General features: G+C 47.0%; 17 protein-coding genes across 17 annotated transcripts; 4 read left to right on the top strand and 13 right to left on the bottom strand.

The window, feature by feature from the left end:
- Window positions 1-329: 329 nt before the first annotated feature.
- K441DRAFT_574834 (P-loop containing nucleoside triphosphate hydrolase protein) lies at window positions 330-1,325 on the bottom strand (the record flags this gene model as incomplete). Its single annotated transcript, XM_067644119.1, has 2 exons — window positions 330-1,007; window positions 1,125-1,325. 2 exons carry the CDS (start codon window positions 1,323-1,325, stop codon window positions 330-332), a joined length of 879 nt encoding a protein of 292 aa, XP_067500927.1.
- Window positions 1,326-2,876: 1,551 nt separating this feature from the next.
- Window positions 2,877-5,581, bottom strand: K441DRAFT_207391 (p53-like transcription factor). The gene is made up of 3 exons (XM_067640523.1): window positions 5,376-5,581; window positions 4,702-4,932; window positions 2,877-4,611 (listed from the first exon to the last, which is right to left on the bottom strand). The coding sequence occupies exons 1-3, from the start codon at window positions 5,405-5,407 to the stop codon at window positions 3,066-3,068; spliced, it is 1,809 nt and encodes a 602-aa protein (XP_067500926.1). The 5' UTR covers window positions 5,408-5,581; the 3' UTR covers window positions 2,877-3,065.
- Window positions 5,582-18,950: 13,369 nt separating this feature from the next.
- K441DRAFT_574882 (uncharacterized protein) lies at window positions 18,951-19,396 on the bottom strand (the record flags this gene model as incomplete). Its single annotated transcript, XM_067644126.1, has 2 exons — window positions 18,951-19,132; window positions 19,339-19,396. Coding segments are annotated over 2 exons (240 nt in total), but the record flags the coding sequence as incomplete, so codon positions are not given.
- A 1,281-nt stretch (window positions 19,397-20,677) lies between these two features.
- On the bottom strand, window positions 20,678-22,819 carry K441DRAFT_664688 (uncharacterized protein). The gene is made up of 2 exons (XM_067649391.1): window positions 21,333-22,819; window positions 20,678-21,279 (listed from the first exon to the last, which is right to left on the bottom strand). Exons 1-2 carry the CDS (start codon window positions 22,451-22,453, stop codon window positions 21,072-21,074), a joined length of 1,329 nt encoding a protein of 442 aa, XP_067500924.1. The 5' UTR covers window positions 22,454-22,819; the 3' UTR covers window positions 20,678-21,071.
- A 4,501-nt stretch (window positions 22,820-27,320) lies between these two features.
- On the bottom strand, window positions 27,321-29,123 carry K441DRAFT_707224 (cytochrome P450; the record flags this gene model as incomplete). Its single annotated transcript, XM_067653713.1, has 6 exons — window positions 28,631-29,123; window positions 28,516-28,576; window positions 28,258-28,482; window positions 27,884-28,124; window positions 27,558-27,686; window positions 27,321-27,455 (listed from the first exon to the last, which is right to left on the bottom strand). The coding sequence occupies exons 1-6, from the start codon at window positions 28,659-28,661 to the stop codon at window positions 27,321-27,323; spliced, it is 822 nt and encodes a 273-aa protein (XP_067500923.1). The 5' UTR covers window positions 28,662-29,123.
- A 3,560-nt stretch (window positions 29,124-32,683) lies between these two features.
- K441DRAFT_688904 (monooxygenase) lies at window positions 32,684-34,368 on the top strand (the record flags this gene model as incomplete). Its single annotated transcript, XM_067652244.1, has 5 exons — window positions 32,684-32,837; window positions 32,891-33,440; window positions 33,496-33,559; window positions 33,627-33,982; window positions 34,038-34,368. 5 exons carry the CDS (start codon window positions 32,684-32,686, stop codon window positions 34,366-34,368), a joined length of 1,455 nt encoding a protein of 484 aa, XP_067500922.1.
- An 840-nt stretch (window positions 34,369-35,208) lies between these two features.
- Window positions 35,209-36,239, bottom strand: K441DRAFT_688903 (NAD(P)-binding protein; the record flags this gene model as incomplete). Its single annotated transcript, XM_067652243.1, has 4 exons — window positions 35,209-35,697; window positions 35,731-35,848; window positions 35,887-36,095; window positions 36,213-36,239. 4 exons carry the CDS (start codon window positions 36,237-36,239, stop codon window positions 35,209-35,211), a joined length of 843 nt encoding a protein of 280 aa, XP_067500921.1.
- A 634-nt stretch (window positions 36,240-36,873) lies between these two features.
- On the bottom strand, window positions 36,874-37,362 carry K441DRAFT_206971 (uncharacterized protein). The gene has a single exon (XM_067640522.1). It carries the CDS (start codon window positions 37,348-37,350, stop codon window positions 36,934-36,936), a length of 417 nt encoding a protein of 138 aa, XP_067500920.1. The 5' UTR covers window positions 37,351-37,362; the 3' UTR covers window positions 36,874-36,933.
- Window positions 37,363-37,677: 315 nt separating this feature from the next.
- Window positions 37,678-40,089, bottom strand: K441DRAFT_664684 (uncharacterized protein). The gene has a single exon (XM_067649390.1). It carries the CDS (start codon window positions 39,903-39,905, stop codon window positions 37,881-37,883), a length of 2,025 nt encoding a protein of 674 aa, XP_067500919.1. The 5' UTR covers window positions 39,906-40,089; the 3' UTR covers window positions 37,678-37,880.
- A 591-nt stretch (window positions 40,090-40,680) lies between these two features.
- On the top strand, window positions 40,681-40,920 carry K441DRAFT_575042 (uncharacterized protein; the record flags this gene model as incomplete). The annotated part of the gene is made up of 1 exon (XM_067644135.1): window positions 40,681-40,920. A coding segment is annotated over one exon (240 nt), but the record flags the coding sequence as incomplete, so codon positions are not given.
- A 343-nt stretch (window positions 40,921-41,263) lies between these two features.
- Window positions 41,264-42,412, top strand: K441DRAFT_679643 (uncharacterized protein; the record flags this gene model as incomplete). Its single annotated transcript, XM_067651289.1, has 2 exons — window positions 41,264-41,475; window positions 41,884-42,412. 2 exons carry the CDS (start codon window positions 41,264-41,266, stop codon window positions 42,410-42,412), a joined length of 741 nt encoding a protein of 246 aa, XP_067500917.1.
- Window positions 42,413-43,473: 1,061 nt separating this feature from the next.
- Window positions 43,474-45,235, bottom strand: K441DRAFT_641571 (uncharacterized protein; the record flags this gene model as incomplete). The annotated part of the gene is made up of 2 exons (XM_067646656.1): window positions 43,474-44,867; window positions 44,963-45,235. The coding sequence occupies 2 exons, from the start codon at window positions 45,233-45,235 to the stop codon at window positions 43,737-43,739; spliced, it is 1,404 nt and encodes a 467-aa protein (XP_067500916.1). The 3' UTR covers window positions 43,474-43,736.
- A 280-nt stretch (window positions 45,236-45,515) lies between these two features.
- Window positions 45,516-46,498, top strand: K441DRAFT_707218 (vacuolar ATP synthase; the record flags this gene model as incomplete). The annotated part of the gene is made up of 4 exons (XM_067653712.1): window positions 45,516-45,575; window positions 45,628-45,663; window positions 45,714-45,851; window positions 45,967-46,498. The coding sequence occupies 4 exons, from the start codon at window positions 45,516-45,518 to the stop codon at window positions 46,105-46,107; spliced, it is 375 nt and encodes a 124-aa protein (XP_067500915.1). The 3' UTR covers window positions 46,108-46,498.
- K441DRAFT_206936 (uncharacterized protein) lies at window positions 46,140-46,755 on the bottom strand. Its single transcript, XM_067640521.1, has one exon. The coding sequence runs from the start codon at window positions 46,631-46,633 to the stop codon at window positions 46,172-46,174; it is 462 nt and encodes a 153-aa protein (XP_067500914.1). The 5' UTR covers window positions 46,634-46,755; the 3' UTR covers window positions 46,140-46,171.
- Window positions 46,381-47,729, bottom strand: K441DRAFT_664681 (uncharacterized protein). Its single transcript, XM_067649389.1, has 3 exons — window positions 47,318-47,729; window positions 46,946-47,162; window positions 46,381-46,876 (listed from the first exon to the last, which is right to left on the bottom strand). The coding sequence occupies exons 1-3, from the start codon at window positions 47,518-47,520 to the stop codon at window positions 46,790-46,792; spliced, it is 507 nt and encodes a 168-aa protein (XP_067500913.1). The 5' UTR covers window positions 47,521-47,729; the 3' UTR covers window positions 46,381-46,789.
- Window positions 47,730-49,614: 1,885 nt separating this feature from the next.
- Window positions 49,615-50,996, bottom strand: K441DRAFT_679639 (uncharacterized protein; the record flags this gene model as incomplete). Its single annotated transcript, XM_067651288.1, has 3 exons — window positions 49,615-50,264; window positions 50,365-50,640; window positions 50,969-50,996. The coding sequence occupies 3 exons, from the start codon at window positions 50,994-50,996 to the stop codon at window positions 49,615-49,617; spliced, it is 954 nt and encodes a 317-aa protein (XP_067500912.1).
- Window positions 50,997-51,982: 986 nt separating this feature from the next.
- K441DRAFT_664678 (maleylacetoacetate isomerase) lies at window positions 51,983-52,882 on the bottom strand. Its single transcript, XM_067649388.1, has one exon. It carries the CDS (start codon window positions 52,752-52,754, stop codon window positions 52,074-52,076), a length of 681 nt encoding a protein of 226 aa, XP_067500911.1. The 5' UTR covers window positions 52,755-52,882; the 3' UTR covers window positions 51,983-52,073.
- Between the last annotated feature and the right edge of the window lie 13,886 nt (window positions 52,883-66,768).

Raw genomic sequence — 66,768 nt, 5'->3', positions numbered from 1 at the left:
TGGTTTGGTGGAGCGACAAACTTCTGGGCTGAGCCGATCATAGCCGCGTCTTTTAGCCCCGCGACATACTCAGGGCGGAATCCGCACGCGTCGCTGCTCTAGATGAACTCGGTATTTGCAGCACCGAAGTGACAGTATAAACAACTGCCGACCTCAAATTTATCCCACACGTCGAGCGTACACCTGCGTTGCATCCATCCGCCGTACAGCGGAGGCAAGGAGAACTCGCAGTATGCAGCAATTGCGGCGTTGTCAGAAGTTGATGCAGGAACGCTTCATAAATCAATGATATAGTGGAATGCAATGCAAGATGTCGAAGCCGTACATTGTCACAGCTGCTCAGCAACCCACTCCCACCAATCCCTCGCATCAGCTCCATCCGCCCCCATCACGTTCCCGCCTTTGACCTGCACATGCACATTAACCTCGTCCATCTGCCCAAAGTCGAACGCGCCGTCTCCCCCGTCCCCAAGCCAATCCCGCTCGTCCTCGACGCCGTCCTCCTCGCCCATCCCGACGCCCGAGTCCCTCAGCCCCTTCGCCTTTGTCCGCCGCACATCCGTGATCGCCTTCTCCAGCGCGATCCTGACGAGGTCGGGCGGCAGCGCAGTGAACAGATCAAGCTTGTTCGCAGCGACGAGCACCGGCACTTCCCTCGGGCTCTTAGACGTCTTGGCGGCCGTGTAGCGCTTCTGCAGCGCCAGCAGCACGTCGTGGAGGTACTCGGCCGCCTCAGCCAGCCCCGCCTCCTCGCCCACGGCCGCCGCGTCCACCAGGAAGATGATCCCGCGCAAGGTGTCCGGTTTGGCGAGCTGCGCCGTCACGAAGTGCCGCAGCTTGCCGTGGCCCGGCGTGTCGACCAGCAGGAACCGCCGCGACCGCGCATGCGACGGGTCGCCCTCGGAGCGGTACTTCGAGGATGCGGCGGTGCTGGATTCGGGTAGCGTGCACGAGGCTGAAAGGGGCGTCTGCGAAAGGTGTGTTGCGCTGGGCTTGCCGCGCTCGAGCTGTGTGCGTTAAGAATGGGTGTTAGCTAGCGGTCGGGGCGGGTAACATGACTGGAAACAGCCGGCTGCAGAATCGACGCAGAGCTTGGGAAGACGGGAAAGGCTGGGAGCGCATACGAAGGTAAGAAATGCTGTTTTCCCCGCGCCGCTCGGTCCAACAAGTAAGAAAGTGGGCAGGCTGGCCGGAGTCTGTCTCCTGTAGATAAACTGGTGTAGCAGAACCGGGAGGATAAGCGCGATGACGAGGGTGACTACAATCGTGGAGAGGTGCGGGCCAAAGGCGAGCGTAAGCCAGCTGTCAGCATCGTGCCAGACCATGGCGGTGTGAGTGAGTGGGAGGTTGAGCGGAGAGGGCGGAAGAGGAGGTGAGAGTGGTGAGCGGAGAGGAGATTTGATGGCGGAGATAGATCGGTGATAGATTTGACGACAGGTGTCAGGTGTTGTGTCGAAGTTTACAGAAGGCTTTTTGGCTTACTTACGATTCATGCGTAGCAGTGTGGCCTGGCAGCGANGCGAGGCGGAGATCGACCCGCGAACGGGCACTAACGTTTTTGGCGGGAGCTTCGTTGTACCTCCACGCTGATAACATCACTAACCAGGCCATCAACCTCGACCAAATCTCGTAATTCAAACTGTTAAACTGATTCCACTTGCTTCAATTTCCCTTATCATCTGCTTTTTATAAATAGAATATCGTCTAGCCTCCCGCTGTCTCTTGAAATCATACGCGACTTCCATCGTGGCACAACAGGATTTGAACACAAGTAGACTAAACGGCCGCCTTAGGCAGCCGACTGAACAATTTCACGATTTTTTTTCTAAAGGGGAATTCATAATCATACAAACACATAGCCACCTTCATTAGATCTCAGCTCGTCACCCTTCCTCCTTCATTCTAACCCAACCATAGTTCTCCATTTGCAAATGCAACCCTTGGCCCAACACACACTCCAATTTTTCCTACCCCATACTCCATAATCCATGACAAATGACCCGTGATCCTTGACCCATGAGCGTTTACAACCGTAACCCATAATCCATCGTGTGCTTGACCGCGACTAATATCACGATATGCGGTTAGGAGCATAGAATCGCATAACCTAAAGTCAAAAACCTTTACCAATATGCTCCATGCCACTGTCTGCACCTAACCATAGCCCATAACATACCCATACCCATAACCCATGTCGAGAGAGAAAAAAAAAAGGCGCTCTCATACCGTTTTCTGGAATAGATTCCGAAACCTTCCGATGCGAGCTTAGCCGAAATATCAAGAGAAGAAATGATGTGCTGTTTGAAGAAGAACTGCAGGGGGGCGGATGCAGCGTCCATGCACGTTTATTACGGCCGTCGCGTAGCGAGCGCCAGGAAATAAAATAGTGATACTCATGTAAGAGGACAGAGGCGCAATGCTGAAGAAGAGGAAGAAGAAGCGAAAAACATTTGAAATGGGGCGAAATGCAGGATCGTCAGACCCTAAAGTCGTCTGTAGCGATAGAATATATAGTCCATCATAGACGTAGCGTTCCGCAATGCGACAGACACCAGAATTGGCTTGATTGTTTCGAGATACTTGACAATCTGATGCGATCGGCCCCAACTCAACTATGCCCCAGATTTTGGTGTTCTAAACGCCTGTTCTTCTTGTGTGTTTTGGGCCTAAACGCCTTTGATGCTTGAAGGCGTAGGTGCTAGATTTTAAGCCGTGAGGATGTTGTTCATTGCAAAAGTGCTGTCGAAGCGACGGCGCTGAAACTTGACCGACTGAGATACGGAGATGGCGTAGTTAAGATACTCATGATTGTAATGCGATGCCGCCGTACGACGAAAAGAGAGCAACGAAAGGCTTTCTGATGAAGTTAAGTATGCTGTTCGTGGTTTGTAAATTCGAGCCCTTTCATGCTTCCTCGAGGAAAAGCTTTGCTGCCTCTTATCTTTTGCTTGTTTTAAGGTCGTGAGTCATCTTTCGTGCTTGATGGAGCAGGTGCGACCAGGGAATTTCTGTGGTATGTTCGTCGAGACGTGAAATAATGAATGTCCTGGATCTTAACGCACTACTCAATACCCAGCATGGGCGTGCAAGTCCGGATAATATCCACGACTCGTCTCCATTCCCTGAAAGCGACCGCAGCCTCCTACTTGCCACCCGGGCGCATGCGCTGACCCTGGGTACTCCTCTTTAATCCTTCTGCCATCTTGAAAAGCTGGGCCTTCTCCCTTAGCGCCTGTAGGAATACCTGCCTCGTAAATCGGGCTAGGATAGTACTGGTACCCATCGAATCCATCGATCGCCTTCTCTTCATCTTCATCCATCATATGATGATCGCTAACCAGTCCTTCTACCGGCCCTCCACTTGATGAGCTGGCTGAGCTGACAGAGTGGCTCCCAACAGGGCTCGGGTCCAGGGAGTACTGATTTGTTCTGTACATGCTTCCACCCACTCCACTATTACCTGACATGGAGAGTCCGTTCCCAAAAGATCGACCAACTGCGCCTCCAGCTCCAGCAGATCCAAACCCAGAGCGTCCATCTCCTCCAGCCCCGGCCCCAGAGCCTCCAGGGCCGCGCGAAGTGCTTGCGCTATGTGGGCCTTCGTTCTGGTAATGACTCGGCGACCGACCACGTACTACAACAGGCTGTGATACTCGTTGTGCGATCTTGATCCAATTTGGCTGCTGTTCCTGGGGTTTTTGAATATTCGCCCATAGTTCGACAATCAGGTGGTAATACTGTTGCTGTGCGCGGCGCTTACCGTTGTTTGCTGTCGCCGACTTGAACTGAATCCTCTCAAATGTGTGTTGGTGCGTGGTTGCGGAATGGTTCGCTGGGGAGTATTGTTGGCTCGCCTCTGGGTCGCTTTGTAGGGGCAGATAGGGAGGAGCAACAGTGGATGGATTGTGAAAAGCGCTCATTCCGTACCCATGCTCGTGTTGGGATTTTCCAGGTGGAGTGGGCGATAAAAGTTCTTTTTTGATGGGGAGTTGAGGGCCCTTGTCGCGTTTTGGCGTGTGCTGGATAAGCTCGATGGATTTCCCTTGTGCACCATCCACTGCAGCGGAAAGTGACATGGCCATGGCCTGTATATGCTCCTGTTTCGAACCTTTTAGAAGGGTAAGACGCCCGCCAGGAATGTGGGGATCCAGTGAGTACGACACCAACACGGAAAAGTAATTCCGTCGGTAGCAAGTCCAAACTCGATCGGAGGAGAAGAAGAAACCCTTTTCTATCTTGGCGTCAATGTGAGCTGTCACATTTGACCCGTTGCAGGCGATTTCGTACAGGGTCTCTTGGGCATTAAATGGAGGTGTGTCTGCCTGTCTGTCGTGCTGGGGGTAGCCTAAGACCGGTGCTGTATTCCCGTACGAGGCAACTGAGGAAGACATGCTAGTTGGCAAGACGCTTCGAGGAATATCAGGTAACGAACTATACGGAGTGCGCGAAATGGTCTCGGCGTGGCTGCGAGGGGAGAGTGTGTGTCTGTGAAGCCCAGGTGTTGAGGTGGTATAGTTATCTCGAACCGAAGCACCCAGAGATGGTGATACTTGATTGCCCATTCCAGGTGATCGTGCTGGAGGTAACATACCCTGTGTTGAAGGATCGGTTCTACCGTCTAGCTGTCAGCTGTCATGCACCGATTCTCGCATTAGACACGAACGGGAAGGGCCGTCGCAGCGTGCTTTCAAGGCTACATACATAGACGACATCCTTGGTCGCATATTCGACATTCCAAACGACTGGGAAAAACCAACAGAGTTTGCAAAGAGCTGGGGTGCAGTCGAGTAAGGGTTTGCCAGACTCAACGTCGGCTGCGTAGAATACACGCTGGTCGCCGAGAAGGGCGAAAAGGCTAGTGAAGAGTTGTTAGAGCTGGGACTGGTGGAGATGGAGCCAGACGAGTCGGAAATGCCTGCCCCGGATTGATACCTATAGCTCAAATACAGTTAGCTAACCAGAGCATACAAGTCAACAACCAACGATTCCAGAATGATACCAACAGCCACTGTGTGTAACACACGCAGCACGGTGGCACAGTTTAAGTTGTCAATCCAGACAGGGACGGTATGGCATTTCTAGCTTGTCGTGTGATCAATGTGGCAGACCACACAACTGGGAGAGATAGGAGCACCACACAGTCGGAGCATGTACGACAGGAGTGATGCTGATGAGTGGCATGACGACGTGTTTGTTTCGGCGATCGTGAGGTTGGTCCCGAAGATGGAAAAAGCTTGGGCAGCACCAGGTGATGGAGTTGCCGAGCGAGAGCGGGAAATTGGCTGGGGGCCGCAGGGCAAGGCAGCACCGCGGAAACCGCCAGGCCCGACTCTGGCAAGACCCAGGGACCCAATGAACGAGGGAAAATTACTTACTGTGCTTCATGTGCCGCAGAACGATGGGCCATGTAACGAACACCATTACCAGAAGGCAAAGACAACAGGCTGCTTGCTGACTGGCCTAGCGCTCCGTCGCGCCTAAGCTGATCGGGAACCCCTCCAGCTGCAAACGAACTATGATGTGCATGAGCGCCAATGTGGTCGATGCATTCCTGCTCCGAGGAGAGGGGATACTCCGATGCCAAAGACAGAGGTTGAATGACTGCTTACGCTGCACGTCAGCCAATCAGCCGCGACAAGGCGTTTTCGCACACCGTCGAAGAAGAGGTGTGACGAAAAGGGACAACGTGCCCCGGGCGTGAAGGGAAAACGGGCGAGGATTTTGGGGGGGGGGAGAGGCTAGAGAGGCTAGGGAGGCTAGATGTGGCCGGGACGTTGTACAGAACTGCACAGAATTGGCCGCGCTCGGGTGTCAGAAGCGTGCGAGAGCGCACTACATGAGCAAGAGAGCGGCTAGCCCAGAGCAGGCGACAACGGCCGCAACGGCTGGGGAAAAAAATATAAAGGATCGAGGCAGAGCGCGGGAATGACGCAGATCCAATTTGAGGGGAAATATACAAGAAAAATGAGGAAAAATGCGGAGAAACGAGGGAGATGTGGATGAAGGTGGTGAGTTTGCGCCCTTAGCAGTCCAGGGTCAGTTAAGGCTGACTGACCTTGGTTCATAATTGCACTAGCCGCAGCACACGCTCGACAAGGCGGTCCTGCGACGCGGGGCCAATCTCAGGCTTCTCAGCAAAAGCTCAGGAGCTGAGCTGTCGATCCTGCAGCCGCCGACTCGGGTCCAAGCAGCGGCGCCTTCCAGCAGAGCCTCCGCACGCGCTGGCTTTCCTGCCCTCGATGTCTCTCGCAAACTCGGCGGGATTTGTTCGCGCGCCGCAGTCGAAGCTCACTGGCCACTGGCTGCCGCCTCTTGCGTGATGCGCTCGGCTTTAACCGGAGTAGGCAGGTAAAGGACGCTGTTGGCTCGCTTGGGTGGGGAATCTGGGGCGCTTTAGCCGGCACGCGGGCACGATCCTCAATTAGCTGCCGCAGTGGCTGCGGCCCGTCGGAGCCCTGGAGGATTCCTCGCAAATCCTGCTTGCTGCTTTCCTGGCAAAAAGCAGAATCCGAAAGCGCAGAATCTTCCAGATTGAGCTGGCAATGCCCTGTCGGGCCGGTCAGGTCGGCAATCCCTGGAGCCTGAGCCGGCTCAGCTGCTGGCGTATAGCGCGGCGGGTGCGTCGGTCCAACGGCTTAAAACGGTCGCAACGGACGGGAGACCAGGCGCGCCCTTTCTCGCTTTCGTCTCCACAGATCGCGAAGGCGCGCACGGACAGGATGGATCTGGGTTGACCTCCCAGGATCTTGGTGCGCGGACTTCACCGGTGTGATATCAATTGCGCCGCTAGAATCCAGTATCAGTCGTTTTTCCGAAAAGTGCGAGTTCCATCTCAAAACATACAAGGTTCTCCTGCAGCTGCTAAAATTGAGTGGCGCCTAGATCTCGTAGGGGTGGCCTTCTCTTTTCGACGAGTCTCACTTGCTCTGCTTTAGCACTGGGCCGTTTAGCGATCTGCGCGCCGCCAGGGTGACGGGCCTCTGTTTTTCGACAGATCTGCTGCAGCAGGTTTTTTTTAGCCGGGACCAGCAGGTCGGTGTTTTGCTGCTGTGTGGTGACGGCAAGCCTGGAAGCCTAACGGTGGTTGGCGACAAGGCCTGAGACGAAAAAACTTAACGGAGAAATGGAAGAGGGAGGAGGTTTGAGATCCTAGGCAGAGTGAAGGCAGCGGACATATATGCACCAAGGCATCAATCCAAATCGTCTTCCCGCCAACAGCTCCGTAGCACAAAGATCGTCAGGGCTGCGAGACCCGTGATCTATGCTTTCTGAGCGTGCTGGTAATGGACCACGGGGTTCGTTGCGGGAACAAAGAGCAGGAGAATGGTTACCAGTGAATGGCTTGGGATGATGGAAACGCAGGATTGAGCAGGTGGAAGGAATCGCATTTCAACCGGGCGGAGGGAGTAGCAGTGTTCTTGAGGATGCTGAAGCTGCCGGACAGAAGTATAAAATGAAGGAGTAGTGTGAAAGCGGATACAGGGTATGGGCTAGTCGGGTTATCTGGCTGAAAGGAGAAATGCCTACCTAGGTAGCTTGTTGGATCTGGTAGATGATGGCTCAGATTTTCAGCCCCAAGAGCGCAGAGAATAATCGTATTGCCCAAGGCTCAGATCATCTCCCTTCTCTAGCACCACGGTAGCATTGGCAAGCTGCAGCGACCATTTCCCAAAGCGGTCTATCTATATCTCCGACGCCAGGGAGAAATGTTTTGCCCCAGGGTCCGGGCGGCCAGAGGATCCCATTATTGCTCGAATTGTCTCTGACCTACGCAGCTCTGCATTCCTTGCTCCGGGCGTGTGGTGGTTCTTGCCTGCTGGGGAGGCGGGGAGGTTGCTGGGGCTGCCGGGGCTACTGGGGCTGCTGGGACTGGGACTGCTGGGACGTGACCCGCCCCTATTGGCCATTATTGGACCGTTACTGGACCATCGCTGGCCATGGCCCTCCCGTGCGGCGACGCAGGAACATCGACCACAACCGCCCACAACCGCCCACAACCGTCCACAGCACGAAACTCGATCGCGGCGGGCTGCGAGACGGCGGCGGGCTTCAAGATGAGCTCGCAGTCCACCGAGTCGGTACGAAAGCGATGCGATGTTTCATCTTTCCTAAGAATAACCCATGCAGCGAACAGATGACCAAAGTTTGCTCTGCAGCCCACCCCAGCAGCAGCCCTCGTCGGACCCAGCAAAGTATTGGATATGCTTGAATGGGCTGAGCACCGTCACGACTCTGTATCGTGGGCCCGCCATGTCCATGTCCACCATGCTCGCCATGACTAGGCTGACTTTATCGCCGCCACGGCTCGGCTGCCACAATCCGATCACTTTTTTTCCGCCAGAGAGCTCTACCAAGAGGAAAAGAAGGAGATAGATCGATGAATTCCTTTTGCTCGACCGTTACCTGTCACAAAGTCGACACCGCCGACGCTATTACTCGTCGGCGCGCTACAGAGCGGAGAGATGGCAAGCGCCTCAATCAGAAAGCGCCACCGCCTTTTTGCAGACATGCTTGATGCAACCCTTGCTGGCGGACTCGGGCGCATCACTAGCAGTGCTGCTTTCGACCACCGCCTGCGCCCTGACCCGGGCTCTTATCATCCCAAGCACTCAATACCCGAGCAGTCGGGAACTGCAGCTGCACACCAAAAACAGCTACAACCCGTTTCGCCACAGCGATGTCAGATGTAGGTCAAGGTAGGTCCAAGTACCTCTGCATCGACATGCTTAGGCAATGTCTGCGCGGAACCTCTCGCCACCACACTCGCTATTCGCGACCAAAAGTCTTCTGCAGGCTGTTGACGCTCCAGCGCTTCGATGCGTCTTTCTCCCTTGCTTGCCGGTCCCCCAAAAGACCCTGGAGCCAGGATACAACACCATGCTGGTACAGGGCAAGGAACACCAGTGACGTGCAGACATCGCGCGTGTCCCATCCCTCCGCTCGGACACCGCTATGCCCAAGATGATTTAGGCTATCCAAGAGCTTCCGCTGTACATATTAGCAGGCAGTTAGTTAGGCCCCCAAAACACCACACTACTCGCTGGTGTCCCCAGAGATCCCCTTGCTCGGCTTCCTCAAGACACACTTACTTTCTGCTGCCAGCTCCACGCGGCTGAGGGATGACATTCCTCGCATCCAGTATTATGCTCAAACACTTGCATGTGTCTCGCACGTTGCGCCCTCCCTCCCAGAAGCCGGAGCTGACCGGAAGGGGAGCTGCGCTCCTTTTCTCACATTCCTTGCCTCCAAGAGCGCATTCGCGTTACGCCATCTGACCCAATGGCTCGCTGCCGATCAGCACAGATCCGATCAAAAACCGAGAGAAGCGCTTCGACGCGGGTAGGACCCGGGGCTTCAGACCGCCTGAGGCCGCCCTGCCCTCCATGCCGTCAGTGGGTCATCTGATGCACGTCTAAGGGGCATGCTGCTGCCTTTTAGTCCCTGAGCGTCACTCTGGGTGGGCTTCCCGGACGTTCTCGAGAAACATCAACGTCCGGCCAGGGCCGCGGTGGCAGAGGATTTTTCACGAGGCAGACATTGCGACGGTCGTTTAGAGAGTATATTGCAATGGTGGCTGAGTGGAGACCCCAGACATTCCAAATCCTCTGGAACCGCACGTTCCCGTAAGGCCAAAGGATCCTCAGCTAAGATGCAGGGAATCTGGAGTCGAGTACACCAAGGCTGCAGCCTCCCGCCCGCCGTCCGCCCAGGAGTAAAGTTGAGGGCGAAGGAGGTGGGCATTGTTTATTGGCCGTCAGGATGGCAAGTTGCAGGAGCCTCGAATATGCCCCTCGGGAAATTAGAGTGGTCGGTGAATCGACCAAAGTAGGCTCGGAAAGCTCATGAATCAAGGTTGTTATTTGTCTCAGTCCACCCCTAGGCCAAGCGCGCTGGCCGCAACTACCCCTCACTGAGGCTATCCCTCTCTCTCGTCAATCAACTTCCCGGCCAAACCCCAACGTCGCACCAAGAGTTGCCTGGCCATCAGATAGATGATTGGGTGGTCGGAGAATGGGCTGACGTGATGCCGGTGATCGCTTTCGAGAGCGCCGCCCACCAACAGCGGTCCGGGCCGAGCGAATCCTAAACGGCCAGGCATGCCTTGCGAGGTGGGCGGGCAGTCCAAATGCAGACCAAGACCAAGGGCAGACCACACATTCCTCGGGCGGTTCGACTAAGAGAGCGGCCAACCAGCCGTTTGCGACGGATGGTCCCGACAGACGGGTCTTGCCTCGGGTTGTCTGACGGTCGACCAAGGGCCCTGCTAATCACCAGCTCCAAGCCTCATCTTCTTTCTCGGCCACCCTGCTCACGCGATGTCTTTCCGGACTGTTTGTCTCCAGTGCTTTCCAACTTTCCATCCTTCCGACATTCTAAGCTTGTTTGTAAGCTGCCAAGCATCCCAGGCACGTTGCCTACCTACGCTGGCCCTTGGATAACGGCTCAACGTCTGACCATCCACTTCACTCCAACCTACTTCAACGTCTACAACCTCAAAAAGCTAGACAGTCGGACTGCATAAAACGGCGCTATGCCTTGCGCGCACAAGTGGCGGCTGTCAGCTGGCGATCGTGAGAACTGGCGTAACCTCGCCAGATGGTTTGGGAGCACAGAAGACCGAGGGGCCCGATTCCCCGGATTGCTGGAGATGAGAAGCTTCAAGAAGCTATACTGAAATTCCAAATATCACTCAGGCTCCTGGCTAGTTGCAGTTCCGGCCCCATTGTTCGAGCCGCCGTTGGCACCTCAAACTCACACAACGGATCTCGTGCCACTCCCAAACCCCACAGCAGAAATTTCGTATGGCCCACTCGATTTCTAGAATCACCTCTGTATATATCCCTCTATTTGCTTTGCCACCTAGCCCACCAAGTATGCCGGACGGATATGCTGCTACCCATGCGAAACGTCATTGTCCCGTGAGCTGCCGCAGCGGGCGGCGATGCGGCTTAGATTCTCTGGATAGCCTCCTGCTCCCTGCCGAGCGGCCTAACGGTGCGGAACATGTTTCGTTTTGGGGGAAAGGGAGGAAAGGGGATGCTTAGATGGTCGCGTGCGTGCATCAGGTCGTCTTTGGGTTTGAAGAGTTTTTTTCATTGTAGCTCTTGTCCGAGGGGATCTAACTAACTAGCCAAGTCCGGTACCGAGCCTTGAGAGTCGCACTGCACGGCCGATGGCAGTCTACCAATTCCAGATAATTGCCTTGTCAACGGTCCACATTTTATACAGATAGTGCTGACCCGGAATCCTTCGTCGGCCGCCACCCTGCGGGGGTGATCATCTATCAGCACTAACTCTAAAACTGCCCGAGCCTAAGCCTCAACGGCGAGACACAAGCGGTTGCTTGGACATGACATTCTCAGCTTATTCCCGCACATGTAGATCCAATCATGCAAATAGCCTTTTGATTTTATCCAGTCGGTGTAGGCTCCGAGCGTGAGCGCAAAAGTCGAGCCGTTGGAGAACCAGCAAGGCCCATAGCCCATGAACACGTGGTCCGTGCTTACGGCATCTACGCAAACTTCAAGGCCGCCTTCCGTTGGCTGCAGCTGTTTGTCATGATGCTTCTTTATCGACAAGCCTACCTTTTCAGGGCTAATATGTGAAAAGCAACCCTGTGCAAAGGACAACGCGGCCCCTTTCCCAATTCGAGACAATGCCCCTTTCGATCTTCGTTCTTTAATCCACACCACGCAAATCATAACAAAGAAGGGTAAATCTAGAGCCGATGCGACAAGGCCCATTGCGTCAGCAATCTCTTGTCGAACGCCATAGTATCGCAGCATGGCGATGCTCTATTGACGTCGTGTCGCTATCATGATGAACTAATCAGATGCTTCAATTTCCGTCGAGAGTTATCCTCCCCAAAGGCCGTAACGGTAGGATTTGAATTCATTCTTCGGTCACAGTTGGTCTTTAAACGGGATTCTATTCCTCCGAGCATGCAATTGTGATGCTGTGATTTCTTGGTCCTTTCGTAAATTGTCATAGTAACTCAAAGTTGAGGGTCCCTAAATGGTGCATGTAGCAGTTGAGAACTACAGTGATTATGATGGCGCAGAGCTTCGTTGCTTTTCATAATTGCCTGATCGTTACTCGTCCGCAGTTAAGACTACCCCTGATTCTAGGACGGTCTCTGTACAAAGTTGCCCCCATCGTTTGGATAACCACGAGCTGTATTCTTGCTTCTACGGTCATATCTAATGATATACATACATAATTATGTCTCCCTATCTACTACTACTACAATTTCTTTACTCCAGAGATTTGGTCCCGGCCACAAGGCCATTATCTTAAGATCAACATTTCCTCACCAAATATCGTAGATTTTCTTTTGAAGGGCCACCAACTTCTCTAAAGTAGAGCGGTAGCCTCCTTTTTAATTGCACGGTTTCCGGTTTCCTATTTTCGAACCCGTAAAGCTTCAGCTGTTTGCGACAGCTATCAACCTTGATTATACGTCTGCGCATAGGATACCGGCTATGCCGAAGAGCTTATGATGAAAGAGTCTCTTATCAACTCTATCTCACCTTCACAATCTTACTGTAATCTTTTGTTTAACATTAGCATATTATCTTTAGCTATTCTAACTGGTGTGCGAGATGTGTTTGGAGTCGGCGTGATAAACTTAATCTCTAGCACCACCTCAAGGGCTTCACATATTATTAACTACAACACAATCCGTGCAGTGTCAAAATACTGCCAAATTCTATCACACGCGTAAAAAATTGGTTACCATACTAATAGGAACTACTATGCTGTCAATCTTGATCCTTTTCTGATTGATTCGCTTCCACTAACAGTTAACCTATGAGATGAAGATTTTCCTCTCAAAACCCCATCAGCTAACTTCCACCTCACATGCAAATTACCGACATAAAGAGAGATCAAAACCCCATCACCGCTTCTTTAACGATGGACCTGCTTTTTCACTCCCGTCCACACTGGCAACATCAGCTTTTTCGCACATGGCGTGGCCTCCATCTTTCGAAGAGGGTGACTATAATTCTGCGAAGAAAGAGGGTTTGAGATGCTACGGACCCAAGAAGAGAGGCTGGTTTTAGTTTATACTAGTGGCGGCTTGAATGCATCGAAGGACGAGCTCCCAACCTGTTCACGAGGCAAACAACAACAACCTGGCTAAAATACACACAGTAAATTTTATAATTTACAGATTATTTCAACATTCACGCTCCCTATAAACTAGCCTCGTTCAGGGGAATAATGCAAGCCAATATCTAACAGGGGTGCAAAAGCGAAGATTGGGCAGAGTAGGGGGCCTAACAGGCCTTGCAGGCCTTGGGCGCCTTCTCGAAGTTGACTCATGCCAAACTTCCATCCGAAAAAAGGGGTGTGTTCGGGCTGCCCCGTGGCAAATGATGCTCGCTGGAAGCCCAATAATGACCCCTTTCAGCGCTGGCGCTTTCGTTGAGATAACATTCGATGCTTCACTCCCAGCCCCACATAATATCCCAGAAGTTCAATTGGCAGCACCCCACGCCAAACTACGTGCCTTGAGGGACACGCGACAATTAAACACCTGAGGACGCCTAGTTCAAAACTAGGGCATCGAATAACAGCTTGTAGGATGCCTGGTTGTTGCCTTCTTCTCGGAGCGTCTGCAGCTTCACTGCAGCGTTCAAGGTTCCTGTGTCACCGATGACGGACCCGGTGGCGCACGGGATTTGCTCCGTGATTGCTTGTCGAGTTTACACTCGTCTCCCGCCCCGGAGCGAAAGCACTGCGCCCCTCCAGACTCCTGACGTCTGGCCTGGCCGTAGAAAGAGGCTCTGCTATTTGGGTTGGAGATACTGGACATAGCAGGTCGGTCACTGGGCCGGGCTATCGGTGAATTGGCCGAGCTAGGCTCGAAGAGTAGTCTGTTTCCTATATATTTAGGCCTTTGGGCAAGATTGTGGGATACAGTTGCCTTGGGAGAAGCGGCACGTGCGATTCGAATCACAATATGGCTTTGCATTGCTTAATGGATGGCTTGCTTCCATTGTCATTAGATAATTTCGCGCGGGATGGCTTCCTAGCCCAAGCCAAATCACCGGAAGCACTACTGGCAAAGCCTGGACTAAACCCGGAGGCCCGGAGAAGACCGCTCTCCCTCCTTAAGACTGAGTTTAAGACAAGGTTAAGCAGAAGACATTCAAGTCGCGAGGTCTTAGTGCTGCGGGCAGTGCGGCGCTAGACGCAGCTAGCACATATAGGTTAACTTGCCCTAAGCACTCAAGCCACCAGCCACCAGCAACCGCCGCGAAAGAAAAGGATTGGCTCGGAATCACTATGAAGTTTCCATCCTGGAGATTTTATCTTTGAAGGGGAAGCAAACCTAGTCTTTTCCCTCGGGCCGTCGATTTGTCGGAGAAATGGATCAACTTCACTTGACCAATTACGCATCCTCGCTCCTCTGGAGATAATAGGGCAACGGCCTGCTCCAGCCATTTTTCCCACACTACGGTGAAGATCCAATCGGTAGCTGAAGAAGTGTGAGAACACTGTTGAATAGCGGAATGCTTCTCTGTCTCCGTCGAGGGTGCCTGAACCAAGGCTGAGCTCTTCTTAAAAAAGTGATATTTTCCCAGAGGTCTAGTTTATTTTATGCTTGCGATCTGCCGCTTTCGCTCATGTTAAACTTGGTTGAGTCTATTTCGTAGTGTATTAGAATTATTTGTACCTAGGAGATATTTAGTTGTATAGAAGATTGAGAAGGTCAAGGAGAGAAATTATTTAAGTCGTAGAGCAAGCCAATTCTTCTCTGTGAAGCGCTGGCCATTATCCGCCTAGATGACGTCAAGGAGAAATTTACATTCACAAAAAAGGACTCGTGTGCTCACAAGCCCTCAGGAAAACTCGCCCTTTCTACCTCCTCTTCAACGAAGGCATAAAAACGTCGAAAGAGGTTTTCTTCCCACACGTCAGGAGTTCCGCAACATCGACTTTCGTCTCAGAAGAGGAGATGATGGTGCTGGAAATGGTATATGAAATCAAAGCTGATTGAGCCACGCCTACGTCCTAAAGAGCGTATGGCACTATCAGCTACACATAGTTATGCTGAATTCCACTAGCGATTAAAACTGTTGTGGCGTTTAGCACCAGTTAGAACCAAATACTCATCACCTCCAATTACTGCTGATGCTCTTCGCTACCCATTAGTCTGTGCCTGAACGCCTTCATTTTTATACTTGGTATAGGGTCGGCGTATTATTCTGACTCATGACCTTCCATCAAGTTTTAATCTTACCATATCCTCCTCTTTGTTGCTAACCCTAGCGATGGATTCAAGACCATGAATCGCTCGAGGAATCAATCTCGTGCTTCCGTGATCAACCTAACGTCAAGATTGTCGGATATGCCCAAGTTAGAAGTATTTCGTTTTGTTCCTTGGAAACTGTAGTCTTCGCCGCGGTTGCGTTCTCGTCCTCTTCATCTGCATCTGCAGCTGCACCTCCATCCCTAACGTCTTCTTTTTGTGCGTTATTGAGAATGCCGTCGGTGTCATCAGCCGCAACATCTCTACTGCGTTGTCTGGAGTGTCGTAAGGCCGGACCCGTGCCGGCGGGTTATGCCGAGTGGATAGTACTGTATTCGCCGTGTTTCGAGTAGTAACCCTACACAAAATGAGTCCAGCTGGTCTTGCAAAGCAGCCCTACACGGTATCTTGATCAGGTCCCATTTCGAGTGAAATTCTCCCGGAATACGGATCTTGACTTGAATCCTTTGCAATTGGCCCAGTCCTCTAGCCAGATCATGTTCGCTCAGAGTGTTCCTTGGAGATATGACGGACGGCAGAAATCGTGAAAACGTTGAGTACAAAGGTTCTCAGATCCTTGTGGACAATTCATCAGTTTCCGATATATCAGTTCTTCGTCCACCAGGCATAACACCATAGCAACTGTCTACGCTACAGCCGTCCGATCTCTTGGATGCCGTGAACTGGCGTTTCTCGTAGTTATGGTTCAGGACTTATTTCCAGATATCAGTCTCCTTTGAGTCCGCTTTGGTGGTTGCCCGTACGTGAGGTGTGGTTCACTATCTCCTGATTTGAAGGAATTTCTTAAAATTAGCCTAAGTTGCGGATCCCCTTGCGTACCGTTTTATGAATGTGGGGATTCGTGGCGAGTAAGAAGATTCGAAATGACGTAGTGAAAATACCATAGCTTTTTTGGTGATGTACGGTGCATTGGAAGGTGAAAGGTGACCCAAGCCTGCGAATGACAAGAAGCCCACGAATCTGAGATATCTCCGTTCTGTTCCGCTGGGGGAGCCTCTGCCCACGGCTGCGAGGAGTCGTCCAAGCTTCTATCACAGTATAGTTGGAGTTGAAGACACAAATTTGACACCGTATCACAGAAATCATAAGGCACAGCGGTATAGGAGGCTTGATTATTGAGTGATTATTGGGAATTTCGTCATCTTTCGGGGGAGAAACTCTCCCTTACTAGCTCTCGGATTCTTAATAGCATGGAGACGGCCGGAATGAAAATCCGTCCAGGCTGGTGAAAACAAGACCAAAAGGATTTGAAATTGAAGCCATATTTTTAGAGAGCATAACGGAAATTTGAGTGCTCCTGACGCATACCATTGATCGAGGTGGTGATGAAACCGGAAGTCATAAAAGAGGTGCACGAAAGGATCGGTGAGCACTGGTGGCTCAAAAAAAGTGGTTATCCGTTGTCCAGTGAATTTGGAGAGCCAAATTCTCTTAAAACGTCTCATAGTCCGAGTACTGAAATGTTGTGCGTTATATAGTTATTGCGATTTTGCAACGAGCATACATTCTATTCCAATATTGAGGTCACCTGAGTAGAGTGCGGCTGGCTCGGCCGTAGGTCAACCGGATCGGTGACAGACTACCAATGTTGATAAATCACTTCCGTCTAATCCTGTTGGTGAGACGAATGAAAGACACAGACAGGAATTCTTAGCTTTGCAAGGAGATTTCTACTTCATACATTTTCGTATAGATCTCATGTTAACGAGGAATACTGAATCCATTGGAAGATAACATGGCCAGACTTCGGCCATTTCCCCCAGTAATACTACATGAACCACTCTTTGTAAGTTAAATTTTTTTAGGGAAACCGAGAAAGAAGCTTGTGACTAGTACTATGAATATGTTGAATGGAGAGAGGCTAGCTTATCAGAGCTTCTCGGAGCGGTTCAGTATAATATTTTGAAAGACAGAGGGAATTGAAGGGGGTGAAAAGATACGAGTGCTTTTGTGCCATGGTAACGGTTGGTCCTGGTTATTTATGAGGCGAATGCGACTGAATATAAATCATCCTTGCCTAGTACAGTTTTCTATAGATGAAAAGATTAATTTGAGGATAACAAGCATGTCAACATTATGAAGATGAAACAAAATACCGAAACCTTCGGCCGGAATTCTAGAAAGCTGCGGGTAGTGTATATACATGAATCGGACTTTTTCCTATCTTGGAATGCTATCCTGGAAATAAACCCGCAGGTACAAAGATTGTGGCGAGTCATAAGAGTTGTAAAACTAGTCGTATGATTTATCGGCACCGCGGAATATCTTTGGAGGCCGTTTGGTGAATAGGCATAGTTTCTCCAGGTTTCTAAGAGGCGAGACGACTTCCATTGCCTTCGATTTAGCCACACCATCCATGAGGCTTGGAATTGGGTAAAATTATCGGCCGAAGGTGTGCTCCTGGAGATACTCGCTTGGAATTAATGGATGATGCCGCCGTAGGGCATGCCGGATTCCCCAAAAGGGATATGATCTGATTCTCAGGAATGCAATATAGCATAAACTTTGGACAACGCAACTCTGGCCACGATCCGGATATGTATAGGCCTGTAGGCATGCTGCAGTTACCACGACCACCGTCGGCTTTCGGGAATGTGAACAAGGTGTCTCATGCTCCATGGTTAATGCCGCAAATTACTAAGCTGCTGCATCTAGAATCAGCCAATAGCCTGTGATATGTTTTGCTGCTCGAATTGAGAGAGTTGCGTTTCCTGTGGCAAACCTGGAGGAAACAAGTAAGGCTCCAAAGATGATCGGTGAGAGAAGAAGCAAATGGTGTGATGAAGGTCGCGTTTAACGTCTGAGAAATTCCACCTTACCCCTTTTTGTTATAGCCTTATTCTAACCGCTTCGGGTCAGGAGGCCTGCCAAATGAGCTCTGCATTGTCGCGGAACACGGTGCAAACAATCTGCATAATCATCCAACACGCACCGATTCCCTCAAAGCTCCAATCAGTCCCCAAACTCATTCCACACTGAGTCAGTTATGCAAACCCAGTCGAAGGCCGCTTTTCATGGGCATTACTTGGCATGCATCACCGCTTCGGCTTCTTCGCCTACCATGATCCAGGAAGCACGCTTTGCCACAGCTACACTAGCTTGGGGCATGCATGCCATAGCTGCAGCAATATCTAGGATACTACCGCGGATTAAGGTTGCGTTGGACAGCTGGAGCAAACGTGTTGGCTTCAAGTATTCCGATTCCGGGTTTCCCCCGACGCGCTCGGCAAAGTCGTTTGCACACTCTATCGATAGAGTGGGTTTGAAACAATGAGGCGGGTGTGGGTTACGTGGCAAAAAGCCGTTGAACCACCTCCTTGCGCTGATATATTGGAACCAGTGGAAAGTTAATCATTTTTTAGCGATTCTCATCGTACAGGCCGCAGTTTTGACCAAGACCAGGGAACGTAGAAGCCCAACTAATACCCCGAACTCCCGTCCTTGGACGTCAATCCCTTCCAAATGGATCCGATGCAGGCGAATACCAGCCCAAGGAAAATATAGAGGGTGCCAGAAGAAGGCTGACCACATGAAAATCAGACAGCCCAATCCTACCCATAACCCAAATTCTTCCGAGCACCACGATGTTTCTAAAAAGCGAGACCAAAATACACCGTATCGCCCGGCTCCGTGTAGGAAAAGCCTCCGAGATTGTTGCGCGTGAGTGTTGTCAAGGAATGACACCGTATGGCCGGCCGAAACGTGAGGGGGGAGGGATGGCGCCCAGCATCATCAGAGCCACTTCGGCGGCGTCTTCTCGAGCTTGGTGAGCGTATGGTAGGTCGTACCAGAAGCGTGCGTTTATTTGGCGACCTTGGATAACCACATAGCTGGACCAGGCCGTGCGACCTCCTTTGCAATCACGTCAGTCCAGACTCATGCTTGAAGACTTGATTGATTGTGAGAGAACGGAGCAGTGGTAGAGAAATCCGGCATGAGATTGAACATGAGAAGGATGCGGATGATGTGATGTCCAACCGTCCAACCAGAGTAACATGCGACTCTCATTGGCACCACAATTGGACCTCTGGCAGGCAGAAAAAAAGTCTTGTTCTTACCTCGAGGATCGGAGACATCCTGCCAGCTAGGCAGTCCGCGATTGTATCTGGCACAGTACTCTAGAGTAGAATAGTTAGCCTATTACTAGCTCTTTAAATATGGAGAAAGTGTGGCGGTGACGGACCTATAAGCTGCTGCTGCCAACGAGTGGCCATTCTGATGATATCGCAGGAATGTCGCTAGAATTCGACGATGCTCTGAATGAGAGTTCTGATGAGCTGAAAGAGCGTGAATGGGTTGTTGGTATCAATTCCGATGAGTTTGAACTCGTAGCTTGAATTTGATGCTGTCAATACACTTCGAAATCGGGGATACTTATAGAGCTAGCAGGTAACTCATCGTAGGGCTTAATGAAACCACATGTTGCACGCAGGTAGGCACCCGGAGTCATAAGACGGTGTGCAAGGGGAAGACGCAGGTCTTACGGAAAAGCTCTGTGTTGTCTGCGTAGGGTAGCCTCTGAGAATGTGTCCACGGACCAGTTCGCATCCCAGGCCCAATACTGTGGATAGGGTGGGCCGGGCCGTTACCAGCTGCTGCATTTGCCAACTTGCCATGGTCTGCATTGTATATGATGATGAAGCTCTGCAATTAATTCTCGCCAATGGAAGTAGGTGGAGAGCGGATGGCCTGCACCGGGGCAAATTGCAGCAGCCTAAGAATCGAAGCCGTCCGCGTGTTAACTGATGATTTTCCTATTAGATTGTCTCGTGGTTAACTGCGATTAGTATAAGGCTTACAAGAAAAGAAGACGGAGGGTGTTGACAACACCAAGAGAGTCGAGCATCATGCAGAGTGAGTTGTCTTCCCAACCGGCCGTGCCAGCGTGCACGATTTCCGACGTGTTTCTGAGTCTAAGTCCTTATTGACCTAGACTTCCCGATATACGTGAAGTCAATCTCTGCGCAAAATCTCGGCTGATTCTACATTAGCTGTAAGTGATGCAGTCCCATGCAGGATAGGTCTTCCACGCGGGACGGCAGACGGCCATGGCATAGCCGTTTGTTCGGTATTGGCGGTTACAGTGCGAAACAAGGTCCCGGGCCCTGAAGCACCTCTCGGCGATTGAAGGATGCAAGGACGGTTATCGTGATGACCAGCGGGTACCTACTTATGCTTCTCAGTTTGACATGTTGCTCAGCATGTGGATACCGGCATTGTGGCGTGAGTTGTGAGAGGAGCATGATTTGGAAGAACAACCTCATCAGATATCATCCGCGCGGAATGGCACGCCTGAGCCATATGTCGCATTCCTTGCGCTGTTTCATGGATACGGGTCACTCTGAGAGTCGGTGTTGAGAATTAGGACAGGGAAATATATTCATCATTCGTCTCGAGCTCATATGTATACGAAGTGAAGTGAAGTGAAGTGCAACCCAGTGCAACCAAATCACTCCGAAAGTGCCTTTGCAGTTATCAAAAAAATTTGAGTCCGCCGAATTGTGATTCCGCCCATAAAAGAGCAAACACCGCCCGCCCAAGTCTGACGCGATGCAGACCCAAACGCCAGACGCCTTCGCTCCCTTGCTTTAAATGCTCATGTACCGATCGAGAAGTATTAGGTAGATCTTTTTAAACCAAAAAGGCCAGACGGAAGGTCGCAGCCGTAAGTTTCAACGATGCGAGCAGTCACGCCCGTGCTCGTCGAAACGGAATTTATGTACGAGAATGGAATATGGAGTTCCGCCAGCGGAAGTGGGTCCAGTTCATGACCAACTCATGGTTTAGGACGCTACGCTGCCGCATGACGACTCGAGGTGCCACCACGAGTTCGGTTGAAGACCTCGTCGATGAGACGTTTTGGGCCAACGTACTCCATGTTCATCTTGAAAGATGAGTTGCGCATCAGTGGAATGTGCAACTGAGTGCTTTGCTTCGTGTGGAAGCGCCGCTTGATGCAGTCATCAACCAGAGCTATCAGACCAGTTGCAACGACCACACTTTTCATTACTGTTAGCCAAATCTTTGCAAACGGAGTTGCCGAAATACTCACTCGGAAATGTCAGTGAGAGCGTTCAGAATTGTCTCGTCGGTAATTCGCATATAACACGGGGGTACCCAACCACCTCTTGCGGCTTCTTCATGAGCTTGATCCTGATTCAAACGTACAGGGCTAATATGGGCGAGAGCTTTGTCGCTGTCTGCGCGAACGAGGATATACGAAATGGTTTCGATATCTCGCTCTTTCTTTACAACTCGCTTCCAGGAGTAGTTATGACCCCAATACTCAAACATGTAGCGCTTGTTCGACTTTCCGCCACGCCTCTTGACGTCAATATGAGCATAATTGGAGAACTCGAGCTTGATGGTGTTGGTAGGTAACAACGCACGACCCTTGGAATAGCCTGCCGACTTGGGTGAGTCATCTTCATCATCCAATCCGCGCATCGACTGATAACCCGAATCTGATCGCTTGAGACCTGATGGGGTTGGCGGTCTTGTTTCCGGCTTGTGCCTGAGAGTGGCGAATGCACTACTTGCTCGTTGCAAGACAGGGCGCTTCTCTGAAGGAGGCTTCTGGTACTTGCGGATAGAGTTGCAGACTTCGCGACCGGACTCTCTGCAATATCTTCGTACGGAGAATTCGCGACTTCGCAAATCGTGCATCCGGAGATGGAAGAGTGTGTAATTCTGCTTGCCACGTCTTCCTTCCACTTGAGTATCCACCCGCAGATTCATGTTCCCATCAATAGTCGCATCGTCGTGACGAATAGATATCCTCTTCGTAGTGGGAAAAAGGTCTGCAAAGTCTCTTGGGGTGGTCGGGATAGCGTCGACGGGGAAAACCTCGTGGTTGTACTGAGGGACCTCATACTCCGGGGAGTCGTCGTCTTCGGCCATTTCTTCCTCTGATGTCGAAGCGTAGGTATCTACTGAGTCCTTGGGCGCAGAGTACTGTGGTGCGCTCCTCTCGTCTCGAGAGGGGAAGTATTCTTGACCTCGTCCTTCGACTCGCCCATAGCATGTCTCGTGCTGTGGCATGGGTGGTCGGTAACTGCATTCGGTTGGTTGGGTGCTACGCGACTGATATGAACCATCGCTGTCGCTGCGTCCTGAAGTCGTACTGTTGCTTTCGCTGGGTTGATTTTCGCGCCAGTGTGTAGTTCGAGACATGGTGTGGTAGGTATGGTAATATTGAAGAGCGAAGGCAGGTACACGAAAGGGAAAGAATTATAAGGCAAATAGTAATACGTGCTGAAACCTAGACTGATGAGGGGAGAAACGGGTATTGTGGAGGGACGTTATATGTATAAGCGATCGGGTCCGAAGGTGGTCGGGGAAGGGCTTCGGTCGAACAAACTAATTATGTAGGGACGGGCGAGCAGAATCTGCGCGGCAATAAATGGTAATGGAGGGAAGCAAAAGCAGCGAATGCCGTGTGGTGGGCAAATAAAGAGCGTGTGCAGCGTGGGATGGGCTGTCTTTAGTTCAACATGGCCTTCCGATTCATCGCTCGTCGGCGTCTTCGTACGAGTGTCAGACTTTGCAAAAGCCTTGAGACTCCCCGTTCTTGGCTACTCTGCCCATGCTGAAAGTACTACGAATAGGATGCGCCGTCTGCACCTAAGCACAGCGCACGCACGCAGCCCCCCCGGTGACTTGCCCGATCCTGCCTGTGCAGCGCAACGACAACAAATCAGCCTCTGACGGCGCCCTCCACGCTGCACCTAGCTTTTCTCATCGCATGGCTGCAACCAGTTGAGGCTTTCGCGGAGAAAAATGCTGGAACCTAGACCCAAGCCGCGGCTGAATTTGACAGTCCTTCTAATCGCCAAGGACGTAGGAGAGAGGCTTTCAGGGCGGGGAAGACGCTCACTGAGCGAACTGAGCGAACGTGGTGTTGGCGGCCGGCCCAGCACTAAAGCACTCTACCTAGGTAGCTGCGTTCCACGGATCCCTTGGCTTGTTGCACTCGGGACCGCAGCGGGATGACCTTCATCGTCTGGTTACCCGCCCTACCCACGCCTCCTCCCATCACGCCGTTGACCTCTTGGTACCCACGTGCCGTTCCTTTTTCGTTGATCTGCTGCTTGACAAATGCAGCGCACACGCAAAATTTTCGATTTGTATGAAGCCAGTCAATGTCACCGCACTGCAAATACCTCAATCACGAGACTACCATCGCAGAATTCCTGTTGATGTAGTCAGAGATGCTCTGTGGGACATAAGGCGATAGATTGTGGGCGTTTGCGTTTCCTGGTCAGCCTTCTATTTCTGATTCGCCTCGTGGCTGACGCTGCCAGTGCCCCATACTCGTATGCATGAGACATCACACTTATTTTTGCCTTATAGCTGCTTTATTTCGAGGCTCTCAGCCCCCTTGCGACCTCTTCTTTCAACCACAGGCTGGACGAGGGACTCGCAAGGGGGATTGATGTGCTGGTATCTTAGCTCCACCTCTGGTTTGAGTATACCCTCGCCCCGCGCCTTTGCCCAGCGCAAAGCCTCTCCAATGTGGAGACGAGGCCGACGCAGGAATCAGCCTGATGCAGTAGTCTGCATCAACAACTCCGCACTGGATTGCGTTTCCTATCAGCAGCCATCCGTCCTCCATAACATGTAAGGCTCCCCACGTGATCTTTACTTCCACCTTTCACTTTCCAGTATGATCACCACAATCTACTCTGCCATCATCTAAGGCGTCAGGCCTGCACCAGCAATACCCTCGACCAATATTTCTGTGAGATGCGTTTTCTTCTCGAACTCTCCTTGAAATCGATTTTATCTGCTTCCATCTACACGTTTTCAAAGTGGCTCTGCCCAGACCAATGAGAGGGAAGAACGTGTTTTGCTTCATCCACGAAGTTGCGCTGTCTCAAAACAAACATCGAACAACACATTTACCACCGACATGGTGCCATGTTCAAGGAATTTCTGGTGCCTGGCTCTCTCTTCTCCCTGCCTGCGACGCTCTCCCTGATGATCGCTAAACGCGCCGCATTATCCGCCCTCCTGTACGAGCGCAAGTCATACACATCCCCCACGCCTATCAGTTGTCTCTTCGGGGGTAGATCGAGCAAGTGCTGGATCCGGCTTACCTAGAGGGCAGGAGGCATGGCGCTGATGAACCTTTCAGCCGGAACCGGCTGTAATTACACCATCTTCGACCACCCTGATTGATCCCGCATCAACCAAACACGTAGAGGCGATAACCATGCCTGCTTTGGCCCCGGGCGAGACCACCGAAAGGCAGCAGGAGTTACTCGATCTAATGCCGTTAAGCTTTGAGGAGGTAGCAGGGAGGTAGAGTCATTGATTTTGTTGCAGCTTCTAGCGGCTGTGCATCCTTCTGTCTTCCGCTGCCATCGCCACGGCATTACGTACCCCTCGTTTGAGCAACATTATTCCTGCTCATGCTCGGAAATGAGAAACCGAAGGTCTTTCTTTTACGGCCCCGCTTTTGTTTCAGTGCTCTTTCTTCTTCCAAAGCTTCCAAAGCTCTCTTCGGGGATCATAGCAGTACCCCCAACTTCAGCCGCTATTCGACAAATCCGGCTACGCGTCTGTGCGGAGAAGGTGGTTGCCTGCAAGCTAAGCCTTAATTAATGCCCCCAGCAATTGGAACCGCTCTAGCCAATCCGGCAACTGCGAAAGTTCAAGCGTGTGGGATCCGAATGACTTCCTCGTTCTCCATCAGCCGTCCCCGGCGCCTTTCCCCTCACTCTGCGTCTTGCCGAGCCCCGAGAATATTTCTGTCGGCATTCGTCCGCACTGATGGTGTCACGCCAGTCCAGTTGGACATAAGCTTAATTGGCTGTCTCTCCCGAAGCCTAACGATAGCTATCGCAAGATGCCACCAAATCATTCGAGAAGGTGGTATGATGTATTTTCGGCAGTTTTACGCGGTAGCGCAAGCATTGGTTTCCATGGTGGTGGTGGTGGAGAAAGGGTTGTTTTTCATATATCCTATGGCTACCATATCCCGTTCATGCCCAAAAATCCCTCCGTCTAATGTCTCCATCAAATCGTCACGGTCAGAAGATTCTAAAAAAACATTAAACAACGCGAAAAAGCACTTTATAATGGTCTAGCTATCTTCGATCCAGGACTGGCGATGCGGAGTCGCCTCCACTACTTTGCGTGCTAATTGTAACACGGCTGCAAAATCACACGGAGTGGCAATAGAACAGCTCAGCAACATGATATTCTAATAGAATTTATGACCTGCAACGCCTTTATCTCCCTTTGTTTTTACCTTCCATATCGAATAATGCCTCCGACGGAACCTTATCTGACGCTCAACTGAGGGATATTGAGAGCTATTATGAGCCTACCCGCGCTGACGCGTGCTGTTACTTCAACACCAATGTCCAAAAAAAGCCCTCCGGTGCTCGGAAGGCCCCAGATGGAAGAGATCTTCATTTTCAAGTTACTTTTTCCTCTACCAATCGCACAGATGCCCTCTTTTTCCAGAAACTCTCCCAAAACAGCCGAGCCCTACAACCCATGTACTTAGACAACAATCAGTCGGCTCTCGGATTGCTAGCAAAAGCATTGATCAACAAAAGTCGAATTACCACTTTCTCGCGGACCTCCAAGATCTTCCGCCTCTCCCCAGCCACATGTCGCGCATTTCAATAAGATACCTAGCCTTACCCAGCCCCAGCATTCCCCAACTTCGCTGATCCCAAAGCTCCCGCTGTTACTCCGGCCTCACGGCAACGCTCAACAGCCAACAAGCCCGACCCCAACCAACCATGCCGATCGATGCAGGTACATCTCCCTTTCACTATGATCACCCTATAATCGCGAGATACACCTCGCCAACCGTCCTTTGCCCACGGGATGCAAGAAAAAAAACTCGCGGCTGCAACTAATCGTTGACGCCATCGCACACCCGGCACTATCGATAAGTGCCCGTTCCCAGTCAAGCCCTCGCACGCTGCCAAGCCCAGCCCAAAGGCTTGGCAGTCGTGCCGTCACCCCACATCACGGACACTGACTGCCCTGACGCACTTCAGCAGGTTTTTTTTCCAATTTGAGATATTGACCCAGTCTGATTTGACATGCCTTGATAAATTTTCGCTGTGCGCATCACCTCACTGCACTCTTGTCCACCGCTCTATCCTTTCGGTAATTACCACCCCAAGCCGGCTTGCTTACGAGAGATCCTCCTAGCGGTATTTTGCTCTACACCACCGACCGGCCACCGACCGACCGCCGGGATCCGGCGAAACCGCGCCCGACACTCGTCTCGTTCCGGGCTGCGCGATGATGAGTGAAGCTGAAATCTCTTATCACAGCTGACTGGACCAGCTGAGTTCAGCGCAGCGGTGTGCCGTTCTGCTGAACGGATTACTTGCCAAATGAAGAGTGTGAGAGCATGTATAGCTGGCCAGACGTCATTACTAAATTCGCGGCTAATTCGGGCAGATCGCGATCCTTACTGACATAATGTTATTATTTCTAGACATCAAGTAGCTGCGGTTTAATGAGACGTATCAAGATCTTGAGGGATGTTCAGCGAGACCCTACTGTCAGCGTTGCGTTGTGAGTCGCACAAGAGCAAAAGAAGTGTGACAGGACCCAAATGAGTCTTCGCCACAAAAGAAAAAATGTCCCGGGCTATAGGATATATCACTACTGAATTTTGAATACAATAAAGGAACCGAGGATGCACTCAGACAATTCCCACGCGTCGAATAGCTCGGCTGGCTGCAAACGTAAGGCGTGGTCGCAAGGGCTCATAAGCTGCGTAGAACCATTTCTATAGCCAAGAAAAAAGCCTACCTCTAGTGACTACTCCTTACAAGCTATCAGTTGTCATGTATTTTCCATCTAGAGAAAACCCAAACCCATAAAACACCATATAGCCCATCCATCCCCGGAAATTGTCACCTGTGAGGCCGAAGTATCGAAATGACAGCCAACTTCTAGGCTCCCGCATTGACCAGTACTTCCTGGGCAAAGCTCCTTTCACAGCAGCCATCTTCAGGAAGTTTGCTTTCTCCTCCATATCTTTGGTCTCGGCAATCTTCCACTACTTGATAATATCGGTCTTTCTTGTCGCACTCCTTGACTCGAATACCATCTGGAACGGGTCAGGCTTGACAACGAGCAACGAGTTTGGCTTGTTCAGAGGAATATCAATCTCTAGGCCTGTAGCCGGATCAATCTTCCTATCGAGGTTGAAGGCCCATGCGAGGCCTCAGCAAGCGACGACTAGCTCGTCTTGAGTAAGACTTTAACCAAGGCACGCTCGCTAGCCCCAGCTGACCGATATCATTCCCTTGACATTGGGATACTTCTTGAGGGGCCCCTGACAAGTGGGCCATCCGGGTTCTATCCAGTGCTCTGGGCGGTAGTTTTCCGGGTCTGGGTATTTCGTGGGGTTGCGGAGGAAATCCTTGAAGCGATATCAGCAGGAATTCGAATGATAGCAGTCATGTGGCCTACCAGTCAAGAGGGAGGATGTGAGTACCCTTGGGAATGAAATAGCACCTGTAAAAGTCGTCTGCCTCAGCTTCGTGTGCTACAACTGTAAGAGTTGTGAGTATCTCATTCAAATGTTTGTAAATTCTGTCATTGCGTATCTGTGGGAACATTTGGCTTCCAGCGCATAGTCTTTTTGATGCAGGCGCGGAGCACTGGTAAATTCGGAGAGTCATCCAAAGTTGGCATTCTTCCGTTGCAAACCTCGTCCATCTCTTTCTGACACCTGGCAAGCCATTCTGGGTGACGAATCATAGAAACAAGGAAACAGTTCAGGGGGCCGGCAACCGTAAATATACCAACGAGTACCATCATTCCAATTACGGAAGACGCCTCGTCGTCACCAGATATACTCGTATGCTTCTCACTCTCGAGATACTGCCGAGTGAAACAAGGACGTTGCTAACCTCTCTCCATCTTAGCCCTAACATTTAGAAGACGTTTCATCCACCACGCTTGCTATTTGTCATGTCGTATTTGCTCACCGCGCTTCCATAGGGTTAAGAACGAGAGTGAGGTGCCATAAGGGAGTTAAGAGGTTTGTGATCGGCCCAGCCGGTGGCATCTGAGTGAGTAACCCCCACACGCTTTTTGTGCAATATGCGCTTAGGCTCGGGTCATCCCAAGTTAATTGGCACATAACCTTCGATGCCATATCCCCCAAAGAAAACCTGAAATTGTCAGTCTCCTCAAGCAGTATGTAGAGCCATCTCTTAACTTAAAAATCCATAAGACCATGATACTGGGGGTTCGTTGTTTCAGTCATATGGGTGTGGGTGGGCTTCCTTTGATGAGACCGGTACTCTAAGACTGGCGTGAATAGTAGCCTTTCATATGGGAGACACTTCTATCACTTACGGCTTTTGCCCATGAGAGGAAGGTATTCCATTGAACCATAAGGCAACAATAGGGTAGTAGGCAACAGGTCGACACAACTACTACATTAACGGGAATACTAAATCTCTAGACCCTTTTCGACGGCTTTCTTTTATATGATGATCCCAAACGGACATTCAAGCTTCCGACTAAGAATAAGGCGAGATCGAAGCCTTCACCAACGATGGTTGTAATATTTCACTCGTCAAAACTGGAAATCGACGTTATTCCTACGATAACTGCGTCCAATAAATTCTGGCCCGTGCGCACTAATCAATAAGGTGCGTTTGTGGGCGGTCAATCGTTCTGCCGCATCACAGAGCTCTCAAATGAAGCCACAAATATATTGAAATATCAGTATATTTGTATAGACCTCTATTTCTTGATGTTGAGTTGATCAACGTGCTCCTGCCAACAGGGTCCTACTTTGAAATCGTCTTCGGATCTTGGCTCGGTGCAGTAGAAGTAACTGCCATCGATTTGCTCCAATGTAGTCCCAAACTTTGTGAATCGTTCCATGGTTAAAGTCTTAAGCCAATAATCCTCGATGCTGCTTTCTATGTGCAATCCTGTATGGACTAGCACTGCTAAATATGCATGCAGCTCCCGCCTTAATGCAGGCTTCCACCTGCGGGGGAACCCCTTATCCACCAGAGGCGGGTGAAGCTCTGCATTCTTGTTTGTATNCTCCACAAGCCGATCTATCAATTCGTCCAGCCAAAATAGCCTGAACAGTTGCCAGGGATCCTCGTTATTTATAGAATCTGGAAGGTTGGCTTGCCATATTCGTTCTCGTTGTGTATAGGGAGAGGATTGAAAGGGGGCAGTAGTGCGAGCTCTGGCGGTGGCTTATTTGCGACCCGATCTTTGGGAGCAACATATTGAGTAGGCTGCACAAGGCCTATGTCATTGGATACGTAGTTGCGCACCATTTTGATGACATATTTTATTGATGAAGTTATCTATTTTATTGTCACTTAATTATCTGTGCAAGGGATAATTGCCTCGAGGCTTCCCTGCTTCAAGCATTTCGCAGATGATACAGATTAATTCAATTATGAATTAATCAACCACCATACCTTCTAATCGTGCCTTTCCTAAACGCCCATCCCAAACGAATCTCCACCAAGGATTGAGTATATATATTTGTTGAGTTTTATATTCCTTATCACGACTCTAAGATCCTAACGATCTAATTGGCATGTTCTAGAATGAGTCGTGTATCGCTTTGATCGGCTTGATTCCGAATTAATCGACTTAATCCGGAATAAGGTGGTGCTCTAAAATCGATACGGGTAGGTTACGTTCGATTAAAATTGGCCACGATTAACCTCAATTTTGGCGTAGAAATTCCAATCGCTATATCCCTTGTACCGCTGGCGTCCAAGCGGGTTTGGTCCGTGCGCAGCGCTTATGAATGTCGATTCGTCAATAGCAGTAACAATACTACGAAGGCGCGCGGCATTGAATTTGACCCATGTTTTGCCGAGTAGTTTGTTAGCGAAATTTTTTCTTAGCAAACCCCACCAAGATAATTAGTGAGACGGCACTTATGGCTCCACCACCTACGGAAGGCCAGAAGATTGAATATTTGACCCACCTATAATACGTGCATTCTGCAGAGGCTGCTTAACAAGCTAGAATTAATGTAAACACAGCTAAAAAGATTAAAGCACGCGTTGGTGCCTTCCTGGTAGAGTGCGAAGAAGCTAGTTTCCCTACTCCTATGATTAAAGAGCAAGTTGCTAGGAAGCCTAAATCAGGTATAAAGCCTTAAACCTCAGTTTAAGAGATTATTAACTTAGTTAAAAGTTATACGTTAAATAATAAATAATAGAAGAAGCTTTAGCACGTCGTCGCAAAAGAGGATAGATTCTCCGACTACCACCGCTGTATGATTAAGAAGAAGCTCCGTGAGAGAGGCCTTCGCAGAGCTAAAAGCACAAAGAAGTTAGGTCTTATAGACATTTAGGAGGTATAAAGATATAAGGTAGCACTCTTGCGAAAGGATTGGGGTCTAGTAGAGTAGAGAATAGTTATCTTCTTAGATAAAGCTTTTATTATTATCTCTATAAAGTAAGGGCACTAGAATATATTACAATTTCCTGATAAACGCTATTATCATGATTGCATTAAACGCTAGTATAATAACTACTTAGAAGCAATGTTTTGGGGATGCTTTATGTAACCGACTACCGAGGCTCGCATCACGTCGTGACTCACCACCTCGTATGTCTCACTACCTATGTCTCACTACCTGTTTCCATTACCTATTGCCGACTGTAAGCGCAGTCTTCTTGCCACCATTTCATGTATATATACCACTTGATTTCCATAGATTTACAATTAAGTCGCTCATTCAATTCTTCCACACTGCAAAGCTTACACTTTACGTACGATTAAAAAGGCCCTTATTATATATATTACCCCAAAACTGCTAACTAAAAGTAAACCTACGAAGATGCGATTAAGATACTTAATACGGAGGAGCTAGAAGTTAAATGTTGGGCAGAGTTCGCACAATAAGAGAAGGATAAGGAGGCTAAGTGGACAGCTAAAAGGTAGAGATTTCCGTTGAAAAGGGCCATTTAGGAGATATATTGGAAGAATTATTAGTAGAGGAGGAATGGGCGTTCTAGAGGAGGCGTAGACAATATACTGTAACCGACTACCGGTACTATGCCAAAATACCTGCGTATCACCTGCGTATCGACTACGTATCGCCTGTGTATCACTTACGTATCACGCTGTTTTAGTTACGTAGTAGTCTCCCCTTTCATCTTATTACCTGTGCCTTCCTCGTGTATATAGAGAGGCTCTAGAGCTACATCTTACAATCAAGTCGCTCATTTATTTCCCACACTGCAAAAGCTTACATATACGCTACTTATACAAGGTAATCGTACCGTACTTAATTCCTTTTTATAAAGAGATTATATTATAACGGCACAATTTAGATATATTTAAGTATGATTAACCTAGCTATGTCTTTTAGTAAGATAACGCTCCCTCGCACTCTAGTAAGTGGACTTTACGCCTCCTTAAGAAAGAAGGTATCCCGTTATTAAAGTATATAGGCAACTCCCCCGATATAAACGCCATTAAGGGAGCTTAGATGCCTATAAGGATTCAAATAACTTAGCAATGGGGTGCCCCTTATACTCTAGGGTGGACGGATAGAGCGTAGAGAGGTGCGTGGGATGACCTCCCATAGGCAAAGATTAGAGCTCTCGTCGCTAGAATGGCTGCCATTAATACCCTTATTATAGAACATAAAGGTAGAAATAATTTTCACGGGTAGTACTTAGATTTTGGTGGGGTTGAATCGCGATTTAAGGTATTTTTCGTGATGCGCATTTCTACTTTGGTGAGGCTCGCTTAAATATGGGTTAAATCCAATGCCGCGCGCCTTTGTAAACTTTAATTATTGAATTAACTACTATAATGGTTCGAAATCGTGAAACTAAGGACGAAGATTTTGTTTAACCTACCCAATATCCTAAACTACCGTGTGGGGTTGCAAGAAAATCACCCCCTGAGTCCTCACCACTGCCTGATTTCGAGTATAGCAGAACGACTGACCGCTAACGAATGCGGTTAATTGATTGGTCGAGCTCGGGCCACAAAGTTATTGGACGGGTTTAACTATGCAAGGGATAAGGAGACTTTAGATACATTATTAGCGTACGTAGTAAAACTTTTTATACTCTATAACAGATATTAGAACCCCTTTAGACATATAAGATCTTTTCCGGAATGAGGCAATTAATCTGGAATCAAGCCGGTTAAAGCGATACACAACTCATTCTGGAACAAGGATAACTCGTTCCGGAATGAGGCAGAAATGTTCCGGAATATCGTGTCAGCAGTCGGAACAGTTCTCTTGGCCAGAATGCATTCACGCGTGGAAGCAGTTGCGAAGAATACTATCAACGCTGTCTCTCGAACGGTCCTCCGGGCACCACCGTCTCTCGCAAGCCCGCCTCGCTACCCACTGTTACAATCCCTCGTGCAAATACGAGCTCTGACTCCATCATGGAGTCAAGGCCAGTGGGATCCTACCCAGCCACTGGCATCGATGTCCTTATTGTAGGCACAGGGTTTGCTGGTTTGACAGCAGCTATCGAATGCACTCGCAAAGGTCACAATGTGCAAATTCTTGAAAGAAATGCAACCACCAACACTGCGGGTTAGTGCTAGTAACACTCAATCAAGATTATAGACCCCTAATCATTCATATAGGAGACATGTTCTTCATGGGCCTCAGCGCAACCCGATTCTTCAAGCACTGGCCGGAGCTCGCAAAAGAGTTTGACTCGATCTCTCTTCACGATACCTGGCTTGAGACATTCAAGCATACTGGTGAAATGATGATCAAGCCTTTAAAGATGTCGGATCGACTGCGAGCTCAAGGACTGGATCCTGATACTCCGCCTGGTACCTTTCAGATGCGACCTCTTGTCTACAAAGTGTTTGTCCGCCAGGTTGAGAAGCTCGGCATCAAGTTAGAATATAACCGCCGTGTGGTTGACTATTTCGAGGACGAAAAGACTGGCAAAGGCGGCGCTATCACTGACGATGGAAAGCGGTACGAGGCAGATGTTGTCATCGCTGCAGATGGAGTTGGCTCAAAGTCGCAGAAGCTTGTAGGCGGGCAAGTCAGAGCTAGGTCTTCTGGCAGAGCTATATGGCGCGCTGCATTTCCCATTGAGCATCTTGACAAGAACCCGGAAGTCAAGGAATTCTTCCATCTGGTCAACGGTACCGAACCTATTGTTCGAACTTGGTTTGGGTATGTTTCGCTTTCTCCCTCATACTCACAGAAACAACTTCTAATTTTGTTCAAGGCCTTCAACATACGCACTCACTCTGACACGAGAAGATTTGATGGTATGGATCATAAATCATGATGTAAGTTTGCTATTTTGGAATTGAAATTACCGTCAAATTTCAGGGCGCAATGCTCACAAGAGCTTAGGTGACGGGCAGTGAAGCTGAGTCCTGGAACCACACCATCGAGGTTGATGAAGTGCTCGATGGCATGGACCAAGTCCCCGGTCAAGCCAAATGGGCTCCTATATTCCGCGAGCTGGTCAAATGTACTCCTCCAAAGACTATCATCAACTTCGAGCTACTCTGGAGAAACCCCCAGCCAACCTGGACATCCCCAGGCGCCCGTGTCGTTCAGATCGGTGATAGTGCTCATTCTTACCTCCCTGCATCAGGCAATGGAGCAACTCAAGCAATTGAAGACGCCATATCCGTTGCCTCGTGTTTGCAGATCGGAGGCAAGGAGAACATCCCCCAATCAGTGCGCACGCACGTCGGGTTCCGGTAAGTCCACCGCCCCCCCTGGGTCTCCAAAACGGTCATACTCACAGCACTGCAGCTTCGTCCGCAACTCCTGCGCCCAAAAGCTGGGCTTCTCTAACGCCGAGCTCCTCCAAGACACGGACTGGGAAAAAGTGAAGTTCGACCCCCGCCGCGCAGCCCCTAAGCTGCCCAAATGGGTCTGGAGCCACGACCCGGAGGCCTACGCATACGAGAACTACGATAGGGCTGTCGAGTCACTAAAGCAAAGTATCCCATTCGAAGACGACGACCGCATCCCACCGAACTATCCGCCGGGCTACAAGTACGAGCCGTGGAACATTGAGCAGATCATGGATGATATGCGGCAGGGCAAGCCGATTGACTTGGGCCCGGGAGACTGGTCGTGAGTGCCTTGGAGGAGCAGGAGCGGTCACGCCTGGGGGCTGGGTTGGTCCCAGCGATCGGTATTGCTCTTATTGGATCGGGTGATTGATTGAAGAAATGTTATCTGGCGGATGGCGCGGCTCTTCGCTCCCTGATGTCTCATCCAATGTTGTGCTCTACACCCCACTTGTATCAGCCCAATGGCTCCTTAAAAATATCATTTCCTCTCGCCTGGGATAGACGCATCGTCATGCTTCCGTGTGACNCATGGCCTTAGCAGCTCACACTTCTCCTAGGGTACTGCTGAGAACCTCTTGGGTCTCACCGTGCGGAATTTAGGACTCATCAGCTCACCAGAAGCAGCAGGCCCTTGATCAGACCCCTAATAGACTGCATTAACCTCCGGCCCTGCGGGGATGGACCGTCCTTTCGCCACTGTAGGGAATAAGCAATGTGTTGAGTGATCGAGTTATACCAACCGCCGTTAAATTAAACATAAAGCAGGGGTACCACTCCAACTTGGCAGCCTGTGTCGGATCTCCACCGGAAAATTTATTGCGATGTTTAGGGGTTGGAGATTGGGCTTGTCTGACTGTTACACGTCAGCTTCGATGACACTTTGATAGCTGCGCGTCGTGCAGGGAATAGCGTAAGCCATACGGAGGCCCATAGGCTTGGCTTTGGGGTGGTTTGCTACCAAGAGGACGGTTCACAGGATCCGGGCAAGGCAAAACTTACACAGTTCTAAGAATGCGGGGTTGGATGAATATTACATGTTATGTAGGAAGTATAGTATACCGGTAAGCCCACGACATGCCGAAGCTACAGCCAACCCCTATCTACTTACTCGCCTCCCTAGCAACTTACGTACCTTGTTTATCGGTAGTGGTGAAATTGCCCTTTTTCATTAGCCAGGTCTCAAAGTCCATTAGCTGTGGATACATGGCCATCAGCTTCGGGATGTCTACCCGATATCCGTCCGTCTTCCACCACTCCATCATGGGCCGCATCTCCGCGACGACCCACAGCAGCGCTCTGTCGAGGAAGTTAAACGTCGTGCCCGCGGGCGCGCCCGTCGTCCTCTGAGACATGGCGCTGATGTCGTCGAAATCCACCTCGCCGCCAGCCAACCCGAGCGTGTGGTGATCCCACTGCTCTGGATGAGTGAACGTGAGCGCGGCGAAGATGTCAATGTCGGCCGTTGTGATATGCTGCGTCTTCTTCGCGCCGAGCGTATCGCGCAGGGTCGCCAGGAACACCTTGTGCGGGAACCCCGGGGCCAGGTTGTCCATGAAGCCGACGGGATAGAGGACAGTCCAGCCCATGCTGCCGGCATGGTCGCGCAGGTGGTGCTCGATGTGTTATTTTGTCTGGAAGTGGCCGACGGGCGTCGGGTTGCTCCAGCTGGCTTCGTCGCCGCTGCGCTCGACGCCGCTGTAGACGGAGTGCGTGACGTTGTGCTTGACGTTTTCGTCGATGAGGGCTTTGCCCTGCTGGATCTCGCTGTCGGTGGTCACGCCGGGGCCTATAGGGACTTGCACGGAGAAGACGCCCTAAATAGGGGCGGGGTGACCTTGCTGGTGGCTAGAAAGATGGCGGGGATGTCATCAAGGTTGCGTTGAATCAGCTTGATGATGGGGGACTTGGCAGCGAGTTTCTGCGCACTGGCTGAGTTGGTATCGCGAGTTACGGCAAGAATTGTGAAGTCGGAGGACTGGGTGAGGAGGGCGTCGATTACAGCGCCGCCTTGCTTGCCCGTTGCTCCGGTTATGGGGAGAACTTTGTCATTGTGCGGGCGGCGTGAAGGTTATGTGGGGTACTGAGATTGGGGTAAGGAAGTTCGAATACTTCTCCTGAATTCACTTACGACGGACTTCTGAAAGTACTCAGGCATATACAGAATTCGTGAATGTTTGGAAAGTATGTATATGGAGATTTGATAGTGCCCGCATGAACTTCGTACAGACACGCATTATTCACCAATTGGGAATATTACTATATCCTGGTGGCTACTGTAGTGTACCATTGAATATCATCTCAGCCCGCGCAATCCACACGTGACTCTCAGGTAGCAAGGGGGTCTGGAGATAGGACGACTGGGAACGATTGACGCTTGCATTCAGTATATTGAGCTCATGGTGAGTCGATAGTTTTACTGTCAGATCTTTGGCTTAGCATATGATACGGCATTAAAACTAGTGAGCCACACTTTGTTTAGTGGATAAATAATAGATTTTGGATAGGTCCGTGAAATATGGATTTCGTAGATCTGAGTATAAGATTTCGTGGGAAGGTATTAATAGAAGATATGTTACCGTGGAACGTATATCAGGTCCAAGTATCAAAACTTGTGTTCGAGGATCCGCTGGTCCCTACTTGGCTTAATTCTCTCACATGTGAATTCGACAGAAACGAAAAGTGTAATCGTCATCGAACACTGCAAGGGGATCTAGACCAGATAGGATAGAAGCATATGTTTAAACTTACAGCGTGCAAGGACTGAGCAAGTATCAGACCCTCGTTTATCCAGAGTTTCCCTTAGCCATGTCGACAGAGCTATCGATGCGGATGAAAACGGTGCTGGTTATTTATCGACTGCATGTTGACAGCCGAGTGTACAATCGTGATAACATGCATAGCTGTGGCCACCGCATACAGCCTCCAGTCTCCTTTGGCATGGGGTCTCCACGGTAGGTTACCCAGGTCACGAACCTGTATCCTAATGCCCCCAGAGTGCTAATAGGGCGGAAGAATCTGTTTCCAACGGTCCAGCAGTGAGGCCATTGCCGCCCAAGAAGCCTTGTGCGAGCTAAATGCTTAGGCGAAGAAGGTTGAGGGAAGTCGACAGCAAAGCTGGGACTATCATAAGGGACTAAGTGATGGCGTTTCTTATATCTCTTAGAAGTGTTTTTGGAATGTGGAGAAATGGCAGTAATTATACCAACGAGAATAAAGGAAAATGTGATGCTAGTCACGGCGACAGCTTGTGAGATTGGATATGACATTTTGAAATGAAGTGTAGGTCTTGATTGGAGTACTATTTTGGTGGCGGCAGATGCTTTGTTAGTCCTTTGGATTTTAAGGATAACGTTTGAAGAGAGGGCAAAGTTACCATAAATCTGGGACCTCTGTGTTTGTAGTTACCTGGTCTAGCCCGTTTCCCTATATGCTGAGCATGGTAGCAATTAACTACCTAGGTAGTGTAGCAGTGCACGGTGGAAGGTGGCTGAATCGATAAAGCCTCAGGGAACCCTTCAATGACATCACGACTGTCACGGCTCTAATAATCAATCATGCGTGCAACAGCCTGGAGTAGAAGAATACGATCAGTGGGTGTCTTGATGCCCTTTGTGTTTTGAAAATGCAGAGTTTTTCTTTGACTACACTTTTTTCAACCTACATGAGATTTTACGATGCTTTTGCCTTTTATGTTCGCCCTAAGAAAACCTATTGCATGAGTAGAAAGATTGAATAGAAATATAGGGTATAACGATGCCGATCCATAACGCCCGTTCCACACCACTATGCAGTCAGTCTAAGCAATAATGGTATCTAGCACCCAATCCAGCCAGTTTTCCCAAGTCTTCCTATCCCATATGCCGCGCCCGCCCATATCCAGACTCACCTTGTCAGCTAGGACCCCTAACTTAGAAGTATTATCTCCGTTCCCATTAACTTCGCCATTTGTGGCATCGATACTCAAACCCTCTTCTTCTCGCCATTCCCTCTCAGCTTTCTCCGCCGCCCGCCGAATAACCACGTCGTCGTTCTCTGTCCGATACAGATCGCACTTCTCACATTCCGTGCACGCATTCCCGGGATCTTGTCTAAAATGCTGACAGAAATGCGCATAACTCTCTTTCCCGATCTCAACGCGACACACATAGCACATTTGGTAGCCGCACACGCACGTCAGCTTATTACAGCCTGAGGATTTGACGAAACTGAGGTTGCAGGCCGGACAGGTGCGTTTAATAGCGTCTGCCATGGCTCGCTCGACGGCCACGCGGAGAGCGGTACGCGCTGACTCGTGGCATATGTGGATGTCGTGCCATTCGGTGTTACACGAGAGACAGGAACTTCTTCCGCAGAGAGGAGACTGGCAAATGAATTTCAGACCGCGTCGCTTTCGGGCAAGACGGGCCATGGAGGCCTCGAATGGTGCGAATACTGGGATTGGATGGGGGAGGAGATAGTTAATTGTGAGAAACAAGAAAAGTAAAAGGACTAGGAAACGGAATAGCACGCGTAGCATCTCCATATACAGGATATGATGCATGGAGAAAGCGGAGAGGGCAATGACAGGGCGGTTCTTCAGTCGCCAGGCTAGTCGTGCGTTTGGAAGGCGGATTTCATCTATTTCGGCATATGTGCAGAATGGGCATTTGATCAATGGTAGCTGGCATTTGAGAAGCGTTTCAGATGCGGCGCGCTCTTCAAGTCGGCGCCAACTGTCCTCGCCGTCTTTGTCTTCTGATAGTGCTCTTTTGATGAATTCAGACGAAATGCAGCCCCGACAGTCCGTCAGGCCATCTGTAACGGGGGCAATGCAGCGGAGTGTGCAGCGCTCGGAGTTGATGTTGCGAGCCCAGCCTTGACCGTAGAGAGCAGCGTTGATAGAGTGTCTGATGCACCGGAAGCAGATGTAGTGGCCGTCTTCGTCGCAGGTGGAAATTTGTTCCATGGTGTTAGGTGTAAAGCAGCATTCGCAGTCATACAGCTCTCCAGCTTCCTCCGCCTGAGCTTCGTTAAGTTCAATAGCGAGCTCTCGGTCCTTGCTGGTTTGGTCAGCCTTTTGCTTGTTGAGGACAGGTAGGATCAACGTGTCAAAGAGCTCCTTGTCAAGCTCTGCGCTCTTGGTGCAAGCAAGTATTGGTATAGGAGGAGCCCCAGTTTTATGGTCCAGAGTCCGCCATGTGACAAGCGGATGATTTTCCGGGGATGGAGGCTTTCGCCTCATTAGAAAGGTAGTGATGGAGAACCTCCATGATTTTGATACTAGAGCCAGTAGCGTGGGTCTGGCCTGTGTGTAGGAATAGTTATATTCCGCTAGAACTGCTCGGATGGTCGAGTGGCTAAGGCCCTTAAACTCCTGATATAACGCAGTTTTGACAGCATTCTTGTAGACTTCGGTTCTGAACCTGTCCTCCAGAGCTAGTGGAGCTCCTCGAGAGTCATCCTTCCTTCCAGCCTTGTATTTGTACGTGTGCTCCATTTCGTGATGCCGTCGCTCCTGTGGCATCCTATATCGTCCTCGTACCCACTTGTTACCGTGTTTCAGAAGGCTTTCGGTGATGACTTGTAGCCTACTCTCCCCGTCAAAAAAACTGAGCATCTCTCGAAAGACTTCCACCTGTATGTCGGGGAAGAGATCCGTCAGGGCTTTGAGATCCTCATTGAGATCTCGGAGGTTGGGTTCTTCAGGATCGGGGACAAGTGTTTCTAAATTCTGTCGAGATTCATTTGGACTTCGATTGCTTGAAGGAGTACCATCCGGTGTTATAGATCGCCGAGGTCGTTCTTTTGCCCGCCATGGGATTGTCATGAAGACGGAGGTCATGGTTTGGGCGAGTCTGCCTTGAACCGGTGCGGGTTTCTTGTGGCGCAGCTCCGCATTCTCTTGGGCCTGGCAACTTATTAGTGTGAATACCCCCGAATAACTCTATGCCGTTAGATCCATTGATGGAAGTGGAAATCCTATACGATTAGGCGGCGATTTGGCTTTCCTAACTGTCGGGTTGTTGAGTGTGAATGCGTTGTAAGCTTCGCATCGGACGTCAGTCACCCGGTTCCGCGCGGCCTTGATGGCTTAGGCCAGAACACCTGACATATATCGATCATTAGACGGATTTCACCTTGACCATCCACACCCTTTGACAAAAGTTAATTTCGCTCACATATGATTCGCCTGATTTCCACTAGGAGTTCCAGTATGGCCAAAAATAACGCGTTTTAAAACGATTACGATATTATTCGAAGCCTTCAGTTCGTTTCGATGCGTTTAGAGCACACAAAATCTCCCCAGTCTTCCAAATTGTGCATCACATATACGATCTCGCAAGATATGACAAAAGATGAGGGGATTTACATGAAGTCCCGCCTTTGCACTGTTCAAGATCGACCTCTTATGCTACCTAACCAGCAGTGAGTGGTTCCTACTAAGTAAAAGTTGGCATAGCTCATGACTTAGTATACTTACAAGGCATCTCACTGTGAGCACTCCATCGTCTTCTCCGCCAACACGGGATGCACGGCAGCCTCCCGCAATACGCAATGGTGCATCCCCGTCTCAAGCCTTCCGTGAGCGCTGCCCGTGCCCGTACCCCCGCTGTAACCGAGAGTTTACAGGGAGCTCCAGGAAAGGCAACATGTCTCGACATATAAGAACTAAACATGGAGCTCCCAGTAGTTCTGCTCAAGAGTACCCTTGTTCCAAGCAAGGATGTGGAAAGACGTTTAGGAGGAACGACGCGAAGCTGAATCACGAGCGGAAAGAACACCCTGAGTTAGATCGTCTTTCTACAGTTCCTAGAAAGCCGCGAGAAACACGGTTCTTTAGAATAAATATATGGTAAATCAAACGACAACTATGGCTGGGGGTCAGAGATTTAGGATAATTCTATTTAATTACTCGATTCCAATATGGCCAGTTCTTCGTCGACGGTCGGATTAAAACGGATTCCTGACATCTTGGATATGTTCCAGTATTAATGATATATATGATGCGAGTGACCTTAAAACCTTTGATATTTCATTCAAGGATTATATTCTATGTTGTCCTTCTCCCAAGCATTCTACAGCAATTGGATAGAGCGATGAAGGGTTAAAAATACTTAAAAGGTCTCAATAGTTATTCTGAATCGTACCAGAATACCTTGCTAATTATCAGTACCTAAGCGAGGGGCACACCACGACATGATGTGCAGTCAGTCCCCGGGGGCTGTGTCGCAATTCCAACACAACTCACCTCGTCACCGCTATCAAACAATCTCATGCGCTTTAGTACCGCCCTATATCACCCAAGGGAGGTGTTTGTTTCACAATCCATACCCGCAATACGGTGACCGCCGCTCCATTCACGAGTATTTACGATCTACAAGTGTTCAAGGCCGCGGAATTTGGTTCGACAGGTACCAAAGACCACCTAGCCGATTTAGAGGCTACCAAAACTACTTGACCATGTGGTACCTAGCCGTAGCGCGAAATGTTGCTCAGAAACCCCTTCCCAGAAGAAGCTCTTCTAATGCATATAATGTAAAGGATGCCGATGCAGCCCTAGAGTCATTTAATCCGGTTCGAAAAGCACAAAAAGCCGAATCTAGCTTTTCCGCAATAGTTCGTACTCGTTTAGATGTTTTACCATCCATTTCTCAGCGCCGGTTGCAGCGCAAAAGAACTTTAGAGGTGGACGTTGGGTTTGCCTTAGCAAGAGATAAGCACAAGAGAAAGAATCGTCGTATTGACATTACCGGCCTAGCTTAAGTCTTGGGTAACCGTTCGTATAAAGATGCTAGAGTACTGCTCAATTATGGGAAAAGATCTAAGAACGACGACTTCCAGAAGCATTCTTTAGCAAGCTTAATCAAAAATAAAGTAAAACCACAAAGTCCACGAGCACTGTTAGATTCAATAAGGACCGACATCCCAGCTTCCAAGGTCGCACAGGTCGAATCGCAAAACGGAGATACCTACACTACCAAGTTACACAAAAACCTAAAAGATGAACGAACTCTAGCCTCATCGATAGAGCGAAGCATTTCGTCGGAAATTCTCAATCAAGCAGCACAGACTGCTGAATTCAACAAGGCCCTCGGGGCACAGAGATCAAGCCGAGAGCGATATCTGAACGACTACTGGAAGCGACAGCACGAGGCCCCCGTTGCCTCGCCACAACGTCAAGGTACTGTGGATGGCAATCAGGACTTTAACTATGCTCAACTTGCCTTGCAGCAAGCGGAAGCTTCACGAGTGCAAGACCGAGGGCAGCTTGTTGTTTCTACGAGCAACAACCTCAACGCGAACCAGGCCATGGGTGCCTTTGGATCTATAGGCACACCTCAACCTTGACAAGCCCCTGGAGGCATCAATCAAATAAGTAATTTCTCCCTTAACACTCCTCAATTTCGAATAAGTTTTGGAGAAAGCACAGTCATTAAATATCGTCTATCTCTGGTCAATCAAAGTTGGCGAATTATTTTTGATCCATTTACGGAGAGGGGTCGAAGATTGTTCTCTAAGTTTAATGCTTTTAAAGAATACTTGGATAAACTGCAAGTTCTTAGGATGCTAATCAAGCGGGAACAGCCAAAGAGTCCACTACAATAGTCAAAAGCCCACCTGAAATATCCATCCGCCAGAATCTTCTAAGCGGAACTTACGAAACAGGCGCTGTCGGGATATTCAAGGAGACAGAGCCAGTATTGTGTATAAAATACACAATCTCCGAGGATATGACTAAGGGTGAGCAAGCCCGAAACAGGGCTCGTCTTAGCGCTATTGCAGATCGACCAAGGATTTTAAGGAGTAAAAGATCGAGTGTATTAGGTCAACGTTGGCGAACTCGTACGCTCACTCCTGATCAAAGGAAAACTGCAGCACTCATGCGGGTCGTCGGAGCCTGCTCCAACTGTGGAAAGCGCAAGGCACGGGTATGTGAACCTGAGACATTCCCGTGACTTACGCTTATTTTGACTCTAGTGTGAACCCTGGCATCCCGTGCAAATCTCCCCATTTAATTCCGTTACGGTACGCGGGCTCGCTTAATCGCCACCAATCACCAATAGCTGTACTATTTTGGTTGCCCTAGGGAATTATTCTAATTGGCTGGGGGAATTGAATTGAAAGTAATTCAGAACTTCCTCTTCTCCCCCTTTTTCGCCCATGCCGTCGCTAAAACAATACTGTTTCTGCAGAGATCCAGTCGATGGGATTTGGTAATATCGTACAGGTGGAACCTCACGATATTTAACTGGGGCGCGAACAGCTTGAAGTTCTTAGCCAAGCATGGGCGTTTGCTACAATTGCTATGAACAGTTAGTGGCAATCAGGCGAAATCACTTTTGCCTAAGGGGGGTGACGCTGGTCGTGCACATAGCTGTAAGATGAAACTTAAGAACTTCTAGTAGTGGCCTAATTCATGGGAATCTTGGAACTGCAAATATCTAGTTGAGGAATTGGGGTTCATCCTTTCAAAGATATATAAAGGTGTATGGGTGGGCAATTTAGAGAGTAGGTATTAATACAAGGACGCAGTGTCCCATGCCGTGTTTCCCTCAACTAGATAAATATCTATAATCACATCTGAAGCAATGCACAAAGAACTCCGCAAATATGCCATACCGCCGATCCACCAGGACCAGAACGCCTCCTCTAAGAGGCCTATAACACGCACTCAGAACTTCCCACTTTCTCTCCTCCCAATTCCAAGTCCTCTGTACTGCGCGAACATTTCAGGCGCTACTGCTGATCCTCTACCCTCCCCAAATCCACCAGGTGTACTCATACGTTTCAGAGGACTTCCTTCTCTCTTGGAAGGAGTGCCCTCTCGCCTTCTTTCTCCATTACCATCCTCACGAAGGAAATTCGTTGATGCAGCTTTACGCAGGGGTGAGGCGGCATGTGAATAAACACCCAAACTGCCTCCGTCTCCACTCCCAACTCCGGAAGGCCGGAACTGAGGCTGACGGATAGCTGTCGGGGTCCTCGAGGGACGGATGGGAGAAGAGTCACCCACTGTAGATGTAGCTGCGGATACAGGTGGAAAATAGCCGTTTGCAGGAGTTCCGAGTGACGGGGTTATAGAAGATCGTGGAAGGTGTAGATTCTGTTTCGAAAGGAGATTGTCAGGATCATATTGCGGAGCATAGCTTGGATTAGGGTTTGTGCGAAAACCGCGGTTGATTATAGTAGTTGGAGTATATGTGTCGACTTCGGTAGCGATTGCGCCAGAATCGCGTCGATTTGAGGGTGGCGTCTGGGTCCCGACGTTGCGAACAGGTTTTTGTAGGGACGGATGCACGAATTTTGTGTCGTATTCGTGCAATACCTCCTTGTGTATACGAGCAGAATCCCTCGACTGTTGGGAAAACGACGCTTGAAGCAAGCTCAACTGCACAGAGAGCAAAGCTGCTAGAATCATTGTAATTACGACCGTCACACTAGGCCGTGGGTCTAGTGATGTGACGGGCAGGAAAAGCCAGTATACGAGGACGTGGCCTGGACTGAAAAGGCAGAACAACTGAAGACATAGCGGGCTTGGATCCCACACTGCCAGCTCCCAAACATCCCTTGCAGCGTCCGGGTGAGCTCGAGATTCAGCATTTGTTGATGCTATTATGCTAGAAAGAAGCCGTAGAGGCGAAGATGATATGGGTGACGAATCGACGCGGACACGGTGGGCCGAAGGAGTGGAAGGAGGTGCATCGATGGATTGCTCGAATAAACGGTAATGACGCCGACGGTAGAATGTATAGAAAGCATTGGAGAGAGAAATTAATGTAAGAGAGTGGACGATAAACATCGACTAAATGTTGCAAGAGTCAGCATTTGCAATTTAGGGTGAAAGAGTCGCTGTTAGCAGACTTCCAAATTCATGAAATGAAACAAATGCAAAGGAACACCTACAAGCCATAATAGCCAACCACTCCCTCTTCTGCTTCCATAGTCTCCAAAAACATCATCATCTCCGGAACTTCTTGATACTCCTGTGTTCGCTTTCGCAATGATGAATACCAGGTTCACTCCTACACCGATCGGTATAGCCCATGCTCTCTGAAAGTCATCCCAGCCGTTGCCATTAAGCTCCTCCGAGACCCATAATAGAAAATCCCACGGATTCAAATACGCCTTGATACGCTCAGAAAGCGGCGCACGGCGTATGAGGCGGGGCATTAGAGCGGTGTTTGGTGGTGAGGTTGCAGGAGGCGAAAACACGTCGAAGAGAATCAAGAAGTGGATATATAAAAGTTCTCCATGAAATGATCACACGCACCTACAAAACGTAAGAAATAGCGTTCACTTCATTTCTGTTAGTGAAAATGGAGTGATCACGACGTTTGTAAACAATGTACTTTGAAATGTCTCAGAACGGCTAATAGTTGTTCCGGATACGCAGCGTATCATCCCGCGATAGCTTGACCTCTTTGCGACACCAGCTTCACCACCAGAAAGCATGGCAGCTCCAACTTCCGCATACAAGGATAGGCAGTTTCTTGCAGTCATTGGGGATGAAGTGGAGCCTCACTTTCTAGCTCTCTTCCCAGCCATACTAACTTATATCTCAGGACTCGGTAACAGGTCTACTTCTAGCAGGCGTTGGTGTAAGCTTAAACCCTTCCATACTCCATGTCTTAGCTAAAAATTGATTTAGCATGTTACGCAACCCCCAGACTCGCAGAAAAACTTCCTCGTTGTCGACGCTAAGACCGAGAACTCGGCCATTGAAGCTGCATTTGACCGCTTTACGAATGAGCGGAAAGACATTGCCATTCTTCTTATAAACCAACACGTAAGATATGCCATTATCAATGCTTTCAGATTGCTTCTGTTCTTTCTCCGTATCAACTTCTCTATTCTGCTATAGAAACAGTAAAACAACCCCGCTAACACAACGTGATTTCCAGATCGCAGACCGTATACGTCACCGCGTAGACACCTACACAGCTGCCTTTCCTTCTTTACTCGAGATACCTTCTAAAGACCATCCTTACGACCCAGAGAAAGACAGTGTACTGAAGCGCGTCAGGCGGTTGTTCGGAGAATAGATTACCTTATTCTCCTTGCAGCTTGTCTTTCAGCAATCAATAACTCCATAATGTCCAAGAACATTCATTTACTGCGTCCAAATGAATCATATGTTTGTGTAGTCGTATGGGTGTTGAATGTAGGAGTATATGAGCCCGGGTGGTGGAATACTCTTGTAATGGCCTTCTCTGTTATTATCAGAGAAACATTGTGGATATATTGACTGGCTGCTGCGGCCAGTAAAGTATACGGATCAGGATTTAGGCTATGTCGTAAGACAGCATCCTTAAGGTGCATCAACAAGATATCCAAAGCCAAGAGTAAAAATGATCGTTTATCTTTAATATGCTCCATCGATAATGATTCGGAAGAGACCGAATCGCGTACATAACGACATTGGAAATAGACCCTTGTTTCTTTAGAATGCGCACTAGTACAAGTGTGAAGAGAATCCGAACTGAAAGACACAGTGGTATCGGAGTCCATTCCCAAGCGAGAGCAAAGGAACTTCAAAAATGCAACATAATGAAAAGGCAATCTCGCCATTATCTCGTATCATCCAAACTTAGAAGTTCAAGTCCTCAGTACTACAGCTTCGCAATTCACTCTCTCCTTCAATTTACAGGCCTTACTATATCCTAATCCTCATATACCTTAACGATGCTAACAATTGTAAGCTCCCTACATGAGCTCGCCATCTCTTTATTTGCCGAAGTGAACATCAGCAGTGAGACAAGTGATCTTATCGCCATCCTTGGTGAAAACGTCGGCCATAACATGGTACTCCCCCTATACACGCGATATTAGCCTTTCTGTCTTCCCCATCCACTCTAGAGATAAACATAATGTTGGACGTACTGAGGGGATCTGGCTGGGCAAGTTCACACTCTTAGTTAACTCCAGCGGGCCCTTCTCGAGTGGACACTCGAGATCTACATTCTTGACTTGATTACATAGGTCCGTTTCCTGGTTGATGAGCGTGATGAGACCGTATTTGACTTGCAAATGGATCTTGGCGCCGTTTTCGACAGTTTTCTTCAGCACACCCGTTGCTTTGATATCGAGAGTTTGACCACTGTATGAGAGTATCAAATTAGCACATGACAACAAAGATGGATATATGCGGTGGGTAATCATAGCAGAAGCAGTAGACGCAGAAGCAACGATACTTCTCAATCCGGCTTCTGTGTGGCTGGAGGGTTTACAGAGAAATGGAGTGGAATAGCTTACGCTTCCGGGGGATTAGGTGATAAATCGACGGAATCAATCTCCAGAATGTCGGTGGGTGGATTTGAGCAAAAGAGAAGCGGGTTTTCGCCGGGCACTTCCACACTGTTCTCCTTCACAGAGACTTGATTTCCATTAAGCCATGACGATCGGGCAGAGACAGTGATGGTAAGAACAACCGGGAGAAGAAGCGAAGTGAGCTTCATCGTAGGCGAGTGCTACTCTGAGAGAATAGTGAGGTGGTTGAGGTGGAGTGTTAGCGGAAGTGAGCGTTGAAGCTGGAAGCTGGTGGTTGCGGTGGTGATAGCGATAATGAGGCTGGGGCGAAATGGCGCCGCCTTCGCTTGCTGCGGAGTCCAGGCGGGCGGAAAGCGCCGCGATTTTGTTGGTCAGGCTGTCAGACGAAGCTTTCCTGCCTGCGAACCTTTGCCGTTTCCTCTGCCCGATACGGTCACCTGGCACAAAACTCCCGCCGACTCTAGCATTCTCGTTAATTTCCTTATTCAATCACGTTTATATCTTACCTAAGCCTTATGTCTTTGGATAGGGTCACCGTCATTACTTCTGCCTATCATATTGATTTCAATGGCAAAAGCAGGTAAGTGGCTGAAACAATACATAATGTTAGGCAAAATGCCGGTAGGTTCCTTATACGGATATCTCCACAGCTAGTTAGGCAGTAAGTGAAGGAAAGAAATCTGACTACCTATGCTGTCCTTCAGTACGCTTCAATGGAGTAATTTAAGTGCAATTCCCCCTGAAAGGATTGCTTGAACCAAACTACACGCGTATAACAAACACCATGTATGTTTCGAGAACCACCATACCACCATCTGGAATTTGAATTTGTCATCTCTAACAATCTCCTCCTTCTGCGCCTCTAATTCAGCTATATCCCAGTTTGAAACGATGAGTCTCCCGCTCAGCCACCTCTCCGTGTCTTTGTAAGCCACACGAGTACGGCTGCTGGAATGCTTGCCTCATGTTGGAGATCTATACACCAGTTTGCATATTTATCACGCACCCATTTCTGGAGGAAGTTATACAAGTTTGCAACTCAGCCGGCACTTTCTGGGGACGTGCTCATTCTTTGTTGGAACACCTCCAGGATGCAGCGCATATGCCACAAGACCTTGATCTTTATACTCATTATCAAGGAATTCGATGAACCTTTTCATCGCAAGCTTGCCCATGCCCATGCTAATAGAATAGCTTGCAAAAATACGAGGACATGCTTGAAATGGCAATCACAGCCCTTGCGCCACCTTCGGTAGCTAGGAGCAGTGAGATCAGAGTTCGTGTGACTAGATACACACCGAAAACATTATCGTCAAACTTTTTCCTAAAATCCTCAGGATTGCTTTTCGTAATGAGTTTCCATCCAGCCTCATCGAGAAAGGCTGCGTCGTTCACAATGACATCCAGTCGGCCTTGATGATCCTCGCGAATAGCTTTTGCGAGATTCTCCACATCTGATGTTAGCGTTACATCATACTTCACGACCTAGACCTTGGTTTTCGGGGATATTCCAGGTACACGGCGTGTAACGCCATCGGGCTCATCCTGTGAACGAGCTGCAAGAACAATCCCGCTCGCGCCTGCTTGAGCGTAAGCTACGGTGTACGCTTCTATGAGTCCGCGGCCACCTCCAGTAATCACAACCACAAAAGGGTTCGGTAAAGTGACCTTCAATTTCGGTAAACGGGCTACTATGATATGTTTTGCTTACAAACATCCCCATGTGGGCCTGCGGGGCGGCGACTTCTGTAGCCTTCATCATTATGCTCGATTGTTCAAAGGCTGAGATCAAAAGTCGAAGATACTTTTAGGATGACATTGAGGATTTGATAAAGTAGATGGCAGTAATGACAAGATAATGGCAGACCAGCTTTAAGGACGATTTCTGGTAACTTCGAGACTACGGTATTCTCAGACCGTTCACACCGATCCTAGGCAAGGCAACCATGTGGCGACTAACTAACATTGCACTTGAAACTCAGCGAAGGATCTAGTGCTGATATATGATATAAGGCGTTCCACGAGACATGATCTTTCTTCTAAAAGAAGAAAACGCTGCAAGTGACGTCCAATAAGTACAAAGATATTAAATAAGGTAAGTGTTCATCCTTTAGATCTGCAATTTTTTAATGTTAAAATCCCACTAGTAACATTTAAGACTTCTGGAGGGCCAAATAAAACTCGGATTGCATCCTGTTCAAGATAGCTCATTAGCGCCGACGAACGAGAAAGCGGCGAAAAGACCATTCAAACATTCGCTGGAAACAATCATAGAAGTATCATTAGCCCCCACCTCCAGTAGCGGCACCAAACACCTCCATAGTGTGCTTTACTACCTTCTCAATTCCGTCTTTCTTCCTATACCTCTCAAGACGTGCGTGGTTACGGAGTATATCGCCATCCCAATTTACACAATAACAACCACTTCCCCTCTCACCATTCGAACCAATGGCAATTTCGATGTCTCCTGGGGAAGATGATCGCCTGTCTACCGTAACCAAAGTTGGATATACTTCCGACGTCGCATGAAACAGCATCCTCTCACCCGTCTCACCAACCGGAACGCAGAACAGTTTGATCAGCGGAAACAAAACCCATTTGATCAGCCATTTCACAAATCCCGGGAATTCGCTTTTCTCCATTTCTTGCGTTTGCACAAGACCAGGCCAAATATGCAGGAAGCTAACGCTAGGGTTTGTCGCTGCAAGGCATTCCATGAAGAAGGTGTTCTCAAATGTGGGGTGGCTTATACTCTTCAGAACTGAATATTTCTCTTTAAGCCCGATATCATCAAGTTTCAGGCTCAGCTCTCCACGGCCTGGTGCGAAGACTGAAATGACGCGCGCGCAAGGAGATGTGGAGAGTAATGGGAGGAGGCCAGTTGCAAAGCGCATTCGAGAATAGTACCGCAGTGACAGAACTGTGTCAATTCCTTCAACAGTTTCTTTATTATAAGGCGATGTGAGTAAGAACTTGCGATGACTACGCAGGGAGAAAGGACGCATCTAAAGACGGAGACACCATCGACATACCATTTCGTCCGGCAAATGTCAGGTATCCCTGAGACATGAACAGTAAATCCACTCTCTGCTCCTGGCTTTTGATCTCCTCACACGCTGAGTCCACATTCTTCAGCAACGAGACGTCTTTCTGAATAAAAATGACCGTTGATTCCGGGCTTGAATCTTGACACAGGTTTATAATAGCCTCAGCCGCAGTCTTGTTGCGCCCGACGATATAAATCGTACATTTCTCGCCATGTGCAGCGAGAGCTTTGACAGTTGCTTCCCCAATACCGCTAGTCCCACCTACAAAAAACGGCCACGAAACCGCTGCTGCGAGCTTTGAAGGCTGCGTTTGATGAGCGGATGTTAGCGAGCTTTACCATGGCAATTTGGCACTGCTGCTTTAGAAAGCTATAGATGTGAAGGTGAGTTTATTTTGTTTGTGGTGGGGTGTTACTGTCTTATTCTGTCGACCTGGTGCCGATCACTACTATATTAGGGTTAGATCAGAGGTGCCCGTATATATAGCCTCATTTTCTTCGTAGATCAATCTACATACGAGTTCGTTCGACATATTCACTTCCTCACTTCCACGACACCTGCACTTCAAGCCGGCCCATCAGACGCTTACCTTGAGTCTTCTCCAGTGCCACATCCATAGCGCCTTGTCTATCAAATATAGCTCCTTCTCTAACTCTTAGAGTTTCGGCGAAATACTTAGAGGAACCCGTTTTCGCACGTCGGTGGGATCGGCAACCGGCAAAGGAAGGGCTTCTCAGGGGCCTTCTTTGAATATGAACCGTTGCATGGGAGGACATTCGCGGGAATGCCAGACGTTGAATGTGGAAATGAACTGTTATTCCAGATTACCTAGGTTGGTCTTATTGATCCAACTCAATATTGGGCTACTTCTTACATTTAGGGAGCGCCGATATTCAGTAAACATATAACCGTAAATGGCGTAACCTTCGCTATTATGAAAAACCTCTAATATTCTTATGCTTTCTTCCACCTCTGTCTCCAGGTCAAAGAATACCTCCTCTGGATTGGTGCCATGTGGATCTACTAGCAAAGCTTAATCTGAAGAACTCTCAGCTTCCTTTGATATGTTATATTTACGAAAGAGCGATTTTTGTACTTGTGTGACTAGAGCCCTCCTAGCACAATGACGAGTTAACCTTCCAAGCATGTACCCTTTTAATCGACAGCCGGAGAAAATGGCTTCGAGGGATAGAGCTAGTAATAACAATGACTTGAATCGATTGGTTTTTAATTTTGTGGATGATCAGTCAGCAGAGCGGAAGTAGTATTTAACAAGAACTAGGCTATATTTAGTGGCCCATTTGCGCAGGCTTTTTCGTACAAGTAAGAATTACATCTCTCTAGAACCTGATGTGGATCAAGTTAGTGGTAAGTTTTTTTCTGTTCTTCGAAGGCCAGCTTCTCTATGACTTAAGAGAAAAGGGTGGTGGTTCACATTAGTTCATCGGCGGTAAGTCTGCTCCCTCAACTGCAAAAGAGCTATATTGAAACATAAGTTAGAATGCTATGTTCATGGACTTATCGATGGTGAGGCTCTGGAATATGAAGAGGATGGTACTGTCAAAAAGGAGGAGTTTATCTTGGCTTAGGTTGAGGAACGAGATCCGGACACACAATCTTGTTGCTACAACACTGTCTCAAATGTTACACCTAGATCCCCAAAACTAAAGGCTGTAGGACTCAGCGCATAGCTCTCATGACTCCTTAAACTCCTCCGGCGTATCCTCCTGCCGTCTCCAATGCGCCTTCCGCACTGCCTCTGTCCCGCTCATCTCCTCAAACACGCCTTTCAGCCTCGGAAACTTCCCCAAATCAACGCTAAACCGCTCGACAGCCCACACAGCAGGGACCAAGCACACATCGGCCAAGGTAATCTCGTCGCCGACCGAGAACTGACCTGCCGTCTTCTCAAGCGTCGCCTCGTACGCCGCGAACCCGCGCTCTATGAAGTGCCGACACCACTCCGCGGGATCCTTGCCCAGCTGTTGCACGGCAAGGATGATGCGCCGGTTCGTGATAGGCTGGATGTCGCACGCGACGATGTTTACCAAGGTGCGCACTTGCGCGCGTTCGAGTGCGCGCTCTGGTGCTGGGAGCAACGGATGCACGCCTGGGAACGCTTCTTCGAGGTACTCTAATGCGGCGATCGATTGGCCGATTGAGAATGATGTGTCGGTGTCTAGCCGTGTGAGGACGGGGACGGACGCGGAGGGGTTGATGGCTGCGTAGGTGGAACTTAGTTGCTCGTCTTTGAGAAGGTTGGTCACGGTTGTTGTATAGGGGATTTGCTTGAGAGCTAGAGCTATGCGAAGACGGCCTGAACAAGAAGAGCGAAAGTATGTGTGGAGATGGAATTTGGGGGTTTGTGATGCCATGATATTTAATAGTTTATGATAATAGAAATATGCGAATATAACTGGATAAAGCTGCGAAATGTTGAAAGATATGCTTGATTGTATTTAGACAATATTTGGCCGTAAAGTAAAGTCGTTTTATAGTTTAGAGCTTGAAATTAAAGTTAAAGTCATGCTTTTATACTGTGCGCGGATTAAGATTAAAATATATGCTCGTGATGTTGCTTACATAGCTAAGCGGAAAGCTTTAGTAGCTAGGGAAATTAATTATAGAGTTTAGCTTTAAGCTAGAATTATTATAAATTAGTAAACTCTTAGTTAGATATAGCACGCGCTAAAACTGGGTTAGAGCACTATTAAAGGCTCTACTGGCTATACCACTTGCCTAATTAGGATAGCTAGCTAATAGCGTAACAGTTAGCGGACAGCGAGCGATCCAATTAACGCAGTCAGTAAGCTATCCCTTGCAACGTCAGGGTCCTCGAGTAGGTGGTCCGTGCAGGAACACAGTTTTCAAATCAAGGGAAATTATCAGGTTGAATGTCAATATTTTGCGACCTACAACACTGGCCTTGAAACCTCAGCATTTTTCATAACCATGTTCGTACAAGAACGATTTCATAACCTACATCTATCCTTCACTATAAAATCCATTGACTGAATCTCGTTCCACACGGCAATTGTTCGATTACAGAACACGGCCTGATTGCTATCGCTCCAACTTCTGTGTAGGTCGTAAACCTGCCACGGAATAGCAGTCACTAAGTCATTCGAGGCCATACTCTGTCCGCACGCGCCTATGCCCTGGTTAAAAAATGTCAGTTCACCATATTAAAGGCTAGTGGGTACTACGCCCACGGTCCTAGAGTCATTGATGTTAAGGCTATAGTCGGGATCAAGAGTGGGCTTGATCAGGATAGTGGTGTTAATGAAATTCCATTCACGTGACCCGGCTAATGAGGGATATGACTAGGTCACTGGGAATGTTGTGATGGCAGAAATCGTTCGAGGACCAGGGTTCAGTAAACTAGCAGGCGTTGGAAGTGTGGTATTGGTTGTTGACGCAGCGTAGTGTATGGAAATGGTAGGTATTGTAGTACTTGGTATAATAAGTGTTGTGAAGGTGACTAAGGCAATATCCGGAACAGCTATATCGGACATCAATGGAGTGGAATATTCTGCAAATAGTGTGTTAGCGGAAGGTGACCCGGGTTGTGTCAAATTTAGAACCCATGATACGATGGAAGAGTTGGTAGTTTACTCACTAGGTCTTTAACGCTTTTTATAACATGCGGATCGTTAGCCCCCTAACGAAAATTTTAACCCGAGGTTATAAGTAATAAGCCAATTAATTTTAGAGCTTTATTATATAGACTTTAATTAATATATATAGAGATAAGGTTTTCCAGGGGGAGACCCCCTGGGACCCCCCTATATAGAGCTTTTGCTTAATTTANAAGTNGTAGTAAGANTAAGGCGCCTTNGTNACTNCTAGGTAAGGATCTACTANAGTNANNNAGGCGCCCTACTTAAGCTNGGCTTAAGGATTATATTNGTCACNAATCTAGTATATATTTAGACTGCAGAGCTTTAATATAGAGCCCTCTATGTAGGATCTAATATAGTAGATTATGATTCTAATTTAAAGCTTTATATACTAAATATTTTTAATGCCTAATAACTAAATCGCTGTATAGCTAGAATTAAAGTAAGTCTACTACCCTAACTTGATTAAATACGCGTATAGGAAGAGATATAACTATATATAGAGACGTCTGATATAATTAAGTAACTATATTATTACCCACCCAGTTCGGATATACGACGACACGATAGCTTAGCAACAACGTAATAGCTTGGCGCTAAGTAATGGGAGGGAGGAGGAGAGGAAGGAGATTAGGGGTGGCTCGGCTACTGCAAGAAGGTCGTAATATTAGTGTGGTATTAAACTTTAAAAATTATATCCCGGGAGCTTAATTGACGACCCCTATATAAAATGTTAATAACGTTTAATTATAGAGCTTTAAACCGGCAGATCTCCTAGGAATACCTATTATAAGTAGCTCCAAGTGCAAAATCTAGAATATTTAGTAGTGGTGTGAGTATGGGATGGGGGTATATATTTGCGTTCCCAAATATCGTTATATAACGCAATTTTTGGGTAATAAAAACCGCCGTTAACGTTGCTCGACTAACACCTACTGGAGGTTCCTCCGTCCTTCTTATCTCCTCTCTTACCCATCTCCTCGTTAGATACTATCTATATCGCTATATTAACTAATAGATCCCCTAGTAGAGACTAGGGAGGAGTATTAGAGCGCCTTTAGCTCTTATAAGGAAGAAGAAAGAAGAAGAGAGGAAGGTATAAAAGAGGGAGTATTTATAGACGGGAGAAGGCCTACAAACGGGAGATTAGGCAGCTATAATATAGACATTAATGTTACTTAACTAATACCTACTAAACGCCCCTCCGTCCTTCCTGTCTCCTCTCTTACCTATCTCCTCGTTAGATGCTGTTTATATCACTACGTCGACTAATAGATCCCTTAGTAGGGACTAGGGAGGGGTATTAGAGCACCTCTAGCTCTTATAAGGAAGAAGAAAGAAGAAGAGAGGAAGATATAGAAGAGGGAGTATTTATAGACGGGAGGAGGCCTGCGAATGGGAGATTAGGCAGCTATAATATAGACGTTAACGTTACTCAGCTAACACCTACTGGAGACTCCTCCGTTCTTCCTGTCTTCTCTCTTACCCGTCTTCTCGTCCGATGCTGTCTATATCGCTATATTAACCAATAGATCCCTTAATAGGGACTAAAGAGGAGTATTAGAGAACCACTAGCTCTTATAAGGAAAAAGAAAAGAAGAGAGGAAGGTATAAAGGAGGGAGTATTTATAGACGGGAGGAGGCCTGCGAGTATAGGAGATTAGGCAGCTATAATATAGCCATTAACGTTGCTCAACTGACACCTACTGGAGGCTCCTCCGTCCTTCCTATCTTCTCTCTTGCCCGTCTCCTTATCTAATGCTATCTATATTACCATATCAACCAATAAATCCCTTAGTAGAGACTAAGAAGTATTAGAGCACCTCCAGCTCTTATAAGGAAGAAGAAAAGAAAAAAGGAAGGTATAGAGAAGGGAGTATTTATAGACGGGAGGAGGCCCTGCAAGTACGTGATTTGGTAAGTACTAATAAGCACGAGATTCTCGTATAAGATGGGCTTAATTACTTACCAAAATACGGGGTGTCTTTGTTACTGCAGTGGCTACTGCAGTAGTAGAGACGCCTTAAATATTTAATGTAACTGACTACTAAGGCTGTTAATAAGTGAAAGGTAGGCTACCGATATGGTACGAACGATATAGTTATTAATATCGTTTATAGCCTGTTTTTGCTTTTAGTATACGCGTAGATCGTCCTTATATTTAGCGTAGAGCTAGTTATAGGCAGTAAGCTAATTTAGGTCTAGCTTTGCTATTAATATAGCTATAGGTAGTATGTCCCTTAGTATAGGCCGACTTGGTAGTTCTAGCTTTAGAAGATTATCTTTCTTCTTAGATAGGTTAATATACTGCCATACCTTATTAGTTTTAGCTATATCTTAGATAATAAAGAACTATTAAATCTAATCGGATGGCTTATTAAGGATAAGGATAATTTTTAATTTAGTAAAGGTTGTTATTTTTAGAATTTAATAGGTTAGGAAGGGTCTAGGTTAGGGTCTAACTAGCGTCTTAGTAGAACCTTATTTAGACGTTCCAAACTTTTAATTTAATTTATTAGTTTGTTTATTAGTTAGATTTTGTTATAGGGAGCGTGATTAATAACCCCTACTAACAGCTCTAACTACGTCTAATTTTTAATTTATAAATCGGTAGATCTATAAGTAATAGTTATTTTAAGTAGCTCCAGGTGCGGTATATATAAAATCTTAACTATAGTATAGAGAAGTTGTAGCTGCTAATATGCGGTCCTAAGTAGTATATATTCTTGGAGGTTACATAACTCCTTATATAAGCGACATTTCCGCCCTTTAAAATTTTTTTAAAAAATTCCAAAAATTAATTAACGCTACAGATAGCAGTAATATTAATCTAGTAATACTGCCAATTCTCCCTATATACCATTGTATGTATATTTAATAGCTCTAGAAGCGGTAAGAAGGTAGGACGGATAGGGGGGTTAAAATTTAGAAAATTGGATTTCGTGGTTAAGCTGTTTAAAAGTTAAAAAACTAAGACGAATGCTATATTCTCCGCTTACCTCTAAGCTAGTATATAATTTCCTAATTAGGAAAAGTTGTTTATAAGTAGTTACTGCTGCCTTCGTACAAAATCTTCTTATTATACCTCTTTAGTCTTACTTATAGATAACTGAAATTGTTCTATATTAAACCTACATTCGAATATAAGCCCTAAAAGCTTCTTAACTTATAAGATTGCTATATAGGTTAGCCTAGCTGTCTTATTCTTTTCCTTAATATCTAGAACTACCTAGTTAAGTGTTAGGCCCTGGCTTTTATATACGGTAAGAGTAAAAGCTAGAGTAATTAGAAATTAACGCCGTAAATAAGAGCCTTTTATACCCTCTTACTTATGAAGTATGGAAAATATAGGGATGACTTTCTTACTATCCTGCTGAGTGAATAGGGTAGGTCCGTTATACCTATCTATTATAATTAGTAGTGACTAAGGCTGATCCTTTTTAATATCCGCGTGTCCCTTCTATATAATATCTTTAATTATACTAGTAGTACCGTTTACTAAGCCTAGTTTAACCCAGATATTCTATATTAGTATTACTTTTACGCTAATATATAGGGCTAGATTCTCTATAGTATCGCACTAATTAGGAGTAACTTTCCGTATACCTATACTAGTGTTAACTAACTTAATAGCCACTACTAGCTATAAAAGGTCGCGAAGCCGAATAGCGTTATACTTACTTATAGCAGCGCGTATGCTATATAGCTAAATTGTGTTATTAAAGCCCGCAACCTTATTAATGGATAGGCCCTGCTTATACCTAGTTAAAAGAAGCTTTTAGGTTAAATTACTTATAGAATTACTACGTAGCTCCATAAGGGCGGTCCTAAATACAGAGCTCTTAGCGTTATTACCGCCCTACCATATAACTTAATCTAGGACAGCTGTTCGGTTAATTGCCTTATAGGCTCCCTTTTTATAGCTAGTAAGCTCTAACGGCCTAGCGGGTAGATTGCTGTATAAGGCCGCCTAACCTATAGGGGGAAGCTAATGGAAATTGCCTACTAGTAAGATGTTTAAGCCTTTAAAGTAGTTGTTATTACGCGTAGGGTAAATCTAACGGAGGCGGTAATTAATCTAGGCTAGATGTACTTGCCTAATTATAGATTTCTCGTTAAGGATAAGATAGTGAATATCCTTAAAAGCTTGTTGTAGAGGTATAAGACTGGCAGTAGGCAATTTCTTAAACGGATGATTTACCGGTAACCTTAATAGATTATATATAGTTCTGCCGTTAATACTAAAGGTAGCTACCCTAGTAGGGGCAGCTCGAGCTAATGGCGACGGCTTACTATTAGCCCTTGCTATATTATAAAGCGTAGTAGAGAGGACAGTAATAAGATGTGATTTGCCGGTTCCTACCTCTCTATTAATATTAATCCGTAATAGGGGGGGGCCAAGGCCCGCTTAGATCTGCCTATAGTAATTAACTACGATATTATAGATATAACGCTAACTGTCGGAACGTTAATCACGTGACGTAGTTATATAACTACAAAGCGAGACTGACTATCTGACTTTAGAGCAACCCCTTTCTTTGAAAAAACAATTAACTACTAACTTTAACACCGCATACGTACCACTACAAGTGATATTCGTGCACGTTAATAAAGAGAGTTATACTGACACTAATTAGTAGACGTACAGATTAGGAAATACGCAATAGTAAAGCTCGAGAAATAGCACCACTCACCCGGTGTTTAATGATCGCAGAGCTATCGCCCTATTTCAGTTAAAGGAGAAAGCTACGATACCCTTAAAGCTCGAGACTACACGTTAGCTTAATTGTTAACGCGTTAGATCGCCTAGAGAATCGTATCTTTACTTAGAGAGAGCTACGTTACCCTTAAAGCTTGAGACCATGTATTAGCTTGCTAATGCGTTAGATTGCCTAGAGGACCCTTAAAGCTTAAAACCACGTATTAACTTAACTGTTAACGCGTTAGATCGCCTAGAGGACCATATCTTTGCTAAAAAATCGTCTTTAGTCTTTAGTCTTTAAAAACTGTAGATTTGTTAAGGGGACACACACACACCCTTATACCCTCACCTTTACACCCTTACCTTTACACCCTTACCTTAAACCTTAACCTTGACCTTAAACCTTAACCTCGACCTTAAACCTCGACCTTAACCTTAAACCTTAACCTTGACCTTAAACCTCGACCTTAACCTTATACCTACCTTTATACCTATAACGCCTAAAACTATAGCACCAACGGAGGAAGAATAGGCTGTAATGGCCAATAAATACGGATACGGAATTAATGCAGATAAGGCTACGAAGGACGAACTGGTAGAGTTTGTAGAAACAATGATATACCTAATATAAGACTTTACGGACAATACCTTGTGGCTCGTCTTTCTAGAGCAGTTTAAGGGGTTTATAGTAAAGAGCTTTAAGAAAATACGCACAGACATTAGATCTAAGCTACGAAGATATCTCCTTAAAAGAGGTGTTTACGTAGGTAGACGTAATAGCAGAGTTACTATATCTAAGCTGCTATTTAAAGTTACACAATAAGAAGAGCTGCATTAATAGATAGATAAGGAGATTGTAGTAACTATTAAGGAGCTAGCAGAACTACTAGCTTTAAGAGCATTATAAGATAAGTTAAACTACGCTCGTGACGGTCTATTGGGTTAGCCTATAGCTATAGTTGTAATACCACCTAGGTCTGGTACGCAAACACCTATTATATTTATGCCCTAGCAACCTACCTCTATATAGAATTAGTAAGCCGCACTAACCGCCTCTATCTTTCCTCCAGTAACTGCTCTTACCCCACCACTAGCTACTCCGCTAATTCCACCAGCTATTCCAACTGCTGCACCACCAGTTGTCCCAATCGCTGTACCACCAGTTATCCCAATCGCTGCACCGCCAGCTACTCCGATTGCTGCACCGCTAGCTACTCCGATCGCTACACCGCCAGCTACTCTAATTGCTGCACCGCTAGCTACCCCAATCGCTGCCCCTGCTGCCCCTACTACCCCTCCTAGTCCTCCTCCTGCCTAGCCTATAACTACAGCTATAATGCCGCCTAAAACGTAGATACCTACCCCTATAACACCTTAGCAGCCTAGCCTACCGTAGTCTACCCTACCGTAATCTACCCTATAGTAGTAATTAGACCTAGGAGTAGAAGGAATAACCTTATATAATAAAGAAGCTGCTATAGTGGCAAAGATATATACAGATAGCCAGAAATATAGTAGAGTTAGTAAAAGCTTCGATTTTAAATTGTCTATTTTTAAAGATATCTACAGAAGAGCTGGCTAGGGAGTTTCCGCCTATAGAATTACCGTCTCAAACCCTAGAGAAGACTCGTCTTAGTTAATTAATAAGTTGCAGTCTCTAATTATTGTATAGGAGAAGGAACACCCTAGTTAAGGGGCGTATACTACCTTTATAGATTGCCGCTACTATAGTTAAGATTAAGGCCAGAACTATAACTGGAATAACCGAAGCCGTAACTAAAATGGTTAAAACCTTAGCTATAAGGGATTTAAACAGTACGTAAGTACTATAGGTGTTAATACAGAGGGGGTTCTAGTTAAAGCCTATAACTCTATTAGCGTAGGTTAAACAAATAAACTATAAGGTATTGCCTGGGTGTATAGTAGGGAGTAGATAATACCCTTATATAGGAGAAAGAGAGACGAACTAATAGGGGAGGAAGGAAGCTGTAAGCCTGAAGAGCTTATAAGGGGTAGCTAAGGCCTAGCCGAAGGCTACCTTTAGTAGCCCTAAGAGCTTCTAGGATATAGCCAAGATAGTATTATAGGACTACCCCGTAATACCTTACACGCACCTACCTATTTATACCGCTAAGACACCAGTGTCTAATATCCGCAATGTCTGATATCCGTAAGATTCGCAATATCCGCAATATTCGCAATGTCTGTAATTCTCTGCACTAATTCAAGGTCCTTATATAACTGTCTCGTCCAACTAGGAACTACGCAAGAAAAACGCTTAATAATTGATATCGATGGAGATACTAACCCTGCAGATGCTATAATAAAGGGCAAGCCTTATACGGCACTATTATAGCTTATTAATACGAATTAAGCTATAGGGTGGGTTAAATAAACGGATTTGGCTTTAGTAGGTACGGACTCGTACTATATAGAGCTAGCCGCTAAGGCGCTAGTAGCAGGCGAGCCAATAGCGATTTTCTATCCCGGGGATGGAAAATCCTAATTGGCCGGTTTAACGGTATGGCAGAATCCGACAGGCGACGCGCTCTAGGATTAAAGGTGGAGCTATTACGTATTATAGACGGAAGAGCTAGCTATTACGTATACGCTATAAGTAGTCTAAAAGACTTAACTTTAGAGTATAAATTAGCCTTCTTTTTAGAGTTGCTCTAGTGTCGGAACGTTAATTATGTAATGTAGTTATATGACTACAAAGCGAGACTAACTATCTGACTTTGGAGCAACCCCTTTCTTCGAAAAAACAATTAACTACTAACTTTAACACCGCATACGTACCACTATAAGTGATATTCGTGCACGTTAATAAAGAGAGTTATACCGACACTAACCTAGTTATAAGGAGGACGGAGTTGCTGTTTAGGATAGGCGGCTCTACGGTAGAGGCTATAGCCGTACTTCCTATTAATAAGTCCTCTTATTAAGCTGCGGGTACGTACCCTAATGCGTACTCTAGTTATAGTTACGATTAAGCTCCCTATTACTAAGCCTGTTAGGATTCTTAAGTTTAACTCTGTTAATATTTTAAACGCGGGTATATAGGGCCTTAAAGGACTAATATAGCTCTAAGTTGTCTGTAAAATCGCCCTTAAACTCATTAATATTATTAGCAGTTTCGCGACCTTCCTCTAGTTTCTAATTATAGAAGTAGTTAGGTAGGTGCTAATAAGAGTTAACGCAAGCCTAATAGGAAGCTATATAATTAGGGGCCCTAAATCTATTAGTATAAGTAGCTACTTCCTTATACTCCCTCTATGGGTAATAAAGAATAAGCTTTATATAGTAGAACTTAGAATACTACGGATAGAAATAATCGCCGTTATATCGCGGAAAGTACGATATAATTTAAGGCTTTGCTCTTAGCCGACGCTTATAAGTAGAGTAATTAAAATAGAGTAGAAAATTGAGGAAAGTAACGTCCTTTACCCTATCTAGGCGGCGTTTATATTTATTATAGTTAGATAGTCTGCACCCTTTTAATTGCCTATTATTAAGCTTATACGTAGCGCTTTAATTATCCTTCTAGCGGTAGTCTAAAGTTACTATATTCCTAGAGCCTTTATAAAGGGGAATGTTAAGAAGCAGATAGTATACCTCCTATACTAACTAATCGCGTTTAGTAATAAGCTTATTTATAAACCTAACTATAACTAAACTAAAGGCATAAAGGCTATTAGCGTGCGGCTGTACTAATTAGAGTAACTCCTAGTAGGAAGTTAACTTTTTCTCTTCCTTGCTGTAATATTTGCCTATATAGTTAACTATTATTAATATACTTATAGTGGGTGACGTATTAATATTCGCCATCCACGCTAATATTATAGCTGTATTGTAACCATTAAAAAGCTTATTATTATGCTGTGGACAGAACGTCTAGTAATATGGATTTTAATCCTTTAATACAGCAGCCTTATTGCGGAGAGACCGTAGAAAATAGAAGCGGCACTTTTTTACTTTAGTGGAGCCTTTCTTTAATCTTAAGCAGTAAAATTTGGTGTAATTATAGTGCCGTTAAAATTGATTAAGGTAGGTAGTAAGAAGCTTACTAGTATTAAGCTGTTCTTTATAGCTTAGAGCAGAAGGATATTAGAGATTGGGAGGCCTAGATTAATTGGGATTAATTACGGATATAAAAGTAGCCTAGTACTTAGCAAAAGCCGCCTTTAATTTAATAGCTGACGGATCTGGCCTTAGGGCTGTTAAACTCTATAAGAAGCTATATATATAGCCGCTACCTCGTACCTACTACTTATATTGGGACTAAAAGTTAATGCTATTAAATAGGGTGCTTTCTAAATAGATTAAAGCAGTAATATAGCTAGTAAGCAGCAATATGCGGATTGTTATTAAGATTTTAAGAAGCAATTTAGTAGCGCTAAGCCTTATTAGCAGCCTTATATTCGTTAAATAGAGGTATATAAGAGTGTAGATTATGCTAATGTAGATTAGTAGCGCTAAGTATAAAGAATAGAGACCCGCTCTTAATATTCTTAGTATAAGCCGTAAGCTTATTTCTCTTCTGCCTCTAGTAAGGTCTAGTGCCCTTAAGGCTCCGTATATACCGTATAATCTTATTTAGTAACTAGCCACCCCCATTACTATTTATAATATTAGTAAGCTTATTTAAAGATAGGCTATTCTTATTTAATTGGCCGTAAAGGAAACGGGTAGCGTTAAGGGCTTGCTCTCTTATAATCCGATTAAATACGTAATAGCGAAATAAGGGGTGGCGGCTAAACCGGCCGTCCTAATACTTAAGTATATGCTTAGCGTATGTAGCTAGGGTAACTATACGGCTTCGCGGTATATTAAAATTGGCTTTACCATAAGGAAATAGGGTAGGAAAGGCGCCGCGTATAATAAAACTAGCTAATTGCTTAGAGAGAGGTGTCTATTATACAGTAGGAACCTCTAGGCCCGCTTATAGGTCTTATTAGTATTAAACCTCGCGACCCAAAAGCTCTAATTTATTAAGGTTAGGTACTAGATTAGGAACTAAAGTATCTAGTACGTCGTTATTAAATTTACTGTCCGGTATATTACTGCCAAGCTTAGTAGGTAGAGGATTAACGGCGGGACGTTATATAGGAGCAGTAGGGTAAGCTATCGGGCCACTGGAATTAGACTCTAACTTATTAATATAAGGTAGCTAATCTAATATAGAGCCATTTTTGGGTAAGCTGGTAAGCCGGGTGCTATATATTTCAACGTCGCGATAATTAAGATAATTAACCTTTAGAAAGTAAAGCCACTATGCTATAGTAGAGCACCTTACGGTATACCGCTTAGTAAACCGCCGACTTAGGTATTCGCCACCCTCTACTGCTATAGGCCTTACGACCAGTATATTAAGTTTAGTAGGTAGCCGTGGTAGCTGCTTTTAGGTCTTTAGTATGTTCTAGCCAAAGCAGTAGACGTAGCCAGTATAGCAATGTTGGTGGCCACGTATATGTACGACTTATAAATAAACGTATACGCGCGTAATTAGAAGCTCCTCTACCGCGGTAAGTATAGGTAGGAAGCTAGGAACAGGCCCTAGATTAAGCCCATTGCTATTACTAAATAGGGGAGGAAGGGTTAGATACTTAAGGCTATCGGCGTCCTTAATATAGGCTTTACATACACCTATATTGTTACCCTCCGTAGCTAAGCCTATTTGGAACTACCGCTCCTTATAATAACTGCACGTCTCTATACGTTTAGCCTATAATATACTCCTAAACTTCTTAATTCGCTCCCAATTAATAGCTAAAATGGGTAGTGGTATAGCCGTAGCTAGAGCTTGCTGTAAAGGAGCTTACTATAAAGGAGCTTACCGTAAGGGAGCTTGCCGCAAGGAAGGTGGTATTAGTGGTAGAGTAGGTATTGGCGGTAGAGTAGGTATTGGTGGTAAAGTAGGCATAGGAGTTAGTTTTGGTAAGGACGCATTTAGGCCATCTAGAGTGCCTCTTCTACTATATAGAGCTTTATCTACAGTATATAGCGAAGAAGTAGGTAAGTAAGCTTTACCTCGTCAATTAAGAATATAGTGCTCCTATTGTATTGCCCTAATTATCTTCCGCCGTTAAGCTATTTTAAGGGTATCTTAGCTATTCTGGCCGCGAGGCAGGAAGGCGTTCTTAGTATCGTTTTTAGGTGGAGTAGTTTGCTGGCGCCTTATAGGACGATTCTTAGTAGTAGAACCTAACTCTATAAGAGCTCTCCGCTTATTTAAATTATATTTAGAGACCTAGAAAAGTAAGTAGAAGTAGAAGTAATATATAGGGAAGACGCACCTTTGACCAATATAACTGGCACAGCTTTAAAAGCTTCTTTTGTTACGGCACTGGCAGAACTTGGCAGAACTACGCACCGGCAAGTTGCCACAGATTGCCGCATATTGCGGTCACGTGACGTGAAGATCGTATATAGCTTCGAGCGGCGCTCCCCTTCTTCTCCTTTCCTTTCTTTAGCTTTAGATTCTTGTTTATAAACAATCCAATTGTATAGGCTTGCACGTCCCTTATACTATGCTTATGCCTTAATTAACTAAGTCGCTAATATTATCTAAAGCTTACTCTACTCTTTCTTCCTAAGAAGGAACTTAAATATATCTATAAGAACACAGAATAGGACCCTAAGGACATTACTAGGACCACAAGGATAGGACCCAAAAGAAAAAAATAGAACCCTAAGGAAAGGACCTATAAGATACACATAGACCAAAACCCCTAAAGAAATTACCCAGAATTACCTAACACCCCTACCACTATACCACGAACTACAGCTGTAGGTAAAGTAGCTATAGGACCCTTAAATACTTTAGATAAAGAAACAATTAACATTTTAACCCCCTAGGCGGAGCTTACGGCTATTAATACCAAAATTAAATAATTGCGAGAGCTGCTTAAAGCCAGAGATACCCCTATATCTAATAATAAGTTATTATTAAATAACCAAAGACTTACTATAGTCCTTTAGGCCCTATTCTAGCGCCTTAGTGGATTTACTAAGGCCTATATAGTACCGAAGCGGTTAGTAAAGGTTATGGACCCCCTACTACTTACAGATAGAACTAACCCTATATTTAATAATTAGAAGCTCTAATTACAGGATAAGCTTAAAGTTAATACAGACTACTTCCCTAACGCCTAAGCTAGAATGGCCTACGTCTTTAGCTGTACTAGCGGAGACGCCTAGATGTATTTACGCCCGCGATACACTAAAGACTTAATAGACCCCTTTATCTCTAAAAAAGAAATAATTAAATACTTATCTTCTATTTATAAGGACCCTTTTAAAGTATAAAACGCCCGCCTTAGTTATAAAAGCCTAAATATAAAAATAACGGAGACCTTTTCGGCCTTCTAAACCCGCTTTCTATACCTAGCCGGATAGGCCCAGATCCCCTAGGAAGACCTACTGCTAGACCTCTTTAATAAGCTTACCCTAGACCTACAGCAGGCCGTATTACTAGCTTATACTATAGCATAGACATTAAAGAAACTTATAAACTATTGCCTAGCTATTAACTAAGGCCTTTATTAAATTAAGGCACGCGTTAATTAGCTAAAAACTAGAAACCTTATAAACTAGGCCATAAGTACTATAAATACGGCCTATAGTGCCCTGGCATAATTAGCAACTCCTATAGCTAACCCGGCAGCTAGCTATATAGCTACCCCTACTACGGGCCTAGTATACACCCGGCCTATATATAGCGACCCCTATATATAGGCCCTTAGCAATTAAGGAGCTTACTTCTTATACGGTTAAATAGGCCACCCTATAAGGAACTACCTAATAAAGGTAAGGATAAACGAGGTCCTATTAATTTAGGAGGATAGTATAGAGCTAAAAAAAGAGGAACCTTAAAGAAAGACTCCTCTCTAGGGTTAAAAGGGATTAATATATTATATATTAATCTAGGTCGGCTAGTTAATAGAAAAAGCTACACTATCCCTTATACTTTATTTCGCAATAGATATTAAGTTTTAACCTCTACTTTAGCTAACTTAGGAGCAAATGCCTTTACCTTAATTAATATAAAGTGCGCTACAAAACTGG

This window comes from Cenococcum geophilum (genome assembly GCF_001692895.1).
Source record: "Cenococcum geophilum 1.58 unplaced genomic scaffold K441scaffold_39, whole genome shotgun sequence".
Taxonomy (NCBI): Eukaryota; Fungi; Ascomycota; class Dothideomycetes; order Gloniales; family Gloniaceae; genus Cenococcum; species Cenococcum geophilum.
This window is presented reverse-complemented; position numbering and strand designations above follow the sequence as displayed.

Bases quoted from the DNA above. Each gene is read 5' to 3' on its own strand.
- K441DRAFT_207391 (XM_067640523.1), bottom strand. From the start codon at position 5,407: ATGGCCCATCGTTCTGCGGCACATGAAGCACA. The intron at 4,933-5,375 runs GTAAGTAATTTT...TTTGAGCTATAG, and splicing joins TCTGCGGCACATGAAGCACA to GTATCAATCCGGGGCAGGCA. The intron at 4,612-4,701 runs GTATGTAGCCTT...GCTAGACGGTAG, and splicing joins CGACCAAGGATGTCGTCTAT to AACCGATCCTTCAACACAGG.
- K441DRAFT_664688 (XM_067649391.1), bottom strand. From the start codon at position 22,453: ATGTCTCGAACTACACACTGGCGCGAAAATCAACCCAGCGAAAGCAAC. The intron at 21,280-21,332 runs GTGAGTATTTCG...AGTAATGAAAAG, and splicing joins GCTCTCACTGACATTTCCGA to TGTGGTCGTTGCAACTGGTC.
- K441DRAFT_206971 (XM_067640522.1), bottom strand. From the start codon at position 37,350: ATGTCATATCCAATCTCACAAGCTGTCGCCGTGACTAGCATCACATTT.
- K441DRAFT_664684 (XM_067649390.1), bottom strand. From the start codon at position 39,905: ATGACCTCCGTCTTCATGACAATCCCATGGCGGGCAAAAGAACGACCT.
- K441DRAFT_206936 (XM_067640521.1), bottom strand. From the start codon at position 46,633: ATGGCGAGATTGCCTTTTCATTATGTTGCATTTTTGAAGTTCCTTTGC.
- K441DRAFT_664681 (XM_067649389.1), bottom strand. From the start codon at position 47,520: ATGAAGCTCACTTCGCTTCTTCTCCCGGTTGTTCTTACCATCACTGTC. The intron at 47,163-47,317 runs GTAAGCTATTCC...ACTCTCATACAG, and splicing joins TCACCTAATCCCCCGGAAGC to TGGTCAAACTCTCGATATCA. The intron at 46,877-46,945 runs GTACGTCCAACA...TCGCGTGTATAG, and splicing joins TGCCCAGCCAGATCCCCTCA to GGGGAGTACCATGTTATGGC.
- K441DRAFT_664678 (XM_067649388.1), bottom strand. From the start codon at position 52,754: ATGGCATCACAAACCCCCAAATTCCATCTCCACACATACTTTCGCTCT.